The sequence below is a fragment of the Canis lupus genome, chromosome 13, assembly GCF_048164855.1.
Source record: "Canis lupus baileyi chromosome 13, mCanLup2.hap1, whole genome shotgun sequence".
In the NCBI taxonomy this organism is placed as follows: domain Eukaryota; kingdom Metazoa; phylum Chordata; class Mammalia; order Carnivora; family Canidae; genus Canis; species Canis lupus.
Genome location: NC_132850.1, coordinates 14370057 through 14439925, shown reverse-complemented (window position 1 = coordinate 14439925; position 69869 = coordinate 14370057). Strand labels below are relative to the sequence as shown.

At 53.3% G+C, this 69869-nt stretch overlaps 5 long non-coding RNA genes across 10 annotated transcripts in view; 3 read left to right on the top strand and 2 right to left on the bottom strand.

The window, feature by feature from the left end:
• Window positions 1-945, top strand: part of LOC140602569 (uncharacterized) — a 4838-nt gene extending 3893 nt beyond the window's left edge. For both annotated transcript variants that reach the window (XR_012005503.1, XR_012005504.1), the window contains exon 3: window positions 1-945. This exon is cut by the window's left edge and continues 2319 nt beyond it. This is a non-coding gene — a long non-coding RNA (uncharacterized lncRNA).
• Window positions 946-10106: 9161 nt separating this feature from the next.
• Window positions 10107-21163, bottom strand: LOC140602567 (uncharacterized). 4 transcript variants are annotated; one of them, XR_012005502.1, is made up of 5 exons: window positions 20890-21163; window positions 20018-20089; window positions 19412-19633; window positions 18256-19250; window positions 10107-11452 (listed from the first exon to the last, which is right to left on the bottom strand). It is a non-coding gene; the product is annotated as an uncharacterized lncRNA (long non-coding RNA). The 4 variants fall into 4 exon arrangements; XR_012005501.1 differs by having other exon boundaries at window positions 19420-19633; XR_012005499.1 differs by having other exon boundaries at window positions 18256-19207; window positions 20890-21161.
• Window positions 19603-64080, top strand: LOC140602570 (uncharacterized). 2 transcript variants are annotated; one of them, XR_012005506.1, is made up of 3 exons: window positions 19603-20070; window positions 59643-59880; window positions 63345-64080. It is a non-coding gene; the product is annotated as an uncharacterized lncRNA (long non-coding RNA). The 2 variants fall into 2 exon arrangements; XR_012005505.1 differs by lacking the exon at window positions 19603-20070 and adding an exon at window positions 54227-54463.
• On the top strand, window positions 21635-22196 carry LOC140602138 (uncharacterized). The gene is made up of 2 exons (XR_012005130.1): window positions 21635-21754; window positions 22076-22196. It is a non-coding gene; the product is annotated as an uncharacterized lncRNA (long non-coding RNA).
• Window positions 36937-40067, bottom strand: LOC140602137 (uncharacterized). The gene is made up of 3 exons (XR_012005129.1): window positions 39903-40067; window positions 38257-39208; window positions 36937-37608 (listed from the first exon to the last, which is right to left on the bottom strand). It is a non-coding gene; the product is annotated as an uncharacterized lncRNA (long non-coding RNA).
• Window positions 64081-69869: the final 5789 nt, after the last annotated feature.

Genomic DNA, 69869 nt, shown 5'->3' with positions numbered 1-69869 from the left:
ACAAGTGCCACTAGAAAAAAGAGGAAGAAAGGATAGAGGAGAAGGGAGATGCTATTTTAGGTAAGAAAATTGGGCAGCCTTCCCTGAGGAGGAGACATATGGGCAGGGTTAGGAATTCCTGAGAATTCCTAGGGATGGAGGCCTCGGCCTTTGGCTTCCTATTTTTCCCCAGAGAAAGGGAAGGAGATGGCCAAGAGGAGTGGAATGAAGGGAGGCTTGGACCCTTGGCTGGAGGGATGGTTCATCAGGAAGCAGGAGCTGGGTTTCTCTTTGTGAAAGAGAAAGGGCCTTTGTGGCCTTTGTGGCCCTTGAAGGGCATTCACTTAGTTCTCCTTACCTGGCAGGGCACTGTCTTCATTTACAGTGAGGAAACAGAATGCACAGCCTGTGATTTGCCTAAGACCCCAGTGTGGGTTAGGGGGAGATCCACACCCCGACACAGGGTGGAGGCCAGCTCCTGGAGCACACCTACCCTCTGAAGCTCTGGGCCTTGGGTGGGTTGTGTCAGGGAGGGTCCCCACCCTGTCCTCTTCTGGAGGTGAAGGCATGTTGGGGTTTGGTACCTGGAGAATCCTGATTTCTCTTCTTAATCTCTCAGACCCCAGGGAGTAGAAATGGTGAGTCTTAGGACTCCCAAGGGGTCAGGGCAGGGTGGGAGAGGTGGAGGGCCAGGACAAGACAGAGGAGGACATGACGCACTGGGCATAAGAACAAAAGCTGAATGGAGGTGGCCCTAGCCTGGGAGTCCAGACCCTGGACTAGAAACTGTAGTTTCTGGTTTGCTATGGGACCTGGGAAAATGCCCTCTTCTCTTGAGACCCTCACTCTAAATTAAGGGGTTTAGGGGTATCTGGGTGGCTCAGGTGGTAAGCGATGAACTCTTGATTTTGGCTCAGGTCATGGTCTCAGGGTTGTGAGACCACACCTCTGCCCTCCACTGCTCATGCATGCTCTCTCTTTAAATAAATAAATAAATAAATAAATAAATAAATAAATAAATAAATAAATTTAAACTAGATGGCCCTTGTGAATCCTTCTAGTTAGAACATGCTTACTTTTTTTTTTTTTTTTTTTTTAAGATTTATTTATTTGAGAGGGAGAGGGAGCAGAAGCATATTGGGTGGGGGTGGGGAAGAGGAGGAGAATTTTCAAGTAGACTCCCTGCTGAGCATGGGCTCATTCACAACTCTCCAGTTGACTGCCCTCAGCTGGGGCTGTGGCCTTTGAGGGGCTCAGTTAGACTGGAACATCCAAGGTAGCTCACTTGCAGTCTGGCATTTTGACAGGGATTCCGGAAGGCTGGACTCAGCTGGGCCCCATCTCGTTTCGCCGTCTTTACTATACGGTGTGGCCTAACCTGTGTAACCTATCATATGTCAGGTCCAGCTCACACCCAAGGGAAAGAGGTTAGACGCAACATGTACACCAGTGGGTGGGAATCTTGGGGGCTGCCTTAGGTTTCTGCCGATCACATTGGCCCAAGCTTGGCTGTCCTTTTGAGAGCCCTGAGCTATGATATAAGAAGTCTGGCTGCCCCTAAAGAAAAATCAGGTAGAGAAGCCACCCGGAGAGGGGGAGGCATGAAACGAGATGGGGCCCAGCTTAGTCCAGCCTTCCGGCAACCCTGTCAAGATGCCAGACTGCAAGTGAGCTACCTTGGATGTTCCAGGCTAACTGAGCCCCTCAAAGGCCGCAGCCCCAGCTGAGGGCAGTCAACTCAGAGAGTTGTGAAGGATCCCGGAGCCTTTCACTGATTCCACCTGCCATAGCTCCTTGTTCTAGGAGGAAACATGGTTCTGCCCATTATATTTTTGGGTAATGGGAAACCTGTCTCTTGCCTGGAAATTGTCCACAGTAATGTCTCTACAAGGATGTGTATGTGTATGTGTGTGTGTGTGTATGTGTGTGTGTGTGTGTGTGTGTGTGTGTGTGCCATCATCGAGGGGTCTTTCTGGTCCAAAGGCTGGTCCCCTCCTCATTTTCTTGAGAGGTAGGATGGCTGAATGGGGGAAGATTCTAGATAGGAAAGCCAGGGACCTGGACTGTAACACCAACTCTGCTGTTACCTGGTAGTGTGGTATTAGAACTACAGCCCACATTTCTGTGGGGCCTTCCACGTGCGGGCACTGTTGTACATATTAACATATGTTGCACATATTAACATATAACATGTTGACATAATAACTCAACATAACAACCCTAGGAAGTCGGAACTATTCTTCCCCCACTTTCCACAGGCGGTCACAGAGGCATAGAGGTGCTGAATAACTTGCCCAAAGTCACACTGTAAGGAAGTGCTGGAACCCGTGTCTTCCCTGAACACAATGATTCTGATTTGGAGCTTCTTGAATTTCAGGGTTCTAGTAAGTTTAAGATTCCACAACTCTTAAGGCCCTGGTTGCCCAAGATTCCATCAGTTTGAAGATTTTGACATTCTCAGATTCCCAGATTCTAGAATTCTCAGATTCCAGGTTGAAAAAGCAAATGCTTGCCATCTGTGGGCGTGGGGGTCAGGAGACAAGATGACACAGCTGGAACCTTCAGCCCTGCTCAGTCCTCTGCTCCAGTGGTTATGGACAGCGGCTCCTTTAGGCCCTAACTTCATTTCTCTGAAACCTGAAACCTCTCTTGGCACCGGAGCCGCTGGTGGTACCGGCACAGGAGGGAGACCTCCGTGCCCCATGGGCCTGCAGCGCCCGCAGAGGGGCCGGAACAAGCACCGAGAAGGGGACTCGCAGTTCCCTGAGAATGATAACATTCTCCGCACCCTGCAGACCCCAAATAAACCCACTTCGCCCCCAGGCGCTGCCGGGCCAGAGGCCGAGGAGGGGAGGGAGGCTAGTGTTTCCATAGGGCCTACCACCCCGGTGTGGGTTTCTGAGGAGCGGGGGCCACACCTCTGGTGGCCCTGGCATCGCTGTCGCCCGGAGCCGGGGAGGCCTGGAAGCCGGCCGCCTTCTGCAAGCGCAGATAAGGAGCCGAGCGGGGAGGACATGTGGAAGCAGTTAGGAGTCTCGGCACTGGGCCCTGTAGACTGAAATGTCCCTCAGGGGCTGGGGGCCTGGGTGGCTGAGTCCAGGGCCTCATTCTACAGGTGGCGAAACTGAGGGCAGGGGGCGGCTGCCACGCGCCGCCTGGCACAGCGCGCAGGAAGGCCCTGGAGTGGCCCCGGGCCCCACGCCGGGGACCTGTGCTTCAGCTACACCTGACTGGTGCCCGAAAAACCCGAACACTTTCTCACCCGTGGGCTTTCGCTCCGGCTCTGCACTCCCTCTGCACTCTCCTTCCATCTCTTCTTTGCCTGTTGAAGGCTGCCTCCTCCAGGAAGCCTTCCTTCCTCCTCCTCCTGTCTCTGATGTCCTCTGACCCCCTTCTCTGAGCACTGAGAGCCTTTCCTCTGCCCCTTCTTTTGCTACATACTACGTTTTCCTTTCAGGTGACAATTGCCATTTTTGTTCATATACTATAGGCCGGGTAATTTACATGCATTTTTTTTCTCCTTTAAAAAACTATCTTTGTGGGGGATCCCTGGGTGGCTCAGTGGTTGAGCATCTGCCTTCAGCCCAGGGCGCGATCCTGGGGTCCTAGGATCGAGTCCCCCATCGGGCTCCCTGCATGGAGCCTGCTTCTCCCACTGCCTGTGTCTCTGCCCCCCTCTCTCTCTCTCTCTCTGTGTCTCTCGTGAATAAATAAATAAAATGTTTAAAAAAACTTTGTTTTATAGATAGGTAGACTGAGAAATGGAGAAGTTAAACAACTTACCCAAATTTGAACAACTAGTGAGTAGCAGAGTCAACTACGAGCTCAATCTGGCACCGAAGGCCACATTGCTAACCATTTTCTGTATTTCCTTTTTATTCCAGGACCTTGCACAATGTCTTGCACCAAACAGGTATGTTCAAAAAATATTTAATCAGTTGAAGGAAGAACTCTAATAAGAAAATAAAATTTACCTGTAATCTTACCACATAGGGACTCTGAGGATTCATTCTGCAGATTTTTCTTCTAATATAAGGATAGACTCTTTATCATCATTTTGAGGCTCTAAGATGAGAAATCAATGTACACCACGTTTGACATTTTATTCATTTTTTTACGTTTAATAAGTTTTTATTGGGTAAATGAAAATTTATAAACAAGTCTGTGCATATTAATGAGATTTGAAAAGCACCACAAGGCTTAGCCAAAACATTTCCTCTGCCTGACACAGTGGTTCCAGAAACTTCCATCATTACACTCACTCCTGGATCAAATCACTGCTTCTAGGAGGTCCTGGCTCAATGTATCAGTTAGCCCAGAGAATCAGCATTTGTGAACAGAACTATTCTAGGTCTTAATAGAATGACAGTCTTCTTTTCCAGAATAAGGACATTCTCCTTTATTTCTAATTTGCTCAGAAGTTTTTCGTTTTTAATCACAAACGGGTGTTAAATCTCATCAAATACCTTTTTGGCATCTAATGAGATGAGCAGAGCAATTTCCTCCTTTCATCTGTTCATATGGAAAATTAGCAGTAAGCACTTCTGTGTGTTGAATTGTCTTTGCATGACTAAGTTAAACCCAACTTGTTGTAATGGATTATCCTCTTTAGAGATTTCTGCATTCAGCTTTTTAATACTGTTGAGAATTTTTACCTTTATGCCAAATTGGCCTACAATGATCCTTTCTCATACTGTTCTTCATCAAGTTTTGATATTGATATCATGTTCTTCATCAAGTTTTGATATTGATATCATGTTCTTCATCAAGTTTTGATATTGATATCATGTTTGTGATAACTTCATGTGGGAAGTTGGGAATATTCCCTCTTCCTATATTTTAAAATAGCTAAATAAAGACTGGAATTGCTTGTTCCTTCAGTAAAAACTCTGGGTATGGAATGTCTTTTAGGGAAGATTTTTAAACTACAAATTTAGAATATTTCATCACTATAGGGCTACTTAGATATTTTCTCTCTCTTTTTAAATATTTTATTCATTTATTTGAGAGAGAGAGAGAGAGAGAGCACACACATGAAGAAGGGAGTGGGGAGCAGCAGAGAGAGAGTGAGAAGCAAACTCCCTGCTGATCAGGGAGCCAGACTCAGGGGCTCGACCCCAGGACGCTGGGATCATGACCTGAACTGAAGGCAGATGCTTAACTGACTGAGCCACCCAGGCACCCTGGTATTTTATTTTTTTCTTGAGGCAGTTTTGGCAAATTATAATTTCTTTATTTCAAATCTATTTTTACATTTATGTGCAAAATTTTGTCACAATAGTTTCTTTTAATGTCTGTAGGATATTTAATTATAACCCCCCTTCATTCCTAATTTTCTTCACCTTTTATAGAGATACAATTGACATATAATATTAGCTTCAGCTGTATGACATAATGATTCAATATTTGTATGTGTTGTGACATGATCGCTACAGTGAGCCCGGTTGACCTCTGTCACCACACAGAGTTACACGGTTTATATTTCCTTGTGATGAGAACTTTTAAGATTTATTCTCTTAGCCACTGTCAAGGTCGCAGTCCAGCGTTGCTGACTGTGAAGTCACCACACGGCACACTAGCATCCTCTTATTTAGTTCCCACAGTCGTCCTCTGGTGGATCAGGATACTGAAGCCCTAAGCCTGAGGTTGCACCCCCAGAAAGTTCGAGACAAGAGATTCACACCTGGGTCTGACTGGTAGTAATACCCACACCCAAGCTGCTGGACTCCCACCTCCCTAAAGGTCGCTTATCTCCCAGACCGTGGCTCTTGCTCATGCTGCCTTTTTATTTCTCATCTACGTGTCTGACTCCACGGTTTGCCAGCTTCTCAAGGGCAGGGCTCCTGCCTTTGTCACTGAGCTGTTCTCCAAAGGAGGTGCTCGGTGAGCACTGGATTAACTAGAACAACGAGGCCCTTAGTGTAGAATATTGTAAGGGCCCCATGAAGGGTCCCGATGGTGAGTGTCCAGGGTGTTCCTTGGGTCATCAGGACGTGTACTGAAAGATGGGAGCTGAGTTTGCCTTGAAAAATGGGGTAAGAAGGAAGCCAGAGGCTGAATGGGAGCCACCGAGAGGCCTACTCAGCTGGAGTGGAGCCCCTCGAGGCTGACAGTTGGGAGCCATAAGCCGCAGCTGGAAACACACTGAGGCTTGGTGAGACAGGCAGTGGGGACGTGTGCTGGCAGGGGATGGAGATTCCTGGTGTGGCCCCGGAAGGAGCTTCACTAGACATCTCTCCCAGCCTCTCCCAAGGTGCGTGCCTCTGCTTTCAGTGAAGAGGAGCTCGCTACCTCACTGGAGGATGATCTGGTGGTGTTTTCTGGAAGAATTCCCAGGATAGAGGCACCTGGAGGTGATGGAGGGATGCACATGGATTGGTAGAAGGTCAGGGAAGCCATCGAGAGGCCATTTCCCTCCTCATGTGCCATGAGCTCCGTGCCAAGACCCAGTGTCTCAAATGGCCCTCTCTTCTGACCAGCAGTGGGTCAGTGTTGAAGGGTTAGTGTTGAAGCCCATTAACTGTGCATAATGCGTATATGGGGGCCAAATCCCAGGCTCACCCCAGCCAGCCCGGTGCCTGTACACATATGGCTTCATCTCTCCAAACCCCAGTTTCCTCATGTGTAAAATGGGCATAAACACCCCTAGTTCTCAGAGTTGTAAAGCAGTTGGCCCACAGTAGTGGCTGGAAGATAATGGCCAGCCTACAATGGCAGCTCCTCCTCACCCCGTCCTTATACATCTTGTCTCTACCTGGGGGTCATATGACCTCCTGTGGTTTCAGTCACAGTCTGTGGGCTGACAACTGTAAGCCTCCATCTGCCTCTAGAACTTTCGGGAGCTGTACACGAGCTGTCTCCTTGTCGGCGGCTCATAGATTTGAGACCAGGAGTATGGGCCAACTGCCAGAGTTGTTTGAGTCTCCAGTTCTCTGGTTCCCAGGTTTGCACGCTCCTGCTTTCCTCTCTACCCTGTTGGCCACAGCAGACCAGAGTTAACCCCCTCACGCCTGCCGGTGCCCCCCATCCTCTGAGGGGATAGTCAGTGTCTGGGGAGACAGGACTGTGTCTAGCTGTGCAAGGGGTCGTAGGAACAGAGTGAGCCACCTGTGCCTGTGAATAACTAATTGCCCACTCCAGCTCCTTCACAAGCCTTGAGAGGTAAATAGCATTTAAAAAAAAAAAGATTTTATTTATTTATTCATGAGAGACACAGAGAAAGAGAGGCAGAGACACAGGCAGAGGGAGAAGCAGGCTCCATGCAGGGAGCCCGACGTGGGACTCGATCCCAGGTCTCCAGGATCATGCCCTGAGCCAAAGGAAGATGCTCAACCGCTGAGCCACCCAGTCGCCCCTAAATAGCATTTTTATAATCATTTGTCAGAAGATGACGCAGAGGTCCAGAGAGGGAGTATGACTTGCCTAAGCTCACAAGCACAGAGCTGGCTCCGGGACTCCCTCGCCTTGACTCCGGGCCAGGCCTCTCTGCCCTGCACCCATGGGAGGGCTGTCTGTGGCCAAGCAGGCACATGAGGTTGCCTCCAGATTCCAGGAGAGCCCCAGCATCGGGTGCCCTGGAGGCCGTGTCTCTTAGGCTACCCCTCCACTCTTTGAGCCATCTTCCTTTGGGAGGCTTTCCTGTGTCCCTCAACTCAGCAGAGCCTCAGGAAGGGGTCTGCAGTTGAGCTTTTGTGCAAGCAGAGCTGGGCTAAGTCAGGACTGCAGTGTCTTGGGGCCAGTTCAGGCCCTCGAGCCAAGCACAGGATGTTCCAACGCCCTTTCCCGCAGCCCCAACCGGGAGCAAGGTACCTCTCTGTGTCTCAGTTTTCACAGACTTAAAATGGGCACAGTCATAACAGTACTTAGCTCACTGTGTTGTCAAGAGGGTCAAATGAAATAATCCACTTAAATACCCAGGAAACATTAGATATGACCACGATTTACTTCCTCTTGGCCGGGAGAGAGGAAGACAAACGCTTTACAATGGGGTTGGCCTTGGGGAAGTCCACAGCCTGGGGGCTCCGCAGGGGGAGAAGGTGGCCATGCCCAGCTCCCCACATGCCTGGGCCGAAGTGGGAAGAGGCCAGGCTGCAAGCAGCCCCCTGCCCGGCTGATCCCCAGTGATAAATCACGACGGTGTTTTTAATGATTATTTAAAGCGCTTGGCTGAGTGCCCACCCTGGAAGGGCCACCTCAGCCTTTGTCAGGCCGCGGCGGGTCGGAGGGAAGCTTGCACATCCCTTAGTGAGGGTGGCTTCTTTTATTCCATTATTTTCATAATAGACTCACTGACACAATATTATTCTTGGCCCCAGCTCAGACCCTCTGCTTGTGTTCAGAGGCAACAGGCCGGCCTGGCCAGGGAACGGCGAACTTCCCACCAACGGGGTGGCGGGCACAAAGGCTCAGGAATTTCTAGTCCGCCGGGGTGTTACTGGTGGGGTGAGGAGGGAGGGAATCTTGCTGGTTTTAGTGAACTGCAGGCCTGGGGCTGGGGTCCCTCTACTTAGTGCCAAGGGGACAGAAATGAGGAAAAGTAGCAGAGGGAAGCAGGCTGGATATTTTTCTGGGTTATCCTTTCATTAATTTAGCAAACTTTTGTATTGAGCACATGGGCTGGGCCTCGTCCCTGCTGTATACGTGGCCAGAACCTGGAAAGGCTTTTGAGGCGCAGCTAGAACTGTGGTTGTCAAACTGTGCTTCATGGAACCCTAGGGTGCCTTAGAAGGTAGGAAAGGAGTGACACTCTAGGCCTCTGGTGGCGTCCTCAGACCAGGCAGCCCTGATTTTGTTTGACCTTCCCTTTGGGTTTCTTTGTATGATTTTCTTTGAAGAAACGATTCTGCTGGTTAAAAGAAAACTTTGAGCACCGCTGGTTAACTTCCTTGTTGTACAAAAGGGGAAACTGAGGCCCAGAGAGAGCCCAGAGAGACAGATCACCAGATGTTGGTAGAGTAGAGACCCATCCCCCGGGCCCCAGGGGTGTGAGGAAGCAGATCCCAGAGGTCAAACCATCAGAGACCAAGAAACACTGCTCTGGAAGCAAGTGTGCGGGTGGTGCGCGGGGTCAGGAGTGTCTCATGCGTGAGCATCCTGTACAGGTGTGTGTGGGGCCCCCCAGAGTCTTCCTTGCTTCAGTGCAGTTACAGGGGTCTCCATGGGCAGTCAGCAAGAGCATCGCCGGGGGGCATCCAGCTGCCCTGCCCAACCTTGGGGGTCGGCTTCCAGAAAGTCCCAAGGGAGGAGGAGCCGTCCAGAGTCGGCACCCTTAGACCACTGGGGAAGACGCTGCTGGGGGGGTATCTATCAGGCAGGGTCCCAGGAAGACACAGAGGGTGCCCTCAGGCCCGTTAATGGAGGTGTGAGGAGCTGCTTCTTTAAATTGTGCTAAAATGGACATAAAATTTACCATTTCACCTATGTTTAGGTGTACAGTGCGGTGACATGACGTCCATTCACCCTGTGGGGCAGCCATCCCCACTCTCCACGTCCAGAAGCGTTTCCTCCTCCTGGACGGCAGCTGTGTCCTGGTGAGACGCTGACGGCCCATGGCCCGCCCGCCGCGAGCCCGCCCGGGGGGTCCCACTTCCCTCTGCCCAGCCCAGGCACAAGGTGGGGCTTTCCCAGGTGTGCGCAGGTTTAGGGGGAGCAGCCTGCGCTGGTAACCCAGAGGCCGTCGCCTGCCCTAGATCCACCGAGGGGACGCGGGGAGTGGCCTGCGGGGCTCGGGGTACGGGGTGGGAAGGGCCACGGAAGAGGGCGAGCTCCAAGGCAAGCCCCTGGGAGCCTCAGAACTGCGGAATTGTGCTAAAATAAGCCAGGGAGGTAGCGAAACTTAAAACGCTCCCGTGGCACTTTGTGCGTGGTATGTGAATGGCCGTGGGAGAGGGTAGTGGACGGCCGTTTCCTGTCCCTTGCCCTCTAGCAACTTCTCACACTCAGTGATTTGCCTGCAGATTTGTTTTGCTTTGTGGCACATGATCTGCGCGCTGCCAGGTGCTCCCCGGTGTCGGATCCTCCCTCCAGGTGGCCTGTGCCGCTCTGATGTCCCAGTGTGGCAGCGTCCCTGACTTGGGCCAGCCCTCCCGCCCCCAGAGATGCAGAGTACCCAGGATGTGGAAGAAAAAGCAAGGCGGAGCGGCCTGTATTGAACTTTTCACAGCTGGGCTGAGGAGGTATCTGTGTCTTAACTTCCCTCCCGCACCCCCCGGGGCCGTGGCATCTTCTCTGTGCCCGTGGGACCGGCTTCCTGCCGCAGCTCCCATCACCCCGCACACATGGGATCTCTCTCTCCCTCCTTTTACTTCCCAACACCCTTGAATATTCCAGGGCCAGCCTGGCCATCTGAGAGCTTTCCCTCCGCACCGTCTGATATCCTGCTGCCCTAGGGCCTGTCTGCATCCCCCAGGTGATGGGTGAATTCTGATTTTCTACATCCGGGGTGAATCCTCAGGGGATCCTAAACCTTTGCAGCCCTGACTGCTTGGGATGGGTGCTCAGGTGGGAAGCAGGCACTGCTGAGAGGTGGCACACCTGGGTTCCTTCTTGGTCTCACCTTCTGCCCATGTAATAAAAATTGTCACGTGCCAACTACTTTCTGGGAACTTTGCACATATTTAATTATCACGATTACCCTGCTTGGGAGGCATTATTCTCCATTTGAAGAGAAATTTGAGGTGTAGAAAGGCCAAATGACATTAAAGGTCGCAGAGCTGTCTGCCACAGAGATTGCATTAGGCAGATCAGTCTCCAAAGCTCTTTCCAACCAGTTCAGGAGGTAGTGGGTCCCTGGGCCCTGGAGGTGAGTAAGCAGAGGCTGCACGGCCCCCTGTCACGGAGAGAGCATGGCCAAGGAGAATGTTCCTTCTTGTCCTGAACCGCCAAGATTCTAGGACTAGGTCTTGGCTAGTTCTAGGTTCTGATCTGGATATTTTCTTTCTTTCTTTCTTTCTTTCTTTCTTTCTTTCTTTCTTTCTTTCTTTCTTTCTTTCTTTCTTTCTTTCTTCTTTCTTTCTTTTTTTTAAAAAAGATTTTATTTATTTATTCATGAGAGACACAGAGAGAGGGGCAGAGACACAGGCAGAGGGAGAAGCAGGCTCCATGCAGGGAGCCCGACATGGGACTCTATCCCGGGTCTCCAGGATCAGGCCCTGAGTGGAAGGCAGATGCCCAACCGCTGAGCCACCCAGGCATCCCTGATTTGGATATTTTCTAATTGGCATGAGCCTCTTGGGAAGTGTGGCTGGCCCGGGCACCTCAGTGAGGTCTAGCCCTTGGGTGGGGGTGGGGAGAGGGCGACAGGGGTGCAGAGAAGGGTAAGAGGATGGTGCGCTGGGGGCAGCGACCAGGTAATGAGTTCACCTCTTCCCTTCCTGTTCTTGCAGCTTTTTCCTTGTTGCCCGGGGCTGCCCTCTGAGTCCAGGATGGGCAACAGGTCATACTCCAGAGATGCTGTGGATTCATTTCCAGACCACTGCAATTAAGCAAATATCACAATAAAGCAAGTCAAATGAATTTTTTGGCTATAGTGCATATAAAAGTTATGTTTACACTATATTATAGTCTGTTACGTGTGCAATAACATTATGTCTAAAATACAATGTAGGTACCTTAGTGAAAAATATTTTTTAAAAAAGATTTTACTTATTTACTCATGAGAGACACACAGAGAGAGGCAGAGACACAGGCAGAGGGAGAAGCAGGCTCCATGTAGGGAGCCTGACGTGGGACTCGATCCCAGGATCCCGGGATCATGACCTGAGCTGAAGGCAGATGCCCAACCACTGAGCCACTCAGGTGCCCCAAAATACTTCATTGCTAAAAAATGCTAGCCACCATCTGAGCTTTCAGCAGGTTACAATCACTGGTCACAGATCACCATGGCAAATATAATCATAATGGAAAAATTTGAAATATTGAGAACTTCCAAAATGTGACACAGAGATGAGAAGTGAACAAAGGCTGTTGGAAAAACGGCATTGGTAGACTTGCTCGGTGCAGGGTCGCCACAAACGTTCAATTTGTACAACATGCAGTGTCCGCAAAGCGCAATAAAGCAAAGCGCACCGAAACGAGGCATGCCTAACTTAAAAATATATTCGATTCCAAACAGAAGTGTCACCAGGGCTGCAACGTGCTCTTTATACACTGCAAGGGAACAAGCCCAGGGCAGGGAGCAGGGGTGCCAGGTTTAATCTTGTTGCTGCTGCGGGTTCCTGGTGTGACTTTGGGCAAGCTTCCCCGATGTTTAATGAGGGGCTGGGGAGGCTCACTGCCGAGGACCCTCCGGGTCCTGATGTTCAGTTTTCTGGGTGGGGGAAGCAGGCTTGCACGTGTGTGGAGCGGCGGCTGCAGCATGCGGCCTGTAGTAGAGGCAGGGTGTGGTGGGCGTTGACTCAGTTTCCCCCTGCTCTTGCCAGCCCCCAGACTCCCATTCTAGCTGAGCGTCTCCCAGTGTCCTGGACCTCAGAAACTGAGTGGGATAAGAAATGTTGTTTCAAGCTGCTTGGGGGATGATTTGTTATGCAGCTATAGGTTACTAAAACGCTTCTGCGTCTGGGATCAGATGGCAGGGGTGGCCTGGTGGCTGGCTGAGGCCTGAGGCCACAGTGGCACCTAGTCACATGTCTCATCATTTAGGAGGCCAGCCTGGATTCTTCATATGGTGGGAGCAAGAGGAGTCAAGCCCCCATGTGGTGCTCTGCTTGCATCATGTTTGCTAACAACCCATTGGCCAAAGCACGTTGCGGAGCCAGCCCGGACTCAAGGGGTGAGGAAACAGGCTCCATCCCTTGATGCCTGGGGAGGAATCTGTGGCCACTTTTTGCAATTACAGAATGCGAGGCTCATGTGCGAGCTCCCACTGCCCTGAATACCCCATCCTTCTCCACTTCCTCGCTCTTAACCTCTGAGTCTGAATCCACATTTATTGAGCACTTGCTATGCGGCAGGTGGCCTCCCCATCACGGCTCTAATTCATCGCTAACAGCAGCCCTCGCGAGGAAATCTACCTCACCGGGGAGGCATGGAGGTTCGGAGAGATCAAGTGGTCCGAAGTCATAAAGCTGGTAACTGGAAGAGCCAGGACTCAAACCCAGGTCAAGGAATTCCAAGTTTGGTGTTAGTTTACTTTCCCTATCAGGGTGCCCAGAACTTTCTATTTAACTTGTTCTTTTTCACAGACACACAGGCAGGATTTGTGGAGACTGGTCCCTGGCTGGGTTCTCCCCCAGGAATCCCTGCTCTGGGATTGCTGGTTGGCGCCGAAGGGGATCAGTCTGGGGCAGGAGGTTTGGGCAAAATGAACAGACTCTAGGGGGCGACAAAGGCCAAGGTGCCTTCTCATTGCCGCCCTCTGTTCCTCCATTGCCGCCTTCCTTGCCTGTGTCTGTCCTCAGAGAAGAGAGAGAGGCTGGCCATTAGGAAAAAAAAAATCATTCATCTTCAGGCACTAAGAAACCAGGAGAGGAGGGAGAGGGGAGGGAGGGAAGGAGGAGGAGAGACAGAGAGGGAGACAGAGAGGAGGAGGAGGAGGGTCTTAAGTGATGCTGTGTGACCTTAGCCAGGTCAGGTCATCTCTCTGAGCCCTCTTTCCTCATCAGTAAAGAGGGGGCATCTTATGGAGTGGTTGTGAGGATGGCATGAGAAAACACGTGTGAGTACTTTGGAAACTGTTAGGTGCTGTACCAATATTCGTGAATGCTGTTGATAGTGCTACAATTATTAGGTCACGGTGGGAGAACCTAATGCTGGGAAAGGGTGTTGCGCCCCAACAGGTGCTAATGACACATGTAACCCCCCATCTCTAATGAGCAGCTTTGTGTCAAGTGAAAACTGGAGTTTCCTGGTAGTAAGAGGTGACATGTGAGATGCCTCGTTGACCTAATTATTGGGGTGGGGGGAGAGTCGCCATACTGCAGGTACATAATCGAGAAAGATAACTGATAACATGCAGTTGTTCCCACAATTGCTCACTTTGCCTTCAGGATCACAGTCAGGGTCTGAGGGTTTACTGGAAAATCTACATCTGTGGAAGCCCTGAAGGTCATCAGCAATTATGCAGAACGTCGGAGTGCTGCTTTTTTGCATCCCAGGCATACGAAATTTATTTCTTTAAGATTAAAGTATGATCTCAAGACATACCGAAGCATATTAGCATTTCATGTGCATTTTTGCTTTGGATAAACACACAGTTCTCCTCATTTCTCCATTAACCACATCTATACCGCGGGAGGTTAAACAGCTTTTTCTTGAAAGTTAGAAAAAAGCCTTTGACAGGTAGGTGCTTAGTGTCTAAGTTATAGGACTTGATGGATCAGTTTGTCAGACCCACCTCACACCACACGGGAGATTCTCTGACCTATTCAGGAAGACTGGGCAGTTTTTACTGCCAGTCATGGCACTGGCTGGTGCATGGCGGGCCGTGTCCTGCACAAACGCTAACTTGTTTTGTGCATCACAATGAAATCTTTTTTTCATTTACAACAGTAATTAGGGATCCAAATTTAAGTTAACAACCAAGTCTGTGTTATTAACATAAAACACACACCTGAAGTCACATTGCTTCAACGTGACAACTGTCTGACGACTTGCTCCTGCTCTTGGAGGCTGGACCCCTTCTTGCAATGTACATTCTGAACCCAGAAATTCTAAACTGTAAAGAACAAATCTCGGCTGTGCTAGTGGTTGAGAACAGTGGAAGTGGCCTGGTGTAGCTTGTTGATACGAGAGAGAAAACCAAAGGTCTTGAGCAGGGCTTGATTATACCTAATGTATTAGAACAATTCGGGATTGATACTTGAGGGACTTCTGCCTCCTTTGAAGGAGGGAGAGGCTATGCCTGCAATGCTTGTAGCCGCTGCCAGGTGGTGGTAGTGTCTCCAGTGGCCTAAGAGTCTGAACTTTCTCCACGTGGTCTATTAAGTGTCAGAGACTCACAGGCGTATAGAGCCAGTCACTGCTCCATCACCCACTAAAATCAGTCTGGTTTGAGCCATGATTCTGGCACTTAAGTAGCTGTGTGGTCTTGGGTAGTTAACTTTCTCATCTGAGGAAAGAGGGTTAAAGTAGTGCCTTCCAGGACTTGGGCATTTTGTATTTGTAGAGCACTTCCCACCTTACCAGGTGTCCTCTGACGTGTATCTCCAGGTGCCTACACAACCTGGCATGAGGTTAATGTACTACAGCTCCACTATGAGCTGTGGGGGGCAGGGAGCATGATTTCTACTGGACCAACCCCTTACACTGGCACATTTATCAATTCATATTTACCCAGGAGTAGTAGCTATATTTATTGAGCATGTATCCCTCTCAAAACCAGTTGTTTGAATCCTCATGGCATCCCTATAAGATCAGTATCATTTTTACACCCATTTCACAGAAGGGGAAATCCCCAGGGTTATAGGAAATTTAAATGAACTAATGAATAAAACCTGCTTAGCACAGTGCCTAGGACATAGCAAGCGCTCGTTATTTATAGTGATTATTTACAGATGAGGGGAGACAGGCCTGCAGACTGAGAGGTATAAAGCAGCAAAGCACAGGAGAGGGGACAGTTAATTCTTCCTGGTGAGGGATCCAGGCAGGCTTTGCCGAGGAGGTGACAGGTCAGCTGGATAATAAAGGAGGAGTAGGGATGGCAGGGTTGTTGCTTGTTTCCTAGTTTGGTTCTTTTCTTTTCTGAGAGAGAAAGAATGAGTGCACATGCACCAGTTGGAATGGGGAGGGGCTGAGGGAGAGGGAGAGAGAGAATCTTCAGCAGGCTCCACACAGGGCTCGATCTCACTACCCAGAGATCATGACTTGAGCCGAAATAAGAGTTAGATGCTTAACTGAGTGAGCCACCCAGTCACCGCACTTCTCTTCTTCCTCTTAACAACAGGAACACCCCTCCCAGATTTAGCAAGACACATGGCCACCTAGCTAGAGATGATGATTTCCATGTTTCCTTGCAGCCAGTGAAGCCATGGGACTGAGTTTCTACTTCTTAAATGTGAGTGGAAGTGAAATTGCTTGCCATCATTTCCTGTGGTGGGAATGTAGTGTGGGTGAACTTGCTTGGCCATGAAGGGATAACAGAGCAACAAAATACAGGGAGAAACTCACCAAGAAAAAAGAATGAACTCAAATAAATATAATCAGAAATGAAAGAGGTTATAACTGATATCACAGAAACACAAAGGATCATATGAGGCTACAGTGAACAGTTATACAACAACAAACTGGACAACCTGGAAGAAACTGACAGAAATGCCTGGAAACATACTGTCTACCAAGACTGAATCAAGAAGAAGAGAAAATCTGAACAGACTGGTTACTAGAAAGAAGAATGAATCAGTAATCAAACATCCCCCAACAAACCAAACTCCAGGGCCAGGTGGCTTCCCTGGTCAGTTCTACCAGACTTTCAAAGAAGAATTAGAATTAGTCATTTTTTAAAAGATTTGATTTATTTATTCATGAGAGACACACACACAGAGAGGCAGAGACACAGGCAGAGGGAGAAGCAGGCTCCACGCAGGGAGCCCAATGTGGGACTCGATCCCGGGACCCCGGGATCACGACCTGAGCTGAAGGCAGATGCTTAACTGCTGAGCCACCCAGGCAACCCAAGAATCAGTCATTTTTAAACTCCTCTAAAAACTATGAAGGAGGGAATGCTTCTAAACTCATTTTACAAGTCCAGTATTATCCTGATACCAAAACCAGAAGGATGCCCCCAAGGAAAGAAAATTATAGGCCAATATCCCTGACGAATGTAGGTGCAAAAATGCTCAACAACATATTTGCAAACCAAATTCAAGATATTAAAAGGATCATATACTATGCTCAGGTGGGATTTATTCTAGAGATGCAAGGATGGTTCAACATCCACAAATCAATGTGACACACCACGTTAACAAAATGAGTGATAAAAATCCTATCATCATCTCAGCAGATGCAGAGAAAGTATCTGACAAAATTCAACATCCGTTTATGATAAGTAATCTCAACAAAGGGGATATACAGGAAACATCTCAACATGATAAAGGCCATGTATGAGAAGCTCATAGCTAACATGATATTCAGTGGTGAAAAGCTGAAAGCTTTTTTGTCTTAAGTTAGGAGGTACGAACTTGTGATTATAAAATAAATGAATCACAGTGATATAAGGTACAGCATGGTGGCTATTGTTAATAATGGCATATTGCATATTTGAAAGTTGCTAAGAGTCGATCTTAAAAGTTCTCATCACAAGGAAAAATTTTTTTGTAACTATGGATGGCAACAGGTGTTAACTATATTTATTGTAGTGATCATTTTGCAATATATAAATGGTGAATCCTTATGTTGCACACCTGAAACTAATATGTTATATGTCAATTATAACTCCATTAAGACGTTGTGTGCAACTGATGAATCACTGAACTCTACCTCTGAAACTAGTAATACACTACATGTTGATGAACAGAATTTAAATAAAAAATAATTAAGATTTTTGTGAAGTTGGTCACTGAATAAAATAAAAAAAAGGAACCTGGGTCCCTGGATGACCTGGGGGAGCATAGCTATCCCATTCACCTTGGATCACATGCCTGTGTCCAAACTATCACCTGAGAGAGACATAAACTGCTACCCTCTTTGAACCACTGTGTTGTTGGCTTTCTTATCTGAAACCTCTTAGTCTGAACACTAAAGAGTACAGCGGGCGGAGAATAAGGAATACTCATAGGGCACAAGAGCATGTCCAAAGATATGAAATGTGAAAGAAGTTAGAAAATTTTAGGAAAATATTTCACAATATTTTTGAGGACCAAATGAGGGAAATGTATATAATTGCTTAGTACAGTACCTGGCACATGTTAAGTTCTCAATAAATGAAGATCATTTTTTTTTTTTCCTGTCTGAGGTCAGGTTTTTAGGGCAACATCTATAAAATAGGAGTAATGTCACCTGATGAAAACGGAGGTCTAGACCTTTTTATTATTATTATTTTTTTATTCATGAGAGAGGCAGAGACACAGGCAGAGGGAGAAGCAGGCTCCATGTAGGGAGCCCGATACAGGACTTGATCCCAGGACCCCGGGGATCACGATCTGAGCCAAAGGCAGACCCTTAACCACTTAGCCACCCACCTGCCCCTGGACCTTTCTGTTTTAAGACAGTATGAATAACTTGGAGAAATTCTTTTGGGAGCAAGATTTAAAAGAAAAATAATTATTAAGAAATGCCGGAGTCCTCTGCCTTCCCACTGATTTCAATAATTTAACAAAATCTCCAGTGCTCTTTAGGACTCACCTCTAGCTAACATGGATCCTTCTCAGTGGGCCCTAGAAGCATTAGCAGGTCCTTGAAGGAGTTCCATATTCCATGGGTGGGTTTCTTGGTGCTTCTGCCTCTGAGATAAATCCTCATACTGGCCCTGCGAGGCTCTGCACCAACATCACGTTCGCGGAGACCTTTGGGCAGACCTGATTCTCTGGATTAACAGGCATCTCCAGCAAGCTTTACCTTCCCTCCTATTACTGGTGCAGCATCCGCTTTCCCTGCCCGGTTGTGAGCTCTTCCAGGCTGGGGAGCAGGAGCGGGTCACATTTGTTGCCCCGGGACCCCACAGGGCAGAGTAGGAGCTCGGTTCAACTTTGCTGAATGGGTAAGATGTTTTTGGGGCAAAGACACAGGATCAGTGGGGGCAGGAGGAGATTTTAGGGATGTTAGAAAGTCTGATGTAAAAAAAAAAAAAGAACATGCTTCTCATTCATACGTTAGTGCCCGAGCTTTGTCCTTTAGGCACGTGAGTCCTTCCGGCCTTCTGAAAACGCTCTTTGGCGGTGGTGGGTGGTCAGGAAGGTGGAAGCCCACCGGCTTGGGGTACTCAGGCCTCGGTTCTAACCTCAGCTCTGTACGGACTTGCTGGAGAAACTTGCTGAAATGCAGAGGCCTTTCTCCTCTGGGGTTCAGTTCACTCGGCTGTTAAAATGAGGCCCCCAGACCTGCCTCACAACAGTGTTGGGAGGATCAAATCCATGTGTAAAGAGCAGCTCCATAGGCTTCTGCAGAAATCTGAGTGCTCTCAGTTGTGTCCCGTTAGCTGTTAGCTGCCCCCTGTTCCTGCTTCCTCCCTGTGAGGTTCAGATTGTACAGTGATCAACGGTGTGGAGTTAGGCATCGAACCTTCTGGGTTACTGCCACTCACTAGCTGTTGACCTTGGACAAGTCAGCTCACTTCTCTGTGGTCCAGCTTCCTCATCTGCAAAATGGTGAGCGCTGACCTTAAGGGGTTCTTGTCAAGACTAAGTGAACATGATGTATAAGTACATATTTATATATTATTTTACTAATGTTTCTAATATTAATGAAATATATATCCCATTTTACATTATCTATAATATATTGCATTATAGACAATACCATCATCATATATAGGATGTATTTATATAGATCTGCAACTTACAGTAGTACCTGGCATGAGGTAAGTGCTGCATCAGTATTCGTCAGTGTCTGACCTCTCTCCTGGTAGAGAGAGGTAGGTAGCAGGAGGGCAGCAGGCATCTGAGAAGATCAGGAGAGGGGGCCTGACAGAAGGGGAGGCCCAGTGGGAGGTGGGGGGCCCTGAGGGCATGCTCTCCTCAGATCTTGGGAATCTCTGCCTGCTGGATTCACAAGGAATTTGCTGCTAAAATTAATGAAAGAACCCAGGTTTGCAAATGACTTTCTTTTAAGAGACTCGGTGTAATTCTAGATGACCTCTCCAAAATACAGCTCTCCAACTCCCCTGGCCTTTTGCAATGCCGGCCTGGGCATCCGGGAGAGGCACGGGCCCTGAGCCTGAACCAGGGTTTGCGCAGCACGCCTCAGCCCAGGTTATCTGCGCCAGCAACCCCCCTCCTGAGGCAGTGAACCATTGCTTGTTTGTATTGAGGTAGTAATACGGCTGAGAACTCCTGGAATGGATAATGCAAATCCCCAGATAATCCCAAATTCCATATTAGCCAGTCATTTTCACTTCCCTCTCTGCAGCTGAGCCTGTCCCAGAGCTTCCTGATGGGGGTCCGATTACCTTGCCGGCCTTTTCTGCGCAGGGACCTTAGCACGTACGCCCCTTGGCACCAGGTGGGTACCTGGGAATCGCCTGTTGGAGGAGGGACAGTGTGGGCGGCTGTGGGGCAGAGGGCTCGCGGGCTGCGCTCTGCACCCAGGAGGCGGTGGGTTCTCAGGGAGGCTGCGCAGCCCCGCCAGGGCCAGAGTCCGAAAACTGGGCAAAGGTTGGCAGACGTGGAGGGCCAGCTAGAGGGCACAGAGGGCTCAGAGCCTTAGAGGGTCAGAGGTGAGAAATCCGCACAGTACCGTGGGCACTCTGCCCTTTAGGCCGCTTTAGAGGAAAGGAGGAGGCCGGTTGGCGGAGGGGAAACCATCTAGTTTGGGAAAGAGGGGGCCGGGCTGCCCTCGATGGGTCTGTGGGGCCCTCGCAAGTGTCTTTCCCTCTCTGAGCCTCCGTGTTTGGCCACTCCCTTCCCCATCTGGGTTTTGCTCCCGCGGCCCAAATGTCGCCTCTGCTAACTTGCCCGGACCCAGAGGTGGCGCTGGGCAGGGGCCACTGCCCCTCCTCTTCCCCGGTGCTCTTCCTCCCTGCCCCGCGGGCTCCTCTCCTTGCTCATTGTCCTCCCCTTCTCGGGAGCCGCTGGCGCTCCCCGCTCCCCCATCCCTCCTCCCCTGCTCCCCTCCCCTGCTCCCCCTCCCCTCCATCCCCTGCTCCCCCGCCCCTCCTCCCTCCTCCCTCCCCCCCAGCGGCCGGGGCGCGGGCCGGGCGCGCGCTGGGTGGTCCGGGCCGGGGGCGGGCGGTAGCCTGCAGGCGTAATTGGCATGCACGCCGTTGTAGCTGAGACCGCTTAATAAAGCATTACATATCTCACCGCTTCCATATTTCATTACCTCACGCGGAGCCCGTGAGAGGGCCCTAATGGGAGTCAGCTGTGTTTTTACTTTCTGTTGTCGGCCGGGGACGGGTTTCTCTGCGGATTCTTTGAAATGAAATAATGTGATGCACGCCGCGATAAGGGCCGGCCGTAATGAGGCCCAGGCCGCGGGCGGCTGCTATTGCTCCAGGTGTCGCGTATTTGGGCTCCGCGGACCGCGAGGAGGAGGGGGCGGCGCCGAGGAGGAAGGGGAGGGGAAGACGCGTGGGGGAGGAGGGGGAGGAGAGGGGGAGGAGGGCGAGGAAGGGAGGAGCAGAGGAGGGAGGACGGGAAGGGGGGAGGAGGGAGGATGGGGAGGAAGGATGGGGAGGGAGGAGAGGGAGGAGGGGAAGGGAGGAGGGAGAAGGAGGAGGGGTAAGAGGAGGAGGGGAGGAGGAGAAGGGAGCAGCGGGGCTTGGGAGGGGGCGGTCCTGGCGGAAACTAGGGAGGGAGGAGGTCACAGCGGGATGCGGGAGAAGGAGACAGATTCCGCAGGCCAGAGGCAGAGCCAGTGCCTGGCTGGAGAGCCAGCAGCCAGCTGGGGGTTCAAATCCTGCTTTGGCCCTGGCTGTCCCTGTGATCCCCTTGCCTCCTAATACTTAAGGGGTTGCTGTGCTGAAACAAATGAAGTGGATTTGTAAATAGGAAAGGGCAGCATCCCATATATGGAAAAAATGGAATTCTTTATTGTGACAAAGGAGCTGATGCCCTTTGAGCAGCCCCTCCGGCCGCAGCACCTGCCAACAATTTCATCCGCCTTGCTGCTGAAGTTCTGTTACCTTCCCTTTACAGAGGAGGAGACTGAGGGTCACAGAGGTGACAGACTGGCTCCAAGGCACACAGTGAGAAGCTGAGGATAGCCGCGGGCGGGCGCAGAACCAGATGGAGACAGGAAGAAATGGGGAAGGACATAAAGTTGGGCCACTACCCGTGGCTCCCCCCACCTGCCCCCAAAATTGGGCTTTCCTCTCCATCCCATGTTATATAGGCCACCTGGCCTGGGTCTGAGGCTTTTGTCTTCCTCACTGGGATGGAGCAGAGAGTGGGCAGGCTCATGGGGACAGGAGGTGGTGTGGGCCCGGGGAGGTGGGGCACTCTGGCTGCTGGGGAGGCCGGGCCCAGAAGGCCCCTGTTCTGAGTACTCTCTCTTGGAAATTCTGTAGCCACAGGCCCTTGAAGGAAAGGCGACAAACTCAGACCAAAAAGCAGCTCTTCTGTGACTCCTCCGTCTCCATCTCTCTTTTCTTTTCCAGAAAATAAAGGCTCCTGGAGGAGTCTTCTATCTCCTCAGAGTCTCTCTCATAACCACCCACTCTCTCCACCCCCACCCCCACCCCTGCATGGCCAGGGGCAAGTTTCCAGTCTTGCTCCTAAGCCCTCAGGACTCTTAAAATGCCCCCCAATCCTGCTGGTTGGCTCAGGGCTCTGCTGCTCTCAGGATGTCCAGCTTCCCAAACAGGCTGTGCAGGGCCTCCCCCAGCAGGGTCCTCCCCCAGGCCCAGAGACCTGCCCCCACCCACCCCCAGCAGGGCCCAGGGACCTGCCTCCCCCAGGAGGGCCCAGGGACCTGCCCCCACTTCCCCCAGGCCCAGGGACCTGCCCCAACTTCCCCAGCTCTGTCTCCCTCTCTAGCACAGCCCCTGTGAACTAGGGGGCTCATCTCTCTGCAAGGTCATTACCAGGAATAGCTCTGCGCCGCTTGTTCACTCCACTCCTGCTGCATGAAGTGCCCTCCTGCAGGGGGCCCACCTTTGGAGTCCTGCTTGCTCTGGGCACCTCAGCACAGTCCCGGGCACCCCAGGAAGGCTTCTCTCTGAGCCCTCCTGGGCTTCTCCTCACCCCACCTGCCATTTCCAAGCTGGATAGGCTCTTCCGTCTCTGAGCCTCAGTTTCCCTATTTGTCTGACGAGGGGGCAGGGGTCCTGATTCCTGGGCCACATCATCTCATGAATTGACCCGACTGGGTGTTAATTTCTTCTTGAAGTAGAAACAGTTTTAATTTTTTTTTTAATTTTTTTTTAATTTTTTTTTTTTTTATGATAGTCACAGAGAGAGAGAGAGAGAGGCAGAGACACAGGCAGAGGGAGAAGCAGGCTCCATGCACCGGGAGCCTGATGTGGGATTCGATCCTGGGTCTCCAGGATCGCGCCCTGGGCCAAAGGCAGGCGCTAAACAGCTGCACCACCCAGGGATCCCTAGAAACAGTTTTAGATGGTGGATGTGTCGGGTGGGAACTGTACGGGTGTGCCTACCACGGGCCAGGCATCGTCCTGGCACTTTCTATGACTTGTATATGTGCATTGCTTGGGGTTAGGGAGCCTTAAACAGAGAAGCTGGGATTTGAACTCTAATCCCTGAGCCTGTGCATCTGCGCATTTGGGTGCACATGTGCACACGTGTGGATGTGCATGTCTGGGTGTGCACATGTAAAATAATGGCACTCAGGGTTGGTGGTTCACTCTACCCCTCTCTAAACTCTTTTATCTCCAGGGGCCCCTTGAGGCGGGGGGACGGGGTGATAAGGATGTATAGACACAGACAGACACACAGCTGCTAGGAGGCATGCCCAGGAGGCTGGAGGAGGTGCTCCCTTGGCCCAGGGAGCCGGTCGGACCCTCTCACCGCAGAGTTCTTTACGGTTGACCTAACTTTGGCAGTGTTGTGTCACGAATGACCCTCTTCCCTACATCCTAACTTTCTGTGCGCAAGGCTTATTTCTGAGCCTTTGCTTAAGCTGGTTTCCATCTGGAATGCTTTTCCCCGATGCCCACCTGTGGACGTTTACTCATCCTTTATAAGACCTGGGTCAGATCTCCCCTGTCCACAGAAGCTGGCCAGACTCTGCTCAGAACCCTCTTTTAGAAGGTTCCATGCACGTGCACGTCTCTCTGGTCCAGCCTGCAGTCTGTCTCTCTGAGATCCCTGTCCCAAGACCATGAGCCCCTGAGAGCGGGGCTGAGCCCCACTCTGGGTCCAGAGAGAGCTCGTGAATGGCTGGCCATGCAGGGCGGGCTTGGAGGATCACTGAAGATGTGTGCAAGTCCCCACTCACAGAAAGAGTGCAAAAAATGGCAGCGCGTAATATCGTCATGATTTATCACCGAGCTCTTGCTTTGGGCCAGGTTTTATGTCGCAATCAGTCTTTTACTGAATTCTCACGACGTCTTTATGGGATTGATGTTACAGCCCCATTTTACCCATGAGAACACTGAGGCCAAGGACAGCTAAGTAACAGCGGGGGGCCAGAGCTCGCAGTGGCAGAGCCAGGCCCAGATCCAGTCCTGTGTGCGTGGGAGGCGGTCCCTTCTGCAGGCTTCACCCGGATCAGATTGCTAGCGGCTGGCTTCCCTGTTCCCTGGGCCTGTCAAGCAGGGCTGCTCTATTGATTAACATGCAAATGATTTTTTGAGAGAGGGCTTAAGTGTAGTTTGGTCCCAGCCAGCCACAGCTGAGATTTGCAACCCAAGCCCCAGCCCTCGCCAACCGCTCTATCAGGTTTTCATCTCTAGAGTGATTGACGGGTATTTTTTTCCCTCTCTGACCCAGAACGCCAGGCCTCCAATACTACTGAAATGTTTGCACAATCTTGAAGCATTTATTTAAAAGTTGCTTTTCCCCAAAGGGCCCGGCCTCAGCCAGATCCTGAGCCAGATCCAAAAAAACAAACAAATCCTATCTTTACAAGCTCCTCAGCTGGGCTGCGTGGGGCGGTGGGGGTAGGGGGTCTCCTGGGCCCACCTTTCCCTTGGCTGGCTGACAGGCCCGCCCTGGGGGCGAGGAGCCCGCCTGCCTGTTTACAGCCCTTTCCAATTCGAGGGCCAAACAGGAAAGGGGTGGGAGCTCCGGGAGGGGGCGAATGTCAGCAATCACAAATAACACAGTTGCTCCTCAAAGCAACAGGCGCTGGAGATGTGATGGGGATGTGGCTGGGTGGCTTTCTTGAACCAACGTGACCAACTCAGGCCCCGGCCCCCCAGCACTAACCAGAGCGTCATGGCTGGGACAGGGGTCCCCCACTAGGCGTCGGAGCTCTCAAATGCTAGGCCTGGTTGGGTCTGTGGGCTTGGAAAAGTCCCTTCTCTCTGGCTTCAACCATTGTGGGACGACAGAGGTGGCTGAGCTCCAGTTCTGGGCACGCTCTGCCGCTGAATAATGCCCATTCTAGACTTTTCTCTTGGACCAAGCAAGGGGAAGAGGAGAGCTCCCATTTACGGAGGGCATTTTGTGTGGCCGGTACTGTGTCTGGCACTTTATGGAGATGGGCTCACGTACTTGTCGCAACTGCTCTGAGACTTCCTCCCTGTGAGGAATCCAAGGCCAGGGTAGGAACACCAGGTCGGACGGGCTGGTCCCCCTCTGTCTCCTGGCCCCTCCTGGCAGAGAACTGTTGTCGGGCCGAGTGCAAGTCCTACTTTGGGATGTGGCCTGTCTTTTTCTGCCCAGTACTGGGACGGAGGTGACAGAGGTGCTCTGCAGAGGGGGAGCCTGAGAACTGGCAGGTGACAGTCTTATACCAGCTTCTCATGGCTACCCAGGGGCCAGCTAGCCACTCATGGGCGAATTGAGGCCTGTGGCTGGGAGGGCCCCAGCCAGTCCCCTGGGGGACGGCCTCAGAAGTCAGACTCCAATGTTTGAATTTTTATCCAAAGCCCCCCTAGTTCGCACTGGACGTTATCCACCCCTGAGGTGGGCTGTCTGCTGCCTGCTGGAAGAAATCAAACCTGTAACGGCCTCCGTGCCCACGTCCCTGTCACACGGACTAGGCATTCCCACACCTATGGCTCGGCCTTCTGGGTACTTCCTGTGTTACCTTGGGCAGGTGATTTCAGTGTCCTTTACAAAAGGGGGCCCTTATGCCATGGGGCCTGTGCTCTGTGACCATGAGTCCAAGCTGATGTACGGCAGGCAGGTGACTGCCACTGCTGCCGTTTCCAGTCCGGCCGGGCGCTGCTGCGGAGTGACCTGTCACTTGACTGGCTTCTCCTCGCCCCAGCCTCTTGCCCACTCTGTGAACAATCCGTGCTAACTTTGGGCCAGGGAGATGATCTTGAAACAGTTGTGTGCACAGGCTGGGAGCTCCGGGAGGAGGCTCCACTTCCCCCATCTAGGAGCTCTGGTAGAGCGGGGCCCTCCTGACCTCGCCCTGCATCTGCAGAGCCTGGAACCCATCGGCACCACTAAGTACGTGTTTATGAATGAACACAACCCCAGGCAAGTTCTTTCAGTTCTCGGAGCCTCCATGTCTCATCTGTAAAATGGGGATAATAGCACTACTTAACTCATCTCTTTGTAAAGATTAAGGATAACAATCCACAGAAAGTGTTCAGGGCAGTGCCTGGTGTATACTGATGATGATCTCATGGACCCAGAAAAGTGGAGTCTCAGTGAAGGTTCAACACCACACAGCTAGGAAGTGGCAGGGTTAGGAATGAAATTCAGGGATGTCTGATTCTAGACTCTGAGATAATAACCACTATTGAATGTCACCTGAAGTAGAGGTTGCAGACTGACCCACGGCATCTACTTTTTTCCCTATTTAGGAGTCATAGAACCTCCAAATTTTAGTTGAGCACGTGGCCAGCAAGAATAGACTACTGTTTCTAGTCTCTCCTGTGGCTAGTGGTGGCCGTGTCACGGAGTTCTGGCCAATAACTGCAGTTCTGTGTGGAACTACCTGGAAGTGTCCTGAAAAGGAGTGGGCAGATGCATCCTTTCCCCACCATCCTCTCTGATGGTTGGCATTACGACCGAGGAGCGATAGCACTAGTCATCAGACATCTAGGATCATGAAGTGACAGCAGGAGAATGAAACCACACATGGTATCACAACCGGACAGAAGGAATTGGGTCGCTGACAACCTAGGATCCATCATATCAGTCTGTTCTTGAAGCCAAAGAGAAACTTTACTCTGCTTAAGCCACTCTTGTTTTGAGTCTGAACATAATCCTAATGAATTCACTGCTTCTCATTGGTGGACTGTCATAACTAAATGTCTCCTGCCATAACAGTGATCAGACTGTGGCATTTTATTTATTTATTTATTTATTTATTTATTTATTTATTTATTTATTTATTTATTTATTTATTATTTTTTAAAGATTTATTTATTTATTTATTATTTTTTTTTTAATTTTTTTTTAAATTTATTTATGATAGTCACACAGAGATAGAGAGAGAGAGAGAGAGAGAGGCAGAGACATAGGCAGAGGGAGAAGCAGGTTCCATGCACCGGGAGCCCGATGTGGGATTCGATCCTGGGTCTCCAGGATCGCGCCCTGGGCCAAAGGCAGGCGCTAAACCGCTGCGCCACCCAGGGATCCCGATTTATTTATTTATTTATTTATTCATGATAGAGAGAGAGAGGCAGAGACACAGGAGGAGGGAGAAGCAGGCTCCATGCCAGGAGCCCGACGCGGGACTCGATCCTGGGACTCCAGGATCACGCCCTGGGCCAAAGGCAGGCGCTAAACCACTGAGCCACTCAGCGACCCCCTAGACTGTGGCATTTTAAAAATGATCTGTCTTTGTCCCCAGGTGAAGCCACATGATGGCAGGGATTCTGATTTCTCACTGCTGGTCTCCACTGACTGGTTCCTGCTAGGCACCCAGCTGCTTTGGTGGTTCTCAATCACGACAGCTTAACTATGCTGAAGCCCCATTTCCCAGAATTCCCTTCCCTGCATGGTTATAGATTAGGAGATACTTTGGTTGAGATGTGGAAGGTGGTAGTGAAGCAGCAGCCATATTTTGTGCGTGCGTGCAGGGTCCAAGCTCACGCTCTCTCACTTCTCTGCTGGCTGGGCTTTGTGGGCTCCAGGGCTCCTCCAGCTCTTGCCCCATCTCCTGCTTCAGCGTCCCTGACTCCTGGACCTGCTGCGTGTGGTGCTTCGTGTGGAGAAGCACCAGCTTTTCTTAGAGGACATCCGGTCACTGACGTCAGATGCTTAGGGTGCTGACAATCCTCGTGGCGCTAGTTGTCCTTCTTTCTCCTAACTCACAGTAGCTTCGCCCCCTCACTGCCTGCCCTGTGGCCTTCAGGTTCTAGACCAGACATGGAAGCATGCAGAATATCTAACCAGCTTCCATGATTGCGTAAGGTCAAATCCTTAAAATAAATTCCTTATTCTATGTATCTTCTGCTTCTTTTTTAAAAAAGATTTATTTATTTTTGGGCTGCCTGGGTGGCTCAGTGATTGAGTGTCTGCCTTTGTCTCAGGGCGTGATCCTGGAGTTCTGGGATCGAGTCCCACATCGGGCTCCCTGTGAGGAGCCTGCTTTTCCCTCTGCCTGTGCCTCTGCCTGTCTCTGTGTGTCTCTCATGAATAGATAAATAAATAAATCTTACAAAAAATATTTATTTTTTATTTGAGAGAGAGCTTGTGCATGTGCAAGTGGGGGTGGGGGTGGGAAAGGGGCAAAAGGAGAGGGAGAGAGAGAATCTCAAGCAGATTCCCCACCCAGCATGCTGAGCCCAACCTGAGGCTCGATCCCATGACCCTGAGATCATGACCTGAGCTGAAAGCAAGAGTTGGATGTCCAACTGACCAAGCCACCCAGGCGCTCCTTTATGTATCTCTTGTGATCAAGTCCTGATTGAACATAGGTATCAATACATATTTATTAGATGAATTAAGAAATGATTTATATGACTGGTGCTCTGATATGTGGTACTCACTATGGACATCTGTCTCTACGTGCCCGAAGCAGCTGGAAGAAGGACTTAGGTCCAAACTCTAGGACCCTATATTTCCTCATCCTCAGGGATGCAGCATGTTCAATTATGTCCAAGTGGAGTTTGAGGGAGCCAGAGGGAGCAGGGGAGAACATAGGTGGGGCTGTGGGGTAAGTTTTGGGTGGCTTGGATGCAGGGTCCCATCACTATGACAATACCTGTCTCTGCCCCAAAATGGGACCTAAGGTAACATCTGCTTTTCCCATCAGCCTTTGTAGAAAGAACAAGGAGAAGCACCTTGGTTAATGTACCTGATTCTTTGATTTCATTTTCACTTAGAAGATTCAGGGATGTTGTTGGCTCCTTGTCATGTCCAGAGAACTCTCCCCCAGCTCCCCTTTCACCTCATGATAAAGGTCAAGCCCCTTAAATATGTGTATGAGACTTTCTGTGACCTCATTACTTCCAATGGGGTTCTCCTTGAACCACAGCCTCCTTAATAATGTCCCAGATCATCTGACCTTCATTTCAGTGAATTTGAATGAATCAGATTTGCAGGTCTGTGCACCTGTAAGTTGTTCTCTTCAGTTATTATGTTGCCATCAAGAGCCTCAATTTTTAAGATTGACCTCCCCCCTCAACTCAGGTCAGGAGGCCCTTCCTGGAGATAGGGGAGTTAAGTCTATAAAGTTTATATCCCTGAAGAGAGAGCTCTTTGTCTTTTCATCCATCCACCCACCCATCCACTCATCCATCCATCCATCTATCCACTTATTTATTTTTCCAGTACTCTCTGATTTTACTCTGGGCCAGGCCTTGCACTGGGAACTGAGGATCCGGAAATGAAATAGATTCCCTGCTCTTGAGCAGCCCATTGTAGGATGGACAGTCTCATTTTCCTGTGGCTTGTTGGGGCTATATCATTTATCCTAAAGCGCTGCTAATGCTCAATACACATTATTTTTCTTCCCTCCCTTTTCCTTATGAGTCTAAGGTCACTCTAGTTGAGCACCAGGGAGATGCCCCTCAGAATTGAGACTGACTTTCTCCAGTTCATTTTGGTCAGAGGGACGATGATACCGTTCTGAATGTGTCATCCTTTCCTCAAGAGCCTTTGGGAATGCCTGCACCTCACTGCTTATGGAATAAGGTGCAGATTTGTTAGTAAGGCAATCAGGAAATCCCAGACTTCTTAACAGAATGTCTGTCTCTTATCCATCCATCCACGTGTCCATCCTCCATCCAACTGTCCATCCAGCCACTTTTCACTCAACAAACACTGATGTCTTTTCTTACCTTCTCCTACTTCTTTTCTTTCTCTTTGTGCTCGGTATTTCTAAATGGCCAACTTCCTTGGCCTCATGCCTGTGTGGGCAGGCTCTTCCTGTTGCATTGGGCTGAGGCTGCTGCTCCCCTTCCTTGCCTATTACTTCCTACTTTTTCTTCAAGGTCACTTCCTCCATGAAGCCTTGTCAACAGTCTTCCCTCTGGGTTTCCATTCCTAATGGCTGGTCTCACTATGGGACCTATATTTCATAGCACTGTTTTTCTGGGTCTTTCTGTGGCACACTGACCTCCACCTCCACTCTACCAGGGTGGCCTCTGTGTACAGTTATTTAGGTTGCAGGCTGCACCAGAACACCCAGCTGAGGGCTGTGCCCTGATCGGGGTCGCCTCTGCTCACAGGAAAGAGTGTTCCCCTCCTCACCCTCCCCCATTTCATACAAAGGTACCTACTCTCCAAGTGATAGGTTCAAGTGGCTGAGCCCACACACCGGGGGTATTTTTTCTGTTATCCCACACAGGAGTTATTTGAGCTGATTCGAAGTTCTTGGAGGCCACTAAGGATCACTTTGGGTTCTCAGTTCCCCCAGCTCCTAGTGTAGCAGCGCCAGGTCTCAGAGAACAATGTGAATGTTCTTGGAAAGAAAGGAGGAGGAGAAGGAGAGAGAGGAGGAGAAGAAGGCTATGAGTAGCAAATCTTGGTTCTCTGGGCCGTCAACGGAGAAGGACTCAGGCTCACCTCGCAGGGAAAGGAGGCTTCTGGGCTGATGCAGTGGTGGCGGCAGGTTTGTTTGGAAATTCTCCAGTAAGTGGGATTCTTGGGCCTGTCACCCAGTGACCTCGAGAGCTTGCTGGAGGACCTGCAGACCAGGACTCCTCCAAATATTGTTTTAAACTGATTGATGCCACGCCAGGCAGGGAAGGGGCAGGCATTTTTCATACATGAAAAACAATACATTCTGAGGCCAAAATGAAATGATTTTGCGTCTATACGATAACAGGCAAGGAGACAAAGACGATGTTTGAGGACATTTAAACCCTCAAAATCATTAGTCACTGTCCCGGCGGGCTACACAAATAAATGATCAATGCACAGAAAAACAAGGCCCTCTGAGGTGTTTGCCCAAGACCACTTATGTGTCAAACAGACTTATTAGATGTGAAGGGAATGATTATTTGTACAAAGTGAAATGAACATGTGCAATAATATTGTAAAATGTTTATTAGTCTAGAGTGTGCTGAACGTTCCTAAAATATATCAGCTTCTCAGCTTGCATTTAATGTACTGTTATAAATGATATCACATCCTTCCAAGCCGATTTTCCGCTTAACGCTAAGCTTCTTTGCTGGGGAAATCGTGTTTTCAGATCTCAAGTATGAAAACATTGTGGGGTTAGACTCTCCCTCCTCCTCCCCACCCCCCAGCTCTGTCAGTTAACTCCCTAGAAATCCCGTCCTGAATCTGGCCGGGAGGGACAGGGCAGTTGGTCAGGCCAGATGGAGGTTGGAAAAGGAAAAGGCGGTGTGAGTGAGCTGTGTAGCGGGAACAACATTAGACTAGAAATCCAGGCTCAGATTTCAGGATCTGCTCATGAATCTCCTGCTGTATGACCTTGGGAAAGTCCCTTCCCCTCCTTAGGCCCCAATCATCTCCATCAGAAAATGAGAATCTCTAAAGAGACTTCCAGAGCTAAACATTGGTGTTTTCTATATCCCTGCCTGCTGAGTCCTGGAAGACCAGATGAGACACTGGGAACTGAGCAAATCAACTGCTATAGAAAAAGTCTTATTTCTTTCCTATAATTTTGGCAAACTTCTACTCATCCTTCAAGGCCCTGCCCAGGTTTCCCTCCTTTGGGAAGCCTTCTCCGATCTCCTAAGCAATCTGTCAGTGAGTCCTCTGCTGTGATAGTACCTCATCCTCATGTCCTTTATTATATTTCTGACCCCCACCAGCCTGTGCTGTTCCCATATCTTTGTCACCAAGGCCAGGCACAGAATTGTAGCTCAGGGCAAGATTACTGGATGCTGGATGGGGAGGAGCAGACTTTTGGGACCTTTAGACATTATTCATCACCTGGCCTGCATTCGAAGGTAGGATTTTCAGCTGGAGTGGCGAAGGGACCGGCCCAGGCTTGCCCATCAGCACCAGTGGAGTTCAAGGGATGAAGAAGGGCTTTGCAGGCTTTCTGGGAAGGGTCAGGTGCAACACTTCCTATGAGCTGTCACCTTCCCGCCTGTTACGGTCTGCATGTTTGTTTGACAGATTGCTTAGGAGATCGGAGAAGGCTGCCTAAAGGAGGGAAACCTGGGCAGGGCCTTGAAGGATGAGTAGAAGTTTGCCAAAATTATAGGAAAGAAATAAGACTTTTTCTATAGTAGTTGATTTGCTCAGTTCCCAGTGTCTCATCTGGTCTTTCAGACTCATGACTCAGCAGGCAGGGATATAGAACATACCAATGTTTAGCTCTGGAAGTCTCTTTAGAGATTCTCATTTTCTGATGGAGATGATTAGGACCCAAAAAGGGGAAGGGACTTTCTCGCAAGGTCATAGATTCATGTGTTGAAACCCTAATCCCCAGTGGGATGGTATTAGGAGGTGAGACTTTGGGAGGTGATGAGTCACGAGGGTGGAGCCCTCCTGATGGGATTGATGCTCTTCTAGGAAGGGACAGACAGTAGAGAGCTAGCCCACCCTCCCCAGGTGCGGACCCAGTGAGAAGGTGCTGTCTGCAGCCAGGAAGAGAGCTCTCACCGAACCTGACTGCTGGTGCCTTGATCGCCTTGATCCTGGACTTCCCAGCCTCCAGAACAATGAGAAAGAAATTTCTGTTGTTTAAGTGACCCACTCTTTAGTAATTTGTTATAACAGCCCAAACTGACTAAGACAGTACCCCAAAATGGGGGACAGGGGAGCCCAGCTAAATTCTAGGCCCCAGGCCCTGGGCACTCGGGGAGGTGGTGGTGGGTGTGTGGTTCTGGGTGTCAGGTAAGGGTATGGGGCTGGCTTTGGAGGTTGTGGAGGTGAACAGGCGAATGGGGAGCTTCTGGTTTCCTGGCTGTGTTCCCCTCCCACCCCTCTACCCTAAGGTTTCCTTGAAAGCCTCCTGCAGTGTGGTTTTCTCTGAGCTCAACCGATGGCCTGGGCACCTTGGTCCAGAGCAAGCCGACAGCCAGACACGCATTGGAGCCTGTGGGCCAGCTCGGCGGCTGCGTCCTCCTCCCTGGAGGCCCAGTCCAGGGAGGAGTCGTGCAGGTGGGAGCAGGGCTGGAGCCCCCTCCTCCTCCCCTCATGCCCTTTTCCCAGGAGGGGCAGAAAGCATTCTCCGTGAAGGCAGGTGAAGACGCTAACATAAGAAAAAATAAAGTTAGCAATAAGCCGCAAGGCGAGATAGCCAAGTGGAGGAGGGATGGGTGGAATCAGGGGAGACTCCCGCCCTCAGGTCCTGCCCGCATCTCATTCCTGGCTTCCCGGCAGAGCGGACACAGGCAAGCAGGCCACTTAGAGCGTCCGGGGCATGAACACAGGCCCTTTGCTTAGAAGGAGTCCAACCCCCGTGGTGCTGAGGCCTGAGAGGAAGGTCTCCCGTGACGTCCTAGCCCGGGGCAACGGTGGCCGCCACAGCTGCGGAGCAGCCTAGGCCGGCCTCTGTCCCTCCTCCTCCTCGTCCTGCTCCCTTCCTTCCACCTTCTTCTCCCCGCGCCGTCCGGTTAGCGAAGCGGTCCGAGGACACAAGCGCTCAGGCTGAGCCGGGGGCAGCCGGCAGGGCGCTTGGAGTGGGGAGACGGGCCGGCACCGACTCGGTGGGTGCAGGGCGACGTGTCCCCCAGGCCGCTGGGCGGGCGGGAGCAGGTGCAGCCCCTCCGAAGCGCGCATGCGCCAGATGTGGGCGGCGAGCTGGGAACGTCCTTCCCTAACTCGGGTCACCTCACAACCTCCCATCCAGGTGGCGCATCTTGATCTCAGGGTCACGGGCGACCAGGGCAGAGTGGCTCTGAGCACCAGGTCCGTGGACTCCCAGCTCGTCCAGGATGGGCCCGTACTCCTGAATCCTGGGCCTGGCTGTGGGCCTGGGTTTCCGTTTCCCCATCTGCTCGTTGAGGGCCAGGTAGCCCCGAGGGTCCTGTTACCTGTATCACCTGGGGTTGTGGAGATCTGAGCCCCCCTCTTCTGCCGCCCGGGGTCGGGGCAAGGAGCAGGCACAGGGACTGCTTCTGGCTTGGCCCTAAATACTGCAGATTGTCCTCCTCATCCTCCTCACCCTCACTCTCTGGGTAAAGGCTCCCCTTGCCTGGATGCCTCGGGGTCTGTGCCCAGATCGGGCCTCTCCCCGCCGCCTCACTGCCTAGGGGGACCTGGTACCAGCATTCCGCAGGCGGGCATGGAGGCTCATGCTTCAACCCTCCACTCAGTGTAACCCAGAGTCCTTACGGCGTGCACACGACTGGGCCCTGCTTGCCCTCCACTGTCCCCCCACTCACACTGCTCTCAGCACCCCTCGCCTGGAGACAGCCCTTGTGGCTCCCGGTCACTGAAGGCGGCCCTGGCTGCCGTGACTGACTGCACTCCCAGATTTCCGTGCTTAGCCCATCGGCTGGTTTCTTGCTCACAGTCTCCTGGTCCATGCAGTGACTCAGGAGCCCAGGAGCCTTCCACGCAGGGGCTCAGCCATCCCTAGTGCGCTGGGCTCCTCTGCACTCACCTGGTCCATGGGAGTAGAGGCGTGAAGGGGACCAGGTGGGTCTCTGGCCCAGGTCTGGGTGGCACACACCACTCGCCTTGCATTCCATCCACTGGAACCTGGTCCTGTGGTCACATCGAACTTTACGGGAGGCAGGGAGATGCAGTCTGGCCGGGTGCTCCGGGTGAGGTGGCACGGAGTTTGCCGAACCAGTCAGTCCTGCACGGCCTCCAGGGACTTGACCTTTGGCAGGACTGAGGGCTGGGCAGGCAGTCAGCGCCCCTGTTCACAGGCTTGGAGAAGCTGCCCACCTTGCCCAAGGCCATGTAGTGAGTGGGTGGCAGAGACCAGGCCACCTGTGCTCCCCCAGCCCTCCCCGGACCTGCTGGCCTCAGGCTCCTTCCAGATTCCACCGCATTAGGGGTGACCTGGGGCCCGGCGGCCCTCAGAGGGCAGCGGCCAGGACCGTCTCGGGGTCTCTGACTGCCTGGGTGCTGAGCCGGGCGGGCCGCTCCCAGGGGACAGGGCTGAGAGGAGGTAAGCCGGCGTGTGAACAGGTGGCGGATGCACCCATGAGACACCAGCATGACTAAACAGCTCCCGTGGCCGCTTCCAGCGGAGCCTTTTGAGAGCAGCCTGGTCACCGCCTGTTGCCATCCGGCTAGTGGCCCTCCCCTCCTCACCTGATCCTAGGCCGCCAGCCCTTAGCCCCCCGCCTGCCTGGCCACCCTGCCTGGGCCCCGGGGCCTCGGGTGGGTTTGTCCAACGGGAGGCGCCGGAGATCAGGAGGGAGCAGAGCCCATCGGGCCGTCTGTCCCCGCTGCTCTCCCCGCAGGTGTCAGGTGCTGGCCGGCTCTCTTGACCAAAGGCCATCCCATCTCTCAAGTTCCCAACCCATCACTCCCTTCAGGCCCCTGCTCCCAGGCCATTGCTCTGTTCTTTAGGTTTCCCTGCATCCTCTCCTTCCCCAACACCTGCTCCTAAGGAAACCCTCCTGGAATTCTCCTGTCCTGCGGGTGCTGCCTCTTTCCCGTGGCGGCCTGACCGATGCACCACCCACCTCAAGGCCTCTGTACCTGCTGTTCCCACCGCCTGGTACGCTCTTCCCTCTGGTCTTCAGCCTGACAGCTCCTCCTCAGAGAAGCTTCCCTAGAGAGGAGCCAGCTTTAGTCAAGGGGAAGCTCTCACTGGTCAGTCTCAGTCCCTTGACCCTGAATTACCTCTTTCATTGTACTTCCCAGGGTTTGAAATGTTCGTCTGGCTTTTTCCTCTGGCAGGGAAGCCCCGAGAGAGCAGGGCCTGTGTCTCCCTTGCTTGCTTCTGTGTCCCCGGGGCCTGGGACAGTGCCTCGCAGAGTGGGCACGTACTACAGATGTTTATTGAATTTATAAATAAGATGGATTTCATGTTCACATTAAGTAGCGTAAATAGATGAGTGCAGGGATTGGCAAGTCAATCATCTGAATGAATTTCAAGGGGGAGAGGATTTTTGGCAAATATGGAATGAATGAATGAATGGGTAGATGTGTGAGGGAGGCAAGGAGTTAGTGAGTGACTCCAGGAACGGGCGTGTGGGCTTCTTTGCACGTCCAACGGGCAGCCCAGTGGTTTCCAGGAGTGTCTGGAACAGGAAGGCCTGGAAGCCTGTGGCCAGGCCGCGTGAGCGCTAGCACAGACCCTCCCCTCCTGAGGGAGGTCAGCGTGGACGGACCTTCGGCCCCACAGGGTGGCGCCTGCAGGTTCTGGTTTTGGACTCTGGCTTCTCTGCCTCAAAGCCACTCCTTTTCCCACCAGAGCCTTTTCTGTTGGAAAGGTCTCCTGGGAAGGGCACACCTGTCAGCCACCTGCTCCTGAGTCCAGATTCATAGTCGCTCACACGGCCAAAAAAATCATCGCTGACCGGCTCCTCTGAGAAGTCTTTGTGCTGAGTGAGCCAGACCCAGCCGCCGCACTCGAGGGGCTGGGGCTCCCCTGGGGGCTGGTGAATAAAGTGGATCCTCCCGTGGCGCTGTGGGCGTCCAGCAGAGCCTACGCCGTCCCCTCTATCCTCAGTGAGGGGGCACCCGATGGGGCACCGTCGGAGACTAGGGGAGCAAGCACGAGCGCCCAAGCAGGTTGAGAAGGTGGTGGGAGGCCAAGGACACCCCCCGAGCCAGCATGGCACCTGTGGCTGCTTCATGCCCTTCTGGGCAGGAACAAACTTTCCTCATCCCTGAGCTCCTGTCACCATCACCCGGGCTGGAGAAATGGGCACTCCTATCCCAGCCGGACGCCAAGGCCGGAGGGAGGGTGTGCCTTGTCTGTGGCCGCGCACAGGACGAGCATCTCCACGTCTAACCGCTGTCCCTCAGCGCCTGCACAAGGCCAGGGCTCGGTGAGGGCGCCAGGCAGCCACATGGAGTTGAGGACTGCGGCTCTGACGGAGGTGTCAGCGTGTGTCCTGATGGCAATTGCAGAACCCTTCTGCTGTGGCTTGAGCTGTGTTGTCCCAAAAATTCATATACTGAAGTCCTAGCCTAGCCTCACACACCTCGGCGTGTGACCTAATATGAGGTCTTTACAGAGGTCACTGAGGTAAAATGAAGTCCTCACGGTGGGCCCTAATCCAATCTGTGTGGCGTCTTTATTAAAAGGGGACATTTAGGGACAAAGACTCACACCCTGTGAAGTTGAAGGCAGAGGATGAGTGATGTTTCCACAGGCCACGGGACGCCGAGATTGCCAGGAAACCACCAGAAGCCAAGACAGGGACCCGGAGCAGATTCTCCCTCCCGGCCATCAGGAGGACGTGCTGGCACCTTGATTTCAGGCTTCTCTACCCCAGAACCACGAGGCAATACATCTCTGTTGGCTAAGCCACTCAGTTAGTGGTGTTTTGTTGTGGCAGCCTGGGGGAGCTACACGCCCCGGTGTGCAGGCTTCGAGAGCTTTAGAGGTGAGGGCCTACTGTGGGCAAGCTTGAAGGGGCCGCACGGTGTGGTGGCCGGAGGGGGCTGGGGACAGGATCTGAGTTCTGGTCCCCAGTCTGCCACCCTCTGTTGGGTGTGATCTTCCTGCCTGTGAACCAAAGGGGTGGCGGCTCATGATCTGTAGCCTGTACTTTCTCAGGGAGCAGTGAGAGGCGGCCCAGCCCTGGTGCCCCAGCCCTTGTGCCCCAGGGAGTGAGCCTGAGAGCTCAGCCTTCATTTCTGGCTTGGCGATCACCCCTTTGCCCTCGGTACCTCCTAACAGGGTCCCTAGGGAGCCTAACCTCCCCTCCTCTGATGCTCTCTCCTCAGCGCCCCCTCCCCACGGTGGCCTTGGTGCTGTGTGTGTGTGTGAGGAGGCCTGGCTGTTTGGAGAGGCATCTTCCTGGAGGAGGGAGCAGTGAATAGGCCCCACTGGTGTCCTGTGAGTTCCAGCGTGGCCTCCTCAGGCTGCCTGGATGGGTGGCCTGCGACCCCTGGACACCCAGTGCAGAGGCACAGTATGTCTTTGTCTGGCTGGGGCTTCTGAGGACCGTGGAGGCTGAGGATTACATGCCCCACCCATGTTTTCTTGGGGTCTCTAGTGGGAGGTTTGATGCCCTAGCTGTGTTTCTGACTTCCCTTCCCCACCCCCCCCACCCCCCCACCCCCCCGCCTGCGATGCTTTCTGAAAGCCAGCCCAGGGATTCAGGCCACTTAGCACCAAATGGACAGCAGCATCTTAAAACCAACAATTTACAATTGTCAGATGGTTGCACAGTGTTTCTCTGCTCCCTGCTTTTCAGGGCCTTGAAGACCATGTCCAGGGAAGGTCTCCAGTGAGGTCCTCTGAGTCTCCATCCGCAGCCGGTGCTGCTTAGGCTCCTCTCAGTTGTGCGTTTCATGGAGCTAGAGATGCTGGTTGGCAGAACCGAACTCATAAAGGTCCAGTGTTTGAAAGTGTGGGTTTGAAAAGTGATTGCCTGAGTGTACGGCGGTGGGGTATGGTTCATAGCTCTTGGTATGAAAAGAATCTGGAGGTCCTCGTGGTACCCACGCACGGTGCGGCCTGACCGGGCCAGAGCAAGGCAGCACGGCTGCGGCTGCATTAACGTAGGTGCTGTGTCTTGTGCGAGGAGGTAACCAGTCTGTTGTTGCTGACTCACCGGACTCCTCCCGACACGGGAATTCTGCGTGCAAACCTCCACTGGTGGGGAGCTCTACCCTCTTGAGCGGGCTCTGGGAGAAAGTTCTTTCTTCTCTTCTACCTCCTTGTGATTTTATTCGATAATATTTTTCAAGTACCTACTGGGTGCTGTACTGCTTTTACCTTTGTTCTCTGGCGCTCATTAAGCTTATTTGCTCTCCGACCTTCTGAAAGTCTTCTGTTTTCTAAACAGCGATCCCATCTTTCGGGACTTCTCTTCTCTAGGGAGGACAGCCCTTCCTCCTTCACCAGTTTTTCCCAGGACAAGGCTTAGAGGATCTTTCTTGATTGTGACCCACATTATCATTCTCCTATTAATCTTTGTCAGGAACTCCAAATGGAGTCTGGTGAGATCAGCGCCTCGGTTGTTCTGATGATGATACTCCTATTGATGCAACCAGAGGTGGGAGGCCCAGGTACTGTGAATCCCTAAGTCTCAGTGACCAGAGCTTGTGACCCTAGATTTTTCTTTAGCAATGGCTTATTCATTCTCTCCGGAAGGGACCTGCATTAAATCATACAGTGATTGATTTAGACAGCTGGGCTCCATTTTCAGCTTTTCCTTTCCCCATCCTCTTTGCTGTTGTACCAGAACTGTCCCCTCCAACCAATTCCCCCACCACCACCACCCTAATCAGGGCTTTCCAATTTTAACCTGTCTACATTGAAGAGAGTTAATTACTTGGAGTGCCCTAAGACTTAGATCAGAAAGTCATTTTCTCTCTCTAGGACTCAGTTTCCTCACATGTAAAATGAGGAGGCCAGTCCAGCTCCCATCCAGAATCCTCTCTGGCCCTGAAATCTGATGTGCCGGCTGTGTGAGCTGTGGGGATTTCCACTCCCATGACCCACCAGTAGGATCAGGGTTTTGGTGGCACCACTCACATCACACCTGGCAGAGGAGCTCCCTAGGGTCAGTGGGGGGACAGGTCTTCCCCCTGCCACCTGCAGATTTCAGGGAGAGGCACCCATCCACAGGGAGAACAAACATTAGCATCCATGTGGTCACCCCTCAGAGGAGCAGCGATTAGGTCTAATCAAAGGCGGGGGACATGTGCTTTCGCTGGTGAATCCCCTTGGCCTGGGAGCAAATCTCCATCTTGGCAGGAGGGACTCTTACTTGATCGGGGCTGAGTTCTACGAGCAACTGTAAATTCTCAGTAAAACAGCCCCGTTGGGCCTAATTTCAACCACTTAACCCAGAGGTTGCATTCTTGAAGTGCTCTGCCAAACGCATTCGTCTCCCGGCTGGGGAGACCACAGCTCCTGAGCACTCCTGCACGCCGCAGCTGCATCACCACCAGCCTTCCTGCTGTCACCTGCCCGAACGTGAGCTTGAGACTTGAGGTCCCCCGGGGCCCTTTCTTTCTCGCTCCCACCTGGGGAGTTGCCCAGTGTCCCTTCTTGGCAAATATAGGTCTGTGCTGGCCGCTGCAGCTCCTGTCCTTTTGTGACCAAACAGCTGGGCAACTTGGTGAAAGCCTGGTTGGCTTTGGGAGCCTGGCCTGAACGCCTAATTCAGTCGGGTGCTAGTCAGGTTGGCCAGACAACAGCTGAATTGGGCAAGCAGAGCCCGAACCCCTGGTCAGCTTAGTTAAATACCAGGCAGCTGGCCCATACGGTGCCAAAAGAACCCATCGATGTGGCCCCAGAAATGGGTACCTTCAAAACAATTGGGCCACACTATAATAAAACATTGATTCAGTTTGAATAACAAGTCAGCTTGGCCAAATCATACCAAAGCAATTGTTCAACTTAGTCAAACAAGCAATCAGCTTGATCAAACAACGCTCAAACAATCTGTCTTTGGAGCTAAATGAAGCCAAGACACCGAACCAACTCCTTATCTGGCCATTGGGTTAGACAATGCCAGAACAATAGGTCAGCTGGGTCAGATGATAGCAGCACACCCAGTCCGCTGTAAACAGCTGATCCACTGCCTCACACAACGTCAAAATATTTGGATTAATTCATTCAAACATCCAGTCAGTTCAATCAAACCCAGTCAGCTCGGTTAATGGATGCCAAAACACCCATCCAACTTAAACAGTCAGTCAGATGGAGCTAACGGTGACAGGACAACTGGTCAACTTGGTGAAACCACCAATCACCACAGCCAAACAAGCAGTCAACCCAAATGAAGCAAAAGCAACAGGTCACACTGGTCACCAAGCAGTAACAAAACACCCACTCCGTTCTGTCAAACAACCTCTCAAGCAGGAGAGGCTGTGTCTAAACATTCAGTCAGTTCTCTGAAGAGCTAGTTGTCTTGATACTGTGAAACCAAAACAACCACTTAGCTCGGTTGAATTAATGACAAGGCCAAGTACTTAGAGAGCACCTCTGCTCTGTCCAGCGTTCCCAGGCAGGCAACGCCAGGAGAGAGGGTGGACGCTGCCAAGCCAACGGCTCACTTGTCTGTGCTTCACCACGACGCCCATCCGCTCAGTCTCAGAACATCCAGAGAGAAATCAGACCTGTGTCTCAAGTGGATAAATAAACTTTCCAACGTGGAGGTTGGATTTCTTGGAGAGGAATGGGTGGAGGGGAGAAGACTTGAGAAGACTGTCTCCGTCCCTGCCCCCAGCCCCTTGGCGGCAGTAGGATGTGAAGAGTCCCCGCCAATGTCCCTTGTTGCAAAATGTTTGGGATGTGGATACTTTTCTCCAGAGACTGGAACAGCGAGGGGTGAGGCTGCCCAGTGCCAGCAGTGATCTAGTGGTGAGCCATGGCCCCGTGGGCTGCGGTAGTTAATTCGCAGTGCCAGGAGGCACTCACCACATGGCATGAGCTTGGTTTCCAAGGCCGGAGCCCTTCATGGGGACCAAAACTTTCCTACCAAATTCCAAGAGCGCTGGTCATCTCTCGTGCCTGGCTTACTAATGCCAGTGACCCTGCTGAGCTTTTCCTGCATGCCAGCGCTGAGCTAAGAAGTCCTTTGCAGACTTCAGCCCACGCTATCTTTACAAAACTCAGTGAGGTCAGCGCTGTTATTACCTCCATCTTACTGGGGAGGTTGTGGGGGCTCTCAGGGGTAAAGAAAGTTGACTAGGGTCATGGAGCTATTGAGTGGCAGGGCCAGAATTTGAAGCCAGCTCAGACTTTAGGGACCAACCGTCCCTTCCAAATGCTTGTTAAAATGAGGGGAAGGATTGAGTTGGCTTGCACTGCAGGACACCGGTGATGTGATGGTGTCACACGCTTGAAGGTGTGGCGGTGCATAAGAAGCCCCTGTACGCGTCTGTCTTGGCGGTGGCTGTAAGAGAAGAGGCCCTTCATCCTGGTGGAGACTCCAGTGTAGACAGGTTGGGAGCCTGAATTTCAGGAAAGCACACCCTCACCTTCGAGTCCACCCTGGTGCTAACTAACCCCTCTTGCCCAGGAATGCCAGATGGGTATTACTCACTCCCCCAGAGGCCAGTGGGCCCTGGGGTACCTGGCCCTCCAGGCAGCCTTGAGGTTTGGCTGATAGGACAGGGGGGCAGGCGACTTCCTGAGATCTGCTCAGCCCTCCCCACTAAAAGCCCCCTCGGCGCCTGCCTCCGGTACCTGGGCGGCAGGTCTGAGCCCACCATTGACCACAATTGACACTCTCCCTTCATTCAAGGAAAGTCATGTTGACTCACTCCCCACATTAGGCACAGACCATTTTATTGAACGCTAACGCAAATCACCGGGGCAGGAAATGTCGTAAAGAGAAAAGTAATCTTCTGACGGAAAAATAAATTATCAGCAGTGTTCCGAAGGAAAAGAAACATTCTTAAATAATTTCTCTTGCTGTTGGTATTGGCTGGCAGTGTGGGCCAGCCAAGCAAATGGTAATTTCCAAATTAGATTATACATTATGTCATATTAGTTTTATATTAGAAAAACAAACGGGATCAGAGGAGAAGTGCCAAGGTTGGCGGGCTGTGCTGGCCACGTGACCGGCTGTGTTTCCACTGCCGAAGGTTTAATGATTCCGGGAGAGGTGGAAGAGCAAACATTCAGCCCCGAGTGGGGGTGGGTGCAGAGTGGGGTGTCGCGGTGTCCCCCCGCCACCCCGGGTGGGAAGGGGCAGGGCCCCGGCCAGGCCTCTGCGCGTGTGGGCGGCGGCCAGGAGGTGGGGAGCAGGCCCTGGTCCTTTGCCAGGGGCCTGGGGGATGTGGGCCCTCCCAGGACGGGGCTGCTCCACGGACGTGCCCAAGTGGGGTCCCAAGGAGGGGAGGCCTGCTGGGGCCCCGTCGGTGTCCTCACTCCTGCAAAGCCAGGGGCATGTTAAGGAGCCGACTTCAATGCCGAGCCCTACCTCCAGCTCGCCCTTCCTGGGGCTGCTGCCTGCCAGGTGGTTTACCTGCACTGACTGACCTCCCGCAGCAATCCCGGCAGGGCAGGGCCACTGGGATCCAGGCTGTAGGGCCTGCAGCGTTCGCCGCCACAGCGTTGGGCGATGCGGGTGCCAACGTGAACCTCGGCGCTCTGTGACGGGGTGCCGGTGGGCGGTTTGCTGGCCAGGAGGGTCCCCGCAGCCCCAGAGGCATCAGATCCCTGCCCTCTAAAGCCCCTTTCTCCTTAAGACCACTGCTCGGACTTCTCCGTGTGCACGCGCGTCTGTGAATCTGGACAATTTATCTTTTACCAAACTGTGAGCTTCTCACAGGCCGGGATCTTGTCTGATGATCTCTGAATACCTTGTACCCCGGACGGAGCTTGATGCTGCTGTTGATGGTCACCGCAGGGACAGGGAAAACAGTGGATCTAGGTGGCTGGAACTGGAAAGGCGTCGGGGGCTTTGGAGCCTGGGTGGGAGGGAGCTTGCAGACCTCTGACGTCTGCTTCCCAGCCCATGACGACGACGACATCCGTAAGAGCCACAGGCTCCAGCCCTACTCGCTGCTGGCCCCTCGGGGCAGCCCCGACAGGAAGCCTATCTGCCACTGCGGATCTCGAAGCCTGCTCATTTGCAACTGAGAAAACTGATAGCGCAGGGAGAGTGAGGCAGCTCGTCTCAAGTCTCACCACCAGTCACCCACCTTCCCAGAGCACGCGTGGAGTTTAAAGGGGATCCCTTGGCACGGATTACCTAACCTGTATCTGGCAGTGCAGAACCACGCGCCTGGCTCTGACCGCATGGAGTTTGGAAGAAGAGATCAAAGAGAACCCAGGGAGCCGTCAGACAGCAGTGCAGGCTGCTGGTCCACCACCTTCAACATTCTTGTCCTCAAATACTTTCTATATTTCTCAGGACTTCTGGGCTCTAGTTCTAGATCCTTCCTTCGGCAGTGTGCATCCTCCCTCTGTACCTCAGGTTTTCCGTCTGTAAGTGAGGGCGGGCACGGTGCTCACGCTCTCTGAGGCGTGCAATCCCTTCTGGCTCTGACAGCCTAGGGTTCTGTGGTCCCAGAGTTCAGCCCAGATTCTCCCCCAGACCCCACTGCTCCTTGGAGGGAGGCAAGGCCAGGGGAAGCTGCAGTAATGCGCCCGGACCACCAGGGGGAGGGGGAGCATTCTGCAGGATTCCTGCTACCCTCCGTTCTGACCCCCCTGGTGGCCTGGAGGGTCACTGCCATCCTGACTGACTTCCTGTGTCCTCTGGGGTGCCCTACTCAGCTCCCTGGGATTGTCTCATGGGAAAACATGCGTATTCACTTGCCAGATCCACCTCGAGTCCCTCCTCTGGACCGGTCCCCTTGCTGAATGCTGGGGACCCATCTCTGCCCTTGGAGGAGCTCACATTCCAGTGAGGGGACAAAAATGCATGGAGGGCAGAGAGCCCAAAGGCAGGGTGAGCCGTGGCTGGGGTAGTGGTGGTCCCATGGGGATGCAGGGGAACCTTCCTGATAAGTCTTCCTGGAAAACAGTGATGTGTGGGCCCAGTTCTGAAGGAAGTCGCAGAGCTTGGCAAAGGGGCCGGGGGCGGGATGGATGCTCCAAGCAGAGGGAACGGCACCGGCAAAGCCCCAGGGGTGGGAGACTGAGTGGCCCCCAGGTAGGGGACTGCAGGCGCTGCGGTGGCCGCAGGGCTGGTGGGCAGGGGCAAGCATCCTTTGACACGGAAATGTCTGCTGACCCTCTCCTGAACACCAGGCTAGCTTGTGGAAGACCTTGAATGCAGTCCCAAGTCCCAAATCATTTTCCTTCCTGGGCTCTGGCCCGTGTGCCCAAAACATTTATAAGAGGAATTGGTTTCTAAATTTAGTTAATCGCTCTTTGGCTTCTCCCGTCTTCCCATGGAGATAGCGACGCTCAAGGGAGTTGAGACGGGAAACTGGCCTCGGGACTGGGAACAGCATCGGGGATTTTGTGCCCAGGACAGGTGAGAGAGCAAGGGAGGGGTGACCAGGCTCGGCCCGGCCGGCTGGCCTCCCCCTGGACGCCACTCTCCCTCGGGACACGAGATCCAGGAGCCTCATCAGTCTCCGTGGCCAGTGTCCTGTCTGGGGGTGTGCTGCCGGGGAGAGGGTGTGCGCGAGGGCCCGGTGGGTGCACAGGGCCCAGGTGGGTGCCGAGGTTGCAGTGAGTGGTCAAAGGGCAGGAGGGCAGAGAAGTCCCTTGAGGTAAGAGCTCTGTGAAGGGAAGTCCCAGAACAGGGGGCAGGCGGTGTCCTAGCCAGGGGACAGAGCCCTGTCAGCACGGGGCGGGCCCAGACCCTGGGAGAACTGGTCCTGGTGGGAGGGGACCAAGAGGGCAGGACTCCGGAGTGCCAGGAGCTTGGCTTGTGCTCGCTCGCTAAGGTGCCCCGCGGCCTCGGAGGGAAGCTCCGTTCCCAGCTGCGGCTGGCCGCGGCGACAGAGGCCCAGGCACGGAGAGGTTAGGTGACGGCCCTGGGCCCAGCCCCAGGTGTGCGCTCGGGTCAGCACTCAGCCCGGGGCACTCGGCCGTCACTGCCCTGCAGCGTGCCGCTCTGGCTCTTCGCGTTTCTTGCCTCCCCTCGTTCCCAGATGTGCTGAGCCACGGCCCTCCTCATCTGCGCGCTCCGGGCTCCCGGTCAGCGACGCCAGCTCTCCTGCCCGTGTTCTCTACTCGTCCAATTCTCATTTGTTTCAGGTCTGCTTCATATGTCCTTTGTGAAAGTTTCCTTGACCCTCCCAGGTTTTATTTTATTTTGTCCATGCTTCCTTCCATCATCCATCCATCGTCCACCACCCATCCCTTTACCCTTCACTTGTGCCACAGGGATTTCTGGCTGTGTGGGCGCTTGGTCACCGCCTCCTCTGTGGTCCCCGGCACTTTGTCCGCAGCCCAGCACCAGCACCCTGACCTCCCCTGGCGGCCCACCCAGCCTGGGAGCTCCCCGAGGGCAGCCTGATGCTCTCCGGCCCCGGGGTTGCCTGACACAGACTCTGCTCCCTGTCCACCTCACCCTGACTCTTCTTTTACATAGAAAGATTCTTTTTTAAAAAATTATTTATTTATTTATTCATGAGAGACACAGAGAGAGAGAGGGGCAGAGACACAGGCAGAGGGAGAAGCAGGCCCCATGCAGGGAGCCCGATGTGGGACTCGATCCCGGATCCTGGAATCATGCCCAGACCGAAGGCAGATGCTTAATCGCTGACCCACCCAGGCGTCCCTACATAGAAAGATTCTTAAATTTGGTCTGTTTCTCAAAGAGAGAATTTCAGTGTCTGGAGTGACTTTGGGTTAAGATTGAGAGGTTTTTTTTTTTTTTTGGTTTTTGTTTTAGTGCCAAGAGAGACACTTCCAAATAGCTGCTATGTGAGGGGAGAATTTGAGCTGGGGACGCTGCTAACAAGTGGTTCCTTTTGCTTTCCTTAAGACCACAGGGTTACCCTAGAACTGTAGAGAATTCTGGACATTTCAGGGATGGCTCGGCTCACCTCATCAGCCTGGCCTGGGCAAACCTTTGCTTAAAACTGGGGAAGGCACAGTGAGTCAGTGTATTTCTGGGGGCTCGTGGGGGTTTGTTGGGGCGTGAGCCAGTACTGGATGGGATGGGCTGAACATTCGTCAGTTTGTTCTAGGTTATATTGTGGTAACAGACACACCATAGCGTGCCCCAAATAGGGGCTTTACAATAACAAGTTTACTTTTCCCCCACATTATATTTTGTCTGTGGTGGCTGTGGGTTGACTGTGGCTCTGCTCCATGTGTCCTCTCTATTCCAGGATCCTTGCGAGGGAGCTGTCCCTACTTGGGACACCATGTACTCAGGGCAGACAGCACAGAGAAAAATGACTGAGCCACACAATAGCTCTTAATGTCACTTTCACTCATGTCCCGTCAACCGAAGCCAGACCCGTGGTGGAGTCCAATGTGAAGGCCTCCCACGGGCTGGGGACGTAGAAGAGCCTCTTGCAGGGAAGGGGGAGTGAAGGATCAGGGGCAAGAACACCATCCATCACAGGTCAGGACCTTCCTGAGGACTGAAACACACTGAGTCACCGTCCACTCCGCCAACCTTGTGTGGCCCGAGACATGCCTTCTACGCATGAGAATCCGCGGTGCCTACAGAGAAAACAGACTCCGAAAGTGGACCTGAAAAGTGTGACTCAGGCTGTGGGGCTTACGTAGGAGTGCAGAGGAAGGAGGGCAGGAGGAGGTGAGCCGCTCAGGGGACGCTTCCTCCCGTCCCTTGCCCGGCACACTCCTACTTTTCTTTCGCGGCCCAAATCTAGATGCCACCTCTGAGAAGCCCTTCAAGATCTACCCTCCAAGCCAAGTTTGGTGCTCTTCCTCTGTGCCCCCGAGCCCTTCTGCTTTTCATGTTTCACACCTACTTCATGGTATGTGATGTCTGCTTATGTGCCCGACTTCCCAGGGAGCAGCGGGACGCTGGATCTGGCTCCGATCTGCTCGTGAGACGTGAGGGTATCCAGCTCTTCCCGGTTCTGTGTTCAGGGGCTTCATGCGGGCAACTTGAAAATCGGCCACGGTAGGAGTGTTTACATCCCAGAAGGCGGCAAGCCCTACAGATAAGGGCTGTTTTCCTTCCTCAGAGGCAGTTTGAATCCCTGGCCACCAGCCATTGCCCTGAGTGTGGACAGCACGGGGGCCAGGATGCGCCGTGCTCATCTGTCTTCCCACGGGGCCTGCTGGAGGCTGTTCCACAAGGCATGGCTGGCTGAGTGTGGATGCACTTGGCGTGGTGGCTAGAGCAGCGAGCGGATGCCTGTCGGGCTGGGCTGGAGTGCTCACCTGTGCCTGCTCTTCCTCCCAGGACCTCCACCTGCTGCCAGGCCCCCGGCCCTGTGCTCAGTGTCTCCGGGGAGGGATGTGACAGGACGGAACACAGAAGGCCTGTGAGCTTTTCTAGCCTTTGTCCTCCAAATCTCCAAGGTTTTGGAATTGAAAGTGTTTCCGGAGCAAGTAAAGGGGAGAAGAAGGCTGGGCTGAGTGTCTTGAAGACGTAAGGGGTAGGAGAGAAGGGGTGCAGTCAGCCCTACATGTCCTCCGCAGCTTTGCTGGGAGGTGATGGGAGGAAGGGCCGTGGGGTGCACCCAGGACACAGTGCAGCTGGTGGCAGAGGGTGGCCAGACAGATAGGGTCGGGTGTTGGGGGGGACCTTCAGGTGCAGTTGTGAGGCCCCGCGCTTAGGACTAAGCGCCCTGCTCCCGACCCCGTACCTTAATGTCATGTAGGATACCCCAAGTGTGGAATGACCCTCAGGGTAAGAAATTCCCCGGGTGGAGACCTGAGGTTTATACTGCCACTCCTGCAGGATTTAGGTCAGAGGTTGGCAGACGTTTTCTGTGAAGGGTCTCAGCTTTGTGGGCCATGCTGTCTCCGTCATAACTCTGTAACTCTGCACCGTCATGTGAAAGCAGCCAGAGACATACATAACGGAAGGAGTGTGGCCGAGTTCCAATAAAACTTTATTTATGGACACAAATTTAAATTTTATATGACTTTCATGTGTCTTAAAATGTTCTTCTTTTGATTTTTTTCCCCCAGTCACTTCAAAAGGTGAAGGCGGGGATCCCTGGGTGGCTCAGCGGTTTAGTGCCTGCCTTTGGCCCAGGGCGCGATCCTGGAGACGCGGGATCAAGTCCCACATCGGGCTCCCTGCATGGAGCCTGCTTCTCCCTCTGCCTGTGTCTCTGCCTCTCTCTCTCTATGTCTATCATGAATAAATAAATCTTAAAAAAAAAAAAAAGAAGGCAATCTCCACTCGCAAGTGTGGCTAGATGTGGCCCGTGGGCCATGGTTTGCTGACTCCGATCCAGATGAGCGAGTGGATGAGCCAGGGCATCACTATGAGTCGGGGGGGTACTTGCACCTGGCCGAGTGGGGAGGCAAAGCACACCTGCCCGGGAAGCACAGCATGGACCTGTCTAGAGGGAGGACACCCTGTCCTCCCCACTCTGTGCCCAGCTCCTGCCAGCCCTGCCCCGGCTCCCTGGGCCCTGCTGCATTTTACAGCTTCCCAGGGTGCTTGCCTGCAAGAAGCTGGGCCCTCGATGGGCGGGCGCCGGGCAGCTGGACTCAGCGAGGCAGGCGGGCCGGTGGTGTTCAGTCTCCGGGAAATGAGTGTGGACACGGCTTGGGCCCAGTGGGGCGGCCCACCCTGCTCTGCCCAGATCGGGTTCCCGGCGGCGTCTGAGCACTGTAAACACAGCGGCTGGACAGGCCACCTCTTCTGAGGCCCACTGAAGGCGGCCCTGCCCAGGAGGAAAGCAGGATTGGGGCTGACAATTTGACATAAACCACAGGGCAGTGTCCGTGGCTGGCGAAGCCCAGAGACGCCCCTCCCCGCTGCCCGCATGCTCGCTATAGTGGCAGCTGCTCTCAATTACCGTCCCCTGTGGAGCCAGGGGTCTTTGGAGTGGGGAGATCCCTGAGAGATCCCCTAACTTCCCCTCCTGGCGGGGATGGGGAAACTGAGGCCCAGAGCAGAGTGGACTCTTGCTTAAGGCCAGGTGGCCATTGCCAGACTGGACTAGAAGCTTGGCCTCTAGCCTCCCAAGACCGGGCTCTGGACCCCTCCCAGGTGATCTGGACAAGAGAGACCCTCAAGTGGCACCTGGGGCTGTGCCCCTTCGCCTTCAGCTGCCCGCGTGGAGGTTCCTTCGGACCCGTCAAGGAGCACTGGAGTAGGAGTCAGGGGAGCTGATCATCAAACCCACCCCTGGCAGAGGGTCCTGGCCCCTCTTCTCAAGTCTGTGGCATGCTCATTTCCAGGTGATGGAACAGGTTAGGAGAGGTGAGGTGACTCTCCCAAGGCCACTCAGCTGGTCAGTGGGAGAGAGCCAGGATTAAGCCCAGGCTTCTCAGATTTCACAGGCTGCTTCTGCTTCATGCCCTTTTTCCAGCCCTCGCTCTGAGCTTCTCGTGAGACCCCAGGCAGGTCCCTGCCCTTCTGGGCTGCTGTGGGTGGTCTCCTAGGCTCTCTGGGCTCTTGGGACGCTGAGCTTGCTGCCCACCTGAGAGTCCCGCCACTGCGGATGAGCCAGGGCCCAGATGCCCTTAGATAGAGGCCTGCCCTGCCCCCTGTCCGCCTGACATCACCGGAATGTCACGCCTCAGGCCCCAGCCCTCAGCACGTCCCCAGCCCTCTGCCCAGGACCACGCAGACCCAGAGCTGGGCCAAGCCCAGGGCTTGCTAAATGCTCTGTAAGGGACTCACCCAGGGCAGCTCTCGCTTCTCCTTCCTGTCCCGCCCCAGCCCAGCCACCGCCGTGGCACTTGTCAGACTTTGCCAAACTGTCCCCCTGGAGGGTTGTTTCGTGCCTTTACGTGCTTAGGTGAGTGGACATAGGGAGGACAGCTGATGAGCACCTACTGTGCGTCAGGCTGTAAGGGTGAGCACACGCTGGCTCCCATGCCCCGCGTAGCCGGCCTGCTCTTCCCATGGGAGCCCATCCGTGGCAGGTGCAGGACACACGTGCATAGGAGCACGCCGTCCCGTGTGTGCAGGGGCAGGAGGCGCCTGTGTCCCTCAATACCTGTAGCCACTCGCTGTGCACACCAGCCCCTTGGGTTCGGGTGTGCCATTGTCAGAGGACACACGCGTGCACACTCGGATGCACAGCCCCGCCCGTGCAGACGCTCTTGGACGTTTCCACTGGCAGCTCTGGCAGGCGAGCCGCCACCCAGACTGGGGATTAACAATCCTCACCGGGGTTTTTAGGCCTTCACCTTTGTGTTTCCGACATTTCAAAGTTCTCTTCAGAATGAGATCTAAGGATGGGGGGCTGGGGGATCCGAGAATGGAAAAGCAGGCAATTTGGAAAATTCTTGTCATTTTTGAGTTCTTTCCAAAGACACCCATGGGAGCCGCAGCGGGGTCTGCGACGTCCAGCCTTGGGCCGGCCCCATGGTTGCGGAGCGGCCTCCTGCCTCCCCCGGTGCGGCCCAGCCTGTTTGCTGACACCAAGCCCCCCACACTCTCATTGCCTCATCCCCACCGAGGGGTCCTGCTGGAGAGCTCTGGGCACGCTCAGCTTGCTCCTCCCCAGACAAGGCCACCCCAGCTGCACACACCCTACTGTATATTGACAGTGACAACATCTGCCACCGAATGCTCACTGAGTGCCAAGCCCCGAGTGTAGGCGGAGGGTTCCGAGTGCTTTGCATATATTGATTTATTTTTACAACAAACCTTGCAGGGTGAACTATGGCTATGTTCAACTTACAAAGAAACCGAGGCACAGAATGTTAAAGCAAGTGGCCCTAAGTCACACAGCCAGGAAGTGGAAGAGCCAAGACTCGTGTCCCAGCAATATGGTGCCAGAGTCACCATCTTAATCGCTCCACTGTGCTGCGTCTTGAGACACAGGGCAGGGTAACCTGGAGAGGTGCCAGGACCTCAGGCCCCAGGGAAGACCAGGAGGAGAGGACCTGGGGGCCTACTGTGTGCCAGGCCGTGTCCTGGAAGTGCCCACTGGCCCCTCTGCCATCAGATTACCCCACAAGCTCTCCTCTGCCCTGCAGCTGGAGGGCCCTTCCTAATGCCCAAATGTGGCCCTGCGGGCTCAGGCCCTCTGGGCCCTGCGAGTCTCCTTCGGGGTCCTGGGCTTCCCGCCGTGAGGGTTCCCACTGGGGGCGGCCAGCACTGCGAGCGAGAGCGCTCTGCAAACCGGCTGGGCTGTGCGGTCATCCGAGGCCTGACCGTGTGACAGCCGCCCAAGTGGCTGCATCTTTGTCTCTGGTCCCCCTGGCTGCCCGCCTGCCCGCCGGCCTCCCGCCTGCCATCCACATGGTAGAAACGCCAAGGAACAAGGGCTTTCCTGTCTTCTTCTCTTTCCACTTTTTCTAAAAATAAGCTGGAACCTTCCCCTCATCTGCCCCCAATTTTCTCCTGCTTGACCCCAACGACCCTGCGCCCTCAGATGAGGCCACATGTGTGCCCACTGCTGGACAGATGGGCTGTCCCCGCAGCGCAGATGGTGGGAGCGGGGAGCCTGCCCTGGCCTCTGCCCCAGCCCAGCCGGCCCCTCCAGCTATGCCCTTCCTGGGAACAAAGCATCGAGCCAGCCCCTGGTCTGCGGGAGGGGGTGAGGGAGAGCTTGTTTATAACAGGAAGCTCCACCCGGGTTTTATGAGCTGTCATGATAATAATAATCATCGCCCACATTTATATACACTGAGCACTTTCGCATCTGTTATCTCCTCTGGTCCACGCAACAAATCCTCGACATTGGTGTTATTGTTAATACTCCGACTGAGCAGATGAAGAAACCAGAGAGGGTGATCTACTTCCCTAAGGTTGCACAGCAGGGCAGGGCCAGGATTCAAATCCAGGGCCTCAGGTCTAAAGCTCGGGACCCTTCCACTCTCCCTCTGTCTTGCTTATGTCTGAACCCAGCAGCAGTCTTGCAGTTTGTGCCCAGGCATCTTCGTGGTGTCGTTTGAGCTGCTGTGTATTGAGGGCCTTGATGCGCGTGGGGCACGGCGCTGGGAGCTCCAGCTCAACCCCAGGGGGAGGGATCGCTGAGCCAATTTTGAGGGGGAGGAAGCTGACCCAGAGCCATCATGTGACTTGCCAAGCCTGCTGGCCGTGAGAGCTGGCGTCAGGGATTGGGCCGAGGGCTGCCCAACTCCAAGGGTTTCCTTCGCCAAGAGTTCATGACACTTGGCATCATGTGCTTCATTGTGATCAATTAACTTCACCGAACACGTCTCGAGCACCTGCTCTGTGCCGAGCACTGGGACATAGGGGTGAAGGAGACGCATAGATGCCGCTCTAGTGGGGCTTCGTGATCTAGTGGGAGACAGACACGGGAACGGCAATTATGGCCCAGGGTGCGAAACCATTATTAGCCATGATAGTTAGCTTTGCGCGGTGTTTATAGCCCACCGAGGGCCCCAGATGGAAATCTGGCCGTTTCCATGTCTGCTGAAAATGGTCTAATGGCTTCCCTGTGGCTGTAGCTTCACATTTGAGCCTCCCGGCCCGGGATTCGGGGCCCTCGCCGTGGGGAAGAGCCTCCCTCTGCATCCTTGACGGCCTGCCTCGCGCTGTGCTCCCACCCCGAGCGTCCAGAGGTTCCTCCCACGCAGGCCGTTCCTCCTCTCATGGCTCTATCTGGCCAGCCTCTGCGTCCAATGTCGCCTTGCCCAGCCCGGCTTCCTCTGCAAAACTCGGCGCACATGGTGCCGCCCCAGGCTGGCAGGGGGTGGGGGAGGCAAGGATGCCAGATTGGGGCAGGGAGACAAATCACTTTACTCTGTGGTCCTCAGTTTCCCCTTCTGTAAAGTGGGCTGGAGAATAAGACCTAACTGTAGGAAGAGACAGTGGATGAGAGGGCAGCCCAGTGGCTGGCGGGGCTCTGAGCAGGCGTGCAAGCGGCCTGTGGGGCGCAGAAGCTTCCTGGAGGGCTACCACCGAGGGAGAGCCCTGGATGATGTTGCTGCCTGCTGACTGTGTGCAGGGTGCTGCTCCAGGCCCTCTGCACGTGTTAAGCCATTTAATCCTCGTAATGGCTCTATGAGGCTCACTAGCCCCATTTTCCACATTGGGAAATTGAGGCACAGAGAGATTTTTATTCTTTATATATATATATTTTTAAGATTTTATTTATTTATTTGAGAAATAGAGAAGAAACAGAGGCAGAGGGAGAAGCAGACTCCTTGCTGAGCTGGGAGCCTGATGCGGGGCTCAATCCCAGGACTTCAGGATCGTGACCTGAGCAGAAGGCAGATGCTTAACTGACTGAGCCGCCCAGGTACCCAGAGGCACAGAGAGATTAGGTGACTTGCTTAGGGTCACACAGCTAAGGAGGGGCAAAGCCTGGGTTCAACGCAAACACTTGGCCCCAGCACCCACACCCTAGCCACCTTGCTGTTACAGGAAGGGGAAGGGCGCTGGGGGTGGAGGCCAGGGCCCACTTACACTCTAGGACAAATGTCACCGTATTTAACAAAACAAGGCTGGGTGCCCTCATCCCTCAGGTGGGGAAATGTTGGCTCCGGCTCTTCCCACCCCAGGACAGGGAGGCCGTCTCTGTGTGGGGCGCGCCTGCTGCTCAGCAGGGGTGATGGGGCCCTGTCTGGGCGGCTGGGGCTGGGTTCCAGTGTTGCTCCGGCGACAGTGGTCACTCTGAGGCAAGCAGGGAGGCATTCTTCTCCCTTTGCAGGAGAGGGAAGTGTGACCCAGGGAAGAATAAAGGGCCAGTCTCCAAAATGGCAACTGGAGGCTGAGATCTGGGCTCGGAGGCCGGAGTGTCTCCTTGCCGGTGGTGACGGCCATCGTCGGCGACTCGGGCGCTGCTACCTGGTCACAATTGGTGGGAAAGCCTTTGTTAAGCGTCTAGCGCCAGGCCTGCTCACAGCACCCGCTCAGAAGCCGGACACTGCCCTCCCTTCCTTCAGGAAATGAGTGAGTGAGCAGGTGAATGAGGGAGTGAGTGTAGAAGTCACCCAGGCCGGGGGAGGGGGGGTGCCCTCCTGTCCCCCGGGCAGCCGGGAGCTGGTGGCGTCTGCTCAGCCCTGTCCCCGGCCCTCCCCGTGGGGCACACGGTCCCATGCCAGGGCTTCTTCTGGTCTCCCTGCCCCCCCAGTCTCCTGCCCTCAGTCTCCCCAGTCGCCAAGCTGGTGCAGGGTCCTGGATGGAGACTTACTGGGCTGGGTCTTCTGACCTGACGTGCGATTCATTTCTGCCTGGAAGCCAGGGGGCGTCACTCAGTCTGGAGGAGCCATGACAAAAGTGACTCTCTGCCCTCCTTGCATCCTACAGATGACTCTGCGTGTCCTGGCGTGTGTCCAGCCTGAAAAAGGCCGAGCCAGGCTTGTGCAAGACCAAGGGCCAGAGCTCAGGACCCTTCCTACAGAATGGGGACTGCCTTCCCCCTCCTTCCCTCTCGTCTCCTTCCCTTCCTTCTTTCCATGGTATTTATGTGGAGGATGGAAGGAGTAGGAGGCTAGGCTAGGCGGGCTTTATGCAGTGGAGACATGTCTGGGTGGGAGTCAGGAGACTTGGATTCTGGACCTGGATGTGTCACTAATTTACTGGGTCACCTTATGTAAGTCATTTTTCCCTTCTCAGCTCTGGGTGTTCATATTAATAATTTGGGGAAGGCGGCTGCCACTTCCATCCTTTTACTTGGCAGACTTATTGTAAGAATCAGTTCAATGAAACATTTCTTTGTTCTCTTATCTGCCTGCCCCCATCTGACCATCTAACACTCTCCCTCCCCACTTCCTTCCTTCTTTCCTTCCTTCTGCTTCCACTCATCTATCCTCCCATCCATTTATCCACCCATCACCCATCCTTCCATCCAACCATCCATCCACCCATCCACCCACGCTTCCATCCACCCATTCACTCACCCATCCATCCATCCATCCACCCTTCCATCCACCCATCCATCCACCTTTCCATCCACCCATCCATCCACCTTCTGTGTCCTCGCTTTGTGCCATGCACAAGAGAAGGACCCTACCATTCAAGGCCTGGCTTAGTCACCTCCAGGTGATATCCCACCTTCCCATCCCTATTTCTTCCCGGACAATGTCTGACCCTCTGGTACCACACTCACCAGTCTACCTTTTGTTGTAATGAGTCTTAACCAGACAGGGAGGTCCCGAAGGGCAAGGACTCTACCTGATCGGTGTCAGCGCCCTCAACATTGTTCAGCCCTCAGCATCAGGGAACGTTCTCTGAGTTCACAGCATTGAGCCTATCCCCACTCTAATCCTAATTCATCCCCAGCTTCCTAGGATAGTTTGAACCAGGTAAGGAGCCTGGGCATCTGCATAGCTAACAGTTGCCTCTGGTGGCCTCTTCTCTTTGGAATCGTAGTCTCATTCTCCTAAGAGAGAGACATCCTTCCTCCCTCTTCAGAGATCCAGAGAGATTGCACCCGACCCAGGGTTCCAGAGCAGACTGAGGGGAACTTTGGACCAGAAGCCGGACCTTCTGATGCCAGCTGGTAACCCGCATGGTCTCACTCACTCAGGAGCTTCCGGGAGACCTGCCACGTGGGCAGCCGGCTCTGAATCCTTGATTTCCCTGTCCGTCTTTCTCTCCCTCGACCTACCTAGCCAGCGCAGCTAACCCGGCTGTACCAAGGCCTGCGGGCTGTGCTGGCCAGACACGGGAGCTGGGTGGGGGGTGGAGCATGGGGAGTTTCTGACTCGGGCTTGTTCCAGAGCCACCAGGCCTCCTCTGGCTGGTGAGGCTCGCCCATTCTTTCCTGGCCAGCTGCGGCGGTCCCCTGGGCCACTCTGAGTGACAGGGCACCAGGCATTCCCCTGGTGCCTGCAACGTGTCACTGGTAGCTGAGAGCTGGCCCCCCAGCTTCTCTCCTCCCAGGGGCCAGACCCCGCAGGGAAAGTGCACTTGATGGGCGGGCTGTAAACGAGCTGTCAGCAGAGGTGGTCTCGCTCCGCTGCTCCGCCCCCTCCCTCCTCGGAGCCCTGCTAGCTCTCAGCCACATTGGAAGAATTAGGGGCGGCTGGCGGAGGGAGGCGGCCGGTTCCCATGGCGGGGACCATGCATAAGTCCTAACACATTGGCACCGCGTGTGTGCGCTGCCTGCAGGAAGTGGGCTCTGGCTGCGCGGACGCTGTCCTGGGGACTCTGCGGCCACTGTCTGCCCAGACAGCCTTTCTCCCCGACTGGCCTCATGGCCTTTCTGGACCAGGGAGAAGCCTCTGGTGTTTTTCTTTTTTGCATTTGTTATGGCTTCTGCTCACTGTGTGTGGAAAGGGTCAAGTCTGGGGTGTAGCTCTGGGGCCCTCCATCGATGACTCTCTGTGTGACCCTCTCGTCTCCACGTTCCCATTTCCTTACGGGGCTGCCGTGTCCTGGAAGTCACTGGGTCGACCTCCTGCATGCAGATCTTCACCGAGTGTGAAGAGCCTCACGTCTGCTCTCTTTACCCTTGATATCCAGGTTCTGTTGGTATCTTCATACCCATTTTACAGATAAGGAGACAGAGCCTCAGAATAAAGGTCATGCTGGGAGTCACATGGCTACAAAGTGGGTCTGGCATGTTACAAAGCCCATGATCTTTAAGCTTCTCTGTGCCCTTCTAGAAGTCCAGTGTCCTACAAGTCTTGGGCTGTATGCCCAACCCTGTGGGGCTGGGGGGTAGGTGGGGGCCATGGCTCCTGCCCTCATTGAACCCAGGCAGTCGGTACCCCCAGGCTGGGTCTCGTGCCTGTGGGGGTGGGCACAGCCTGAGTCCCCAAGGACTGCACGGCCGTGGAGTGGGACAAGAATCACAAGGGCAGTGCTGAGGGGGATGAGGACCATGTCGATACCCCACCCTGCAGAACTGTAGAAACAAACTTGCTGTTTCTCTCCCATTTTGTGGAAACTCAACTATTATCAGGAGTCACAGTAGCTAAAAATGTCCAGGGTGCCAGGTTCTTGCTGTGCCCTGGGTCAGCCTTTCATTTTTTTTTTTTTAAAGATTTTATTTATTTATTCATGAGAGACACACACACACAGAGACACAGAGAGAGAGAAAGAGGCAGAGATGCAGGCAGAAGGAGAAGTAGGCTCCATGCAGGAAGCCCAATGTGGGACTCAATCCCAGGTCTCCAGGATTACGCCCTGGGTTGAAGGCAGTGCTAAACCGATGAGCCACCCCGGCTGTCCTGGGTCAGCCTTTCATACTCCTGTTGTCACTGTAACCTCAAAACCACATTGTGCACGCGGTCCTCTTATCATCCACACCTTAGAGATGAGGGCAATGGGTTCCATGGGGTGGAGGCCCTGACTCGAGGTCTTCAGACTCCAAGTGGCCAAGCAGCGGTTTGACCCCAGGGCAGTGCGGGACTGTGATACTCTCTTGGCACCTTCCTGGGAAGCAGGAGGGGGCAGGAGCCACCAGCAGCCCTGCCTAGCCCAGCCCAGATGGGAAGCAATGAGATGGGCTCGTAGGGGGCACGGGAGAGAATGGGTCAGAGCCGCAGGGCACCTGAGATCAGCTTCTCTGTCCAGTAGGGTAGTTTCTGGAGATTTCTGGGAGGTATGGTGGGGGCTTTGGGGTACCTGGAGCCTGGCCCCAAGATGGGGTAGGGCAGGAGATTCTAGGTCCGGAGCATCAGGAAGGGCAGGCCTGTCCCGGTCTGGGCAGGGCGTGCATGCTTCGATGGCACTAGAACATCCAGCACTCACCTCACAAAGCTCTGGGGCCGGAACTGGCGACACATGGATTTGATTGCTTGGGAAATCTGCTTGGGGGGCCTGGGGTAGGGACGCAGAGGTGGAACAGCTGATCAGCCTAAAAATAGCACAGCTTAGAATTCCTAGGGGCTCTAGGGTGCCCCATTCCAAATTTGGAAGTGGCCCGGAGTGTTCTCTGTAGCAGGCGCCCTACGTGGGTGGCTTTTCAGTGACAGGGTGGCTCCCCTGTGGCAGTGGCACCGGGCTGGGAAGATCAAGGGTCAGGTCCTGGCTGAGCAGTGTGAGCAGAGCCACACCTTCTCTGGACCCTTGTTCCTCATACCCTGGCTGCCTGGTAATTCCTGCCCTGCCATCTGCCCCGGGGGGCTAGGAGGACGCATGGAGACGAACGTGAACTGTCAAGTGCTGCCTACATGTCTGTTGTCACCGCAGAAGGGAGGGCACCCTGGGAAGGTTGATTTCATGACAATCTCTGGATGTTTGGGACAGGCCTACGCTCTCTGCTGGGTTCACAACTTCCAATGCCTTCCTGTGGCCCTCAGCCTCTTCTAGATGTTCTCTGTTGCTTCTTGATAGAAAATGCTTCCTTCCAGGACACCTGGGTGGCTCAGTGGTTGAGTGTCTGCCTCCGGCTCAGGGCGTGATCCCGGGAGTCATCTCTCTACAGAGGCTATGCTTCACAGGCTCCCTCTACCATGGATGTGCCTTGTCCAGGCCTGAGGCCGACACCATACCCCTGGCTCTTCCGCGGTGCTCTAGGATAGACAGCCTCAGCACCTCCACTGCCCCTCAGGGCCCAGGGTCCAGTCCCTGCCACACTGGGCCTCCTTTTCTAGGCACACAAGCCCCCCGGGTGCCTCAGTTTCCCGCTTGCAAAATGGGGATGCCCATGCCTGGGATTCTAGCCTTGTTGAGCCACGTAGGGACAATGACATAATGCACAGACACCTCAGAAGCCACGAAGCCCAATTTGCCTCCAGCGATTCTCCCACTGAGGAGAGGACAGGCGGAGGCCCAGGGAGAGGGGACTGGCTCGGGGCCACAGATGAGACAGTGGCACAGCCTGAGCTGGAAGCCAGGTTTCTTGGTGTCCAGCCTTGTGCTTGGAGCACAGGCAGGGACCAAAGGGGTCTGACGGCACGATGACGAACCCAAGTCTGAGTGTCACCACCTCCCGGCTGTGGCCTTGGGGTGAGCTCTGCGCTTCCGTGTTTAGTTCTCCTGTCATGTGCCATAAGGCTGTGCCCTGACGGTTGCTGAGGGAATCGGATGTGATCACACGGGGTGGAGGCCTGCATGGGGCCTGCAGGCCAGGGAGGCCCGAGAGAGTCCCGGGGAAGGCACAGGGCTTCCTGGAGAGGGCCGGGAATAACGTCTGCTTTCAGCGGCCCTCCAGGTCAAATCCTTGCTCATCCTGCAGGTCTGGCACAAAGGGGCCGCGTCTAGAAGTCCTCCTCGAGTCGCAAGCAGCGCTGGCCCCTTCTCTGACTGCCTTGCGCTTTGTGATGCCTGCTGCCGGAAAAACTCTTCTTCAGATGGTGGGGAGCTCAAATGTGGGTTTGAATGCCTCCCCAGCTGTGTGAACCTGGGCCTTAGTGTTCTCAACTGTGAAATGGGCACCAACAGACTCAATCCCATGGATCTGCAGTGAAAATAAAGTAAGTGTTTGACTTGATATCGAGAACGTGTCAAACAGACGGTAGCCATTGTCGTGATGAGGATGACATTCGTGCACTTGGTCATTCATCCAAGGAGCCTGGACGTGCCCCTTTTCTGGCTCCAGCTGGGCCCTGGACACACGGCAAGGGGGCGAGCTCTGACTGCCACGAGCTCAGAATCCAGGTGTGCAACCTGCAAACCCATGATGCTAACCCGACACTGTACGCGTGGGTGGGGGGGGCTCTAACACAGAGGGAACCCCCGACAGCCAGCAGGAACCAGGGACAGCTTCTCAGAGATGAGGCATTGCAGCTGGGAGCTGAAGGATGGGAAGACTTTGGTCAGGTGCCGGCAGAAAGGCGCCCAGGCTCAGCCTGGGCCATAGTCTGGAGGTGGGAAAGATAGCGGGGTCCCCCTGGGCAGGTTGGGGTGGCCGAAGTAGAGAGCAGAATCCCCCTGAAGGGCCACGGGCAGCCATGGCCACAAGACCCCACAGGAGGGGCAGCATGTTCTAATTTTTTATTTATTTTTATTTTTTATTTATTTGAGAGAGTGAGAGAGAGCGAGAGCGCATGAACCAGAGTTAGAGGCAGAGAGAGAGGCAGGCTCCCCGCTGAGCAGGGAGCTCGATGTGGGACTCGATCCCAGGACTGTGAGATCACGACCTGAGCCAAAGGCAGATGCTCAACCACCTGAGCCACCAGGTGTCCCGGCAGCGTTTTGATGCTGCTGCTGCTGCTGCTGCTGCTGCTGATGACGATGACGATGATGATGTGACAATGATTTGATGCTGTGGGTGGCACTGTCCAGACCCTGCTTCCCACAGACTGCTGCTTGCAATTGGCTTGTAAATACTCCCTCTCCACGGGTCAGGACGTGCAGACATTGGGAAGTGATGCCACTCGGTGCTCTGCACCCAAGAATGTCCTGTCCCTGCCCGCCGGCCCGGAAGGGCCCTGAGCTTGCTGAGCTTCCCACTGTGGGGCCGTGTCCGCCTCTATGTGCCCCGTGCCTGGGAGAAGGTGGCACTGAGCGGGTACGCACAGATATCCTAGAATCAGGGCCCCCCGTGGCCGTTCAGTCGGAGAAAGGGAGCCACAGAGAGGGACAAGTTGTCACAGTGACCAGGTGGCCCCCGGCGGCCCATAGCCGCTGGCCGAGCCTGTCCGGCCCCCGCGCCCGCTTCAGCCTGGGGCCCGGAGCCCTCGCCGTTCGGAGCCCTGAGGGCCCGGGGGGCAGGCGGTGACCTTCCGAGGACTCCCCGAAGCCATCGGCGTCTCCTGGACGAGGGGCACCTGGGGCCGCCAGCCCCTCCTCCGCCCGCGGGAAGCACAATCCGCCGACAATGATCTCCTATTTATACCGCCTTTCTACCAGATGCATCCCAACAAGGTTCACGGGCTGTCATCCCGGTCCGGGCCCTGCGCCCCTGTCCCCCTGTCCCCCCCGCCAGGAGCCCCAGGCCGCGGCGCCCACGGCACCCACCGGCCGCTCCCTGCCCCCGCGCCCCGCTCCATGAATGAGGATTTGTGTTCGTTCCCTCCCATAAATTGCCCCTGGTCACCAGGGCCATGTTCTGTGTCAGAGTCCCTGACCACCGGCCTCGGACAAAACCTGCTTTGTGAAGTCCGGGGAAAAGACAAACAAATGATTATTACCTTCATTTATCCCTCCCCCCACCTTCTTTTCTTGGCCTGGAGTTAAGACCTTTTTTCTCTGTCAACAATCTTGACTTTGTTCCCTGAGAAGGAAACAGCTCCGGGAGGGCCTTGCGGAGATGCTGCTTGCAAGAAAAACCGTTTGGGAGCAGGGTGAAAAAAGACAGAGGTTACAGGAAATGGCAGACATTTTTTGTTGAATTAAACCATTAGGAGTGACCCCCAAACCAGAGCCAGGCAAAGGGAACAACTGGATACATTTAGGTCAGGACAAGCAGCCAAGTGAGGAGCTGAAACCAATTACCATAAATGAATGTTTCTCTTTTATTCACGACCACCGTGCCTGTTCCCAGGATGCTCTTGGGCGTCTTATAAAAACAGATGAACTCTCTGGTTTTGTTCGGGGAGTTATTAGCTAATGCAACTGTTGGGCAATTCATCAAACATTAGCACATGCTGCCATTAATGACCAAGGAAGTTGTCACTGGCTGGTCCCAAGCCATGGGGGCTGCCCGGGCTTCAGGGCTCGGGGTAGGGTCTCCTCCTCGGCGGGGCCGTTGACGTCGGTGCTTTGCGGGTAATAGCCGCCCTCAAAACCTGCCCCTCCTGTGGGGTCCTGCGGCCATGGCTGCCCGCGGCCCTTTGGGGGGTTGTCCTCACATCGTGGTGGAGTTCTGCTCTCTGCTTGGGCCACCCCAACCTGCCCGGGGAGACCCCGCTGTCTTTCCCACCTCTGGACCATGGCCCAGGCTGTGCCCTCGGCCTGGGCGCCTTTCCGCGGGCATCTGACCAAAGTCCTCCCATCCTTCAGCTCCCAGCTGCAATGCCTCATCTCTGAGAAGCCGTCCCTGCTTCCTGCTGGCCATCGGGGGGGCTCCCTCTGTGTTAGAGGCCCCCCAGCCGCCGTGCATACTGTGTCGGGTTGGCATCGCGGGTTTGCAGGTTGCGCACCTGGATTCTGAGCTCGTGGCAGTGGGAGCCCGCCCCCTTGCCCTGTGTCCAGGGCCCAGCTGGAGCCAGAAAAGGGGCACGTCCAGGCTCCCTGGATGAATGACCGAGTGCATGGCAGATCCGTGGACATCAGTGCCTACGTGTGACTCCTGTAGTCTTAGGCTGCCTTTCTGCCCACCGAAGTCAAGGGACTGTGGTTCTTCTAGTGTAGGCTTCTCCCCGCTTTGAGCTGCAGGGCGCTGGCATCCAGCTGAGAGCCACACAGGCATCACTTGGGGGGGAGAGAAACCTGGGTTTGTGGCCTGGTGTAACTACTTTCTCTCTGTAGGCCTCAGTCTCCTTATCTGTGAAATGGGCTGGGCGACTCCTCTCTGAAGCTTCTTGAGAGGAAAGTTGCAGAGGAGCATATGCTCTTGGGCGAGGGAAAGGAGCAAACGGAGTTACAGCTGCCCTGCGGCTTACCCTGGGTAACTCTGACTTGGGGGAGACATGGAGCAGCTTCCTTACAGCCTCCGAGTGTGGTCGGGGAAGCCAGCTGGGTCTTCAGAGTCAGGAGGAAGTGGATCCAGTCCTGCTCGGCTGTGACCTTGCTTTGTAACCTCTGGCACTTCACACCATCTCCTGGAGCCTCGGTTTTGGTTCTGAGAAATGGCACGGTAATACCACCCACCCCCCCGGGGCCTGCCAAGGCCTGAAAAGGGCTGAGTCTGGCCCTGGCCCAGGCCCAGAGCAGGGACTCATCACAGAGAGGCTCCTATTAAGGCCATTAGTTATATTAGCAAATGTCACTGGGGGGGCGGGAGGAGTGGAAGGAGGGGCCCTCAATCTGTCACCTTTTCTGCTGTTTCTTGCAGACGAGATACCCCGTGGCAGTCTTGGTGTTGCAGAATGAACATTCTAATTCCCCCACAATGTGTTTCCAACCCAGCCACGGTCCCCCTGCCAGACTTCGCAGCCCGCCTTTCCCTGCTGAGCTGCACTGTCTCTGGCCGGCTGGGGCTGACATCTGCCAGAAAAGCAGACCACCTTCTTGGATTTTCCGTTTGCAGCTGGGAGGGTGGCTGGCAGAGCAAATTACAAAGCAGGCCCCGGTTCCAGCTCCTGCTCGGGCAGGGCAGGCCCCTCCTGTGTGGCGACAGCTGCCAGGAGCTGGCCGGAGAGGGGCTTGGAGCAGCAGGGTGCGCGGCGCACGGAGGAGCCAGCAAGTGCCCGGGGCCGGTGAGGATGGCAGGGAAGGCGTACCCAGGCCCACAGGGGGCTCCGGGCAACCTGGAAGGACGAAGGCGAGCGGGTCCTTTCTCCGGGACGTCGGGCAGGTTCTTCTACCTTTCAGACTCAGTTTCCTCTCTGTAAAATAGAAACAAAAGTAGGTCCATAGACCCTTAGCTGACATGCCTGGGGCCAAATGTGGTTTGGAAATCAGAATTGTTCAGATTTTTAGAAAGTAAGGTGCAGGGACGCCTGGGTGGCTCCGTGGTTGAGCCTCTGCCTTCGGCTCAGGTTGTGATCCTGGAGTCCGGGGATCAAGTTCCGCATCAGGCTCCCCATGGGGAGGAGCCTGCTTCTCCCTCTGCCTGTCTCTCTCTCTCTCTCTTTCTCTCTCTCTCTCTTTCTCTGTGTCTCTCGTGAATAAAATGAATAAAATCTTAAAAAAAAAAGAAAGTAAGATGCATGCTATACTTTATAAAACCCCTACTAAGGAGAATGGCCTGGGAAACAAACACATAATGATTTCTGTGGTGCAGTGTATGAATATTCATATTATGTGAGACGAGTAAAGACCATAAGTACCCTTGTATAGGTTCAGTTAGGGTTTTTTGACATGATATGGATTTCTGCAAATTTGTGGAAAAGCTCCTTTCTCCGAGCTTCTTGGATTTCAGAACTATGGATTAAAGACTGTGCACCTGTAACATCAATGTGATATGGTGGTTGTTAAGATGGCAAGAGACACTGAAAGTAAGGCAGCCGGCAGACTTTTGGGGCACGGGAGGTCTCAGCTCCCCTAGGCCAGGGGTTCTCATCGCTGGCTACATATTGGAACGACCCAAGGGGCTTTGCCCGGACCCCATCCAGGCAGCTTTAAGTTAAGCTGGGCCTGTGGCTCTGGCAGCGATGCTTCAAAATGCTCCTTGGGTGACTATTTTTGGTGATACCTTCGTCGAGACATCATACCTCTACCAAATAATTCACTCACTTATAGTAGTGGTTTTTAGTATATTCACAGAATCGTGTAACTAACCATCACCACGATCAATTCGAGAACAGTTCATCATCTCAGAAAGAAGCCCTGTACCCGTTTCCTATCATCACCTACTCGTACCCATCCCCTCAGTCCCAAACAACCATGAATCTACTTCCTGTCTCTTTCGAGTGCTCATTCTGGACATCTCACATGGAGCTATACAACATGTGGTGTTTGTGACTGGCCTCTGTCACTTAGCATAAAGTTTTCAAGGTTCATCTACGTCGGGGTAAGTATCAGGCCTTCGGTGCTTTTTATGGCTGAATGATATTCCATCGAATCGATAGAACACATTTTGTTTATTCACCTGCTGAGGTACATTTTATGTAGCGCTGCTGTGAACATCCGTGTTCAAGTTTCCAGGTGGACCCATATTTTCATTTTTCTTGGGTATTTACCTGAGAGCAGAATTGTGGGGTCACGTGGTAACTCTGTGTCTAACTTTTTGAAGACCTGCTGGACCGCTCTCCGCTATTCTATATTTGCTGCACTATTTTATATTTGCACCTGCAGCGTGTGAGGGTTCTGATTACTCCACATCCTTGCCGACACCTGTTAGTGTCTGACTTTCCGAGCACAGGCATCCTGGTTGGTGTAAAGCCCTATTGCATTATAGTTTTTGATGACTGATGACGTTGAATATTTTTTTTATGTGCTCGTTGGCATTTGTGTATCTTATGCGGAGAAAGGTCTTTTCAGATCCGTTGCTCATTTGAAAATTGGGTTATTTGTTTTTATTACAAAGTTTCAAGCGTTCTCTGTGTTCTAGATATAAGTGTCTTATCAGACATAAGATTTACATATATTTTTTCTCATTCTGTGGCTTGATTTTTCAGGTTTTTGGATACTGTCTTTTGAATTCCAAAAGTTTTTAATCTTGAGCAAGTCCAATTTATCCATTTTTTCCTTTTGTTGCTTGTGCTTTGGGTGTCAGATCTGAGAATTCATTGCTAGATGCAAGGTTGGGGAGATTTACCCTGTGTTTTCTATCCTATGTTTGATAGTTTTGATTCTTACATGTAAGTCTTTCATCCAGTTTGAGTTAATGGTTTATGTGGTATGAGGTAAGGGTCCAACGTCATTTTTTTTTGTGGGTACTAATTGTTCCCCCGGAGTGAGGCACACAGACTCTGAGAGCCACTGCTCTAGAATGTAAACCCCAGGAAGGCAGCGTTTGGGTTTGCTATGTCCTTGGCACTAAGCACAGTAGCACAGAAATGAATGATGGATGATTAATATCTATATTCCTAAGACTCATGTGCCATGAGCCAGAGACTCTGAGCGTCAGGTCAATAAAAGGGCTAGTTGTGGACGGGGACCTCCTTTCTCTCCTTCTGAGGAGAACCCCCTCTTGGTATTACAGAGCTTGTCCAAGCCTCTTTTGACCTACCTTTGGTGGTGGGGAGCTCCCTCCTTACAAAACTAGTCTCTGGGGAGGGGTCTTGTTGACCTGACAGGTCTTCCTCGCACAGAGCTGACGCCGCTTCCTGTAGCTTCTTTCTCTTTGCTCAGCCCCAGCTCTGGACCCCCGCCGGCACTCAGCTTCATCTACTCTGGGTCGGCCCTGGAAGTGGTAAAGGAGGATGAGTGTGGCTTCCTCTCCCGCAGGCTGAGCAGCCCCCACTCCTCACAGGATGGGTTTCCAGCTCCTCACATTCTAGCTGCCTCCTCACTGTTCTGTGAAAGAGCAGACCCAGGACTCGACTCAGTTTACCTTCTGGGATCTAACCAGCCAGCTCAGAGGAAAGCAGTTCATTCTCTCCCTTCTTTTGCACCCTTGACCTCTATTAATTTAACCTGAGTTCACATTAGCTTTTTAAAAATTAGCCTCAGGGCACCCGGATGGCTCAGTCAGTTAAGCGTCTGACACTTGATTTTGGCTCAGGTCATGATCTCCGGGTCATGAGATCGAGCCCCGTGCTGGGCTCTGAGCTCAGTGCAGAGCCTGCTTGAAATCCTCTGTCTCCCTCTGCCCCTCCTCCTGCTTGCACTCTCTCTCTCTAAATAAATAAATAATCTTTAAAAAAGTAGCCCCAACACACCACCTACTCAGGTAACATAATATATATGATACAATGTTATAAGTAACAATATACTAGTATTACCACTAACACATTGTTTATGTTAACAGTGATGACTATCACCCACTGAATATTTGCTCAGTGCTCGATAAACAGTCTCATTTGATCCTTTATTAAGCATCATTATTATATCCCTTTTGGAGAAAGCTGAAGCTCAGAGAGGTTTAACAGCTCACCCAAAGCCACAAAGCTTGGGTATAAACCAGTGCTGCGGGGCTTCGAAGCCTGGGATCCTGTACTGTGTGCTCTCCTGCCGGCTGCTGAGTGTCCCCCGCAGGGGGGGGGGCTGTGTGGCGTGGAGGGCACAGCGCACTCCAGCCCTGCTCTGTCATCCCACAGCCCTGCTGCCCCTCTGCAACTCTGGGCTGCCCGTAGCGTCTCCAGCCTGCCCCCTGGGTCTTTACTGACAACGTCGTGCCCTGGGCAGGGATGCACAGGGATAGGATCTCTAGAAGGCACTCCAGGCTGTGTCTAGCCCAGGTAAGGATCCTTCTGGTCAGTCAGGACTGCCTTGTTGCACCTCCTCTTGAGTGTGAGGAAGAAATTAATGCAGGACCTCCTCTTTCCTGACACCCTGTCCACCCCGGAGCTCGGCTGCCCGGAGCAAGTATGCAGGGCCACTTCCTTGTTCCTGGGAGGAGCGGATGCAGGACACAGTGAGGTCCGGCTGGGGCTCTGCAGCCTTGCCCCATGCTTCGTCCAAGGAGGTGCTCGCTCTTCCCAGGCCGCCAGCCTGCGTGCGCCCTGGCCCCCATGAGCGAGTTGGGTGCAGCCTGCAGCATCCCTGGAGGCCTCTAAAGAGAAGAAAGGCCCAAGTTCCCAAGTTCCACAGGCACGGTGGCAAGGCCCCAAGGGGCTCCAGAAAGTCAGAGAAATAGCTGGTGCTTTATTTCCAGCCGGGGTACTGGGACCGATTCACTTCACTTTGCTTCCCTTCAATTCATTATAACAAATACACTAGACACAATTCCTAGCTCTTCATCCACTCATTCATTCATTCATTCATTCATTCATTCAGTGGTTCATCACTGTATTTATTTGTTCATGCATTCATTTCCTCTTTTGGCCACATACCTGCATGTCCTCTTTCTCCCCCTCTTTAAGCCTTTTTCTCAAATGGCACATTTGTAGAGAGGCTCCTCATTCCAACGCCCTTCTATTTTTCTCTTTACTTTTCTCCCCAGCACCTTCATAATATACTGTCTAATGTTCTGACTTGTTTTATGCATTGTCTGACTCTGCTGACTATAATAAGTGGGGATTTTTAAAAAGATTTTATTTATTCATTTGAGAGAGAGAGCGAGAGAGAGCAAAAGAGAGCAAGAGAGAGAGAAAACAAGTCTGCTCGGGGAGGGAGAGGGAGAAAGAATCTGAAGCAGACTCTGCGCTGACAACAGAGCCTGTCATGAGATCATGACCTGAACCAAAACCAAAAGTCAAATGTTCAACTGAACAAGCCCCCCAGGCACCCAATAAATGGGGATTGTGTCTATAGCTTTTATTACTAGGTCCTCAGTGCCTAGCATAGTGTCTGGCACATGAGCAGATTAAGAAATGTTTATGGAATTAGTGAACTCACTCATTTATTCCATCAATCCAGTCCCTGAGTCTTGTGGAGAGAAGGTTGCTTTTGGAGGGAGTCAGGATGCAGGATAGCTGCTTAGGATGGTGGCCTGTGGCCTGAGCTTTAAAGGCTGGGATGCTTGTGTTAGCAGAGATGTGGGCTGATGGTAGTATGTTCTAGGCTGGTCGGACAGCCAGAGCAAAGCAAGTGGAAAAGTGCAGATCTTGTTTGTAGAGATGTTTCTGAGGCCTAACGGCTGGGTTTGCTGAGTAATTGAATGTGGAGGCTGAGGGGGAGGGAAGCTTTGGGGATGAGTCAGTTTATGCATTGGAGAGTCGGGGTGGAAAATGATGTCATTAACCGAGGGGGGACATTGGGGGTTTCAAGAGAAGAAGGAAAGACGATGGCTTCAAGACCTCCCTTTCAAAAGCAACTTTCAATTACAATTTGACCCACATTTTTTGTGTTGTGTTGATTTTATTTTTGATTCATGTTGTCTGGTCCTGCCAAGCGCCAGGAGAAGAGGGCGTTTTGGCCGCCTCATCCATCTCTGCTGTCTTACATCTGGGTGTCTATGAGATGTGGTTTCTTGGTGTGGAGGTGGAGGGGGTTATGCAGAGAAGGGCCTGCCTGTAGGCTTTCCTCTGCTGTGGCCGGCGGGCTGTGGTGAGATGGGGCTGGGAGTCGAGGCATTAGGATTTGACGCTTGGCCCCCAATCACCTCCAAATGATCATTTGCCATTTGAAAATTATAGATAAACCTGTTGGAATTTTGAGCAAACATCAGTCACAGCTCTGCAGCTATGGATTTTAAGTGAAGTTATAGCCAGAAGAGGATAAAGAGGGAGAAGAGCAGCTGGAAGACTTCCTGGGGGAGGAGTTTTTAGAGGGCCGGTTCCCGGTGGAGGGAGCACTACCAGCCCTGTGGGGCCCAGAGGGAGAGGCGAGGAGGCACTTGTTGAGCAGAAGGAAGGACCTTCTCAAAGTTGGATTTTCCCAAGGATGGAATAGGTCCAGTTGGAAAGTAGTGGGCCTCCTTTATTTTTAATTTTTATTTTTTAAAAACATTTTATTTAGTCATGAGAGACACAGAGAGAGAGGCAGAGACACAGGCAGAGGGAGAAGCAGGCTCCATGCAGGGAGCCCGATGTGGGACTCGATCCCAGGACCCCGGGATCACGTCCTGAGCCTGAAGGCAGATGCTCAACTGCTGAGCCACTTAGGCGTCCCAGTAGTGAGCCTCATGATTCACAAAGTGTGCAGCAGAGGCTGAAAGGCCAACTATTAGGGAGGCTCCTGAGTGGTTTCTTGTTCTGGGGGGTGTAACTGGAGTGGACTCCACCGTAGAGGTAACTCCAGGATTCACATCATAAACTGCTAAAAGATGTTGAGATTACAGTGTCATATAATTGCCCAACCCTGAGAAACCCACGTCCTCCCCAGGACCTAAATCCACGACCTTGAATGATGGAAATTAAGAAAGGCATCA